The 72,089-nt window shown below is 35.2% G+C and overlaps 1 protein-coding gene across 1 annotated transcript; it reads left to right on the top strand.

Moving 5' to 3' along the window:
* Positions 1-8,029: 8,029 nt before the first annotated feature.
* APG2 (Sec-independent periplasmic protein translocase) lies at positions 8,030-44,331 on the top strand. Its single transcript, XM_089801876.1, has 4 exons — positions 8,030-8,338; positions 10,554-10,864; positions 43,200-43,490; positions 43,953-44,331. The coding sequence occupies exons 1-4, from the start codon at positions 8,077-8,079 to the stop codon at positions 44,175-44,177; spliced, it is 1,089 nt and encodes a 362-aa protein (XP_089658002.1). The 5' UTR covers positions 8,030-8,076; the 3' UTR covers positions 44,178-44,331.
* The last annotated feature ends 27,758 nt before the right edge of the window (positions 44,332-72,089 follow it).

The following is a 72,089-nucleotide window of genomic DNA, read 5'->3' on the forward strand; positions in this document are numbered from 1 at the left end:
CAAAGGGTTGGTGGTGTTTTTTTGGCATCATATTAGTTTGTAGGAATGCAGGGTTTCAAATTTTCCTTTTATGCCTTAGAAAGTTACCTTAGAAATGGTCATTTGTAACTGTTGGAGGTTAATATCACTTACAATCTAAATCAAATTTATTTTAGACTTTATCAAATAAATTTAAAATGATGGACTTGTTATATCAAGTTGTATACGATATCATATAGAGCACACACATGCACACACAGAATATAGGTATGTGAGGAGTTCAATCACACTTTGTGAATGACAATGTAATGCATTTTTCTTATGTTAGTATAGTTTAATAAACATTTTCATAAAAGACTTGATATGTCTAATAAATTCTAATTTATACCTGACGTGTTATCATTTCCTTGCCCAATTGTAGTGTGAATTTTAATGCAGTTGTTGTTATCATTTTTTGTGCAATTTTGTTGCTTTTGGAAATGAACAAACACCCGAAAATATAAATAGGAAATCAAAGTATGATGATTTTTTGTCAAGTGTTTGATAAAATATCAAACATCCAAAGTTGAGTAGGTAGCCAAGGTTCTTACACCCTCATAAATTAGTTTTCTTTTTAATTTGTTTCTCTCTATATGATGACTTAGTTGAGGATCAATCAATAAGATAATGATATTCCTAACAAAAAGAGGATTAAGATTTTGGAATACATATACTACTAGTTTAGAATACTTTTCTTTAATTCTAATATAAATGACCTTTGAAATATCCCCATAGAGTTTTAGTTGTGGTCTTTAAATGACTAAGACTAGATATCTTGCAAGGACATAGCAATTGGGGATGACTGAGTCAATATAATTTGCGTGTGTAGGAAGATCACAAGAGAAACTTATGTCTTGAAGTTAGTCACATGCGTGAAGAAAGAAATGAATTCATCACTTTGCATTTGGTCACCACTTGTGTTAATAAATAAGTTCTTGGGACATAGATGAATTTACTACCTAAACTAAGATATGAAAATGCAATTAAAGGAAAAGAAATAAACATGTAGACAGTAAATAATAATAATAATGAACATATGGCAAATGACAAACATGAACTGAGAAGGCGATAATTGGTTTACAAAGTATGCCTCACCCTAGAGATACATGTCCACTATCATATACACATATTTTATATCATGGCATATTTTTGGGATCTTGATCACCACTAGAATTGCCATCCATTTCTAGGCATTTATAATAATATTGCAGAAAAAACCTATAAACCAACATAAAATTAGATTGTATATTAGAGATTTGAGATGATTAATCTTAGGGCTTATGATAAAATCACACCCATTATCTAGTTTTTGTGGAATGATTTTGATCAAGACAAATTTTTTCTCTAAAACAAGTTATTGCAAAAAATATTTGCAAGATGTGTGTAACTAGAAAATAATGTGGTGTTGAAGAACACCATTAAGAGGTTGATATGCATATAGTGAGGCACCAAATTTTCTTGATGACATTTAGACATTTTATAATGATTCAATAAGATTGAGATAAATAAACAAATAATTTTAGATGTTGATGGTTCGACAAAATCTCATTAGATACAATTAAGACTAACATCATGAGAGATTTCAACTTGCCTTTGTACCCTTTAGAGAAGGTTGGAGGAATGGTAGATTTTAATGACAGCATGAAGGATTTGGCTGAATTCATTAATAAAAATGATTTAATGGATATGGATATGCATGGAGTGAAGTTCACATGGTCAAACAATAGGAAGAGAGCTGACCTTATCCAAGTAAAACTTGATAGACTTTTGGTTCTGACTAGTTGGGAGGGCCTAACTTCCTCGTCTCTCATTGGATTAGCCAGGACTATCTCAGATCACACTCCCATCTTTTTTAATTGGAAAGAAGAGTCTGAGGGAGGCCCGAGACCTTTTAGATATGAAATTATGTGGCAATCCCATCCTGATTTTAGTGCTAGGGTGGTAGAGTGGTGGGGGATTTGTGTGGAAGGGACTGCTATGTATAAACTTTCTACTAAGTTGGAGAATGTTAGAAGGAATGTGTAGCCCTGGAAGAAGAGATATTTTGGTGATATCTTTAAGACTAATGTGGAGGTGGAAGAAAAGTTAGAAGAGCTTCAAAAAGCAACAGGGGAGGGTCTCACCACAGAAAATATGATTCAAAAAGAGGACAAATGTAGAAAGGTCTGGAAAGATATGATGATAAGAGAGGAGACCTTCTAGAAGCAAAGATCTAGGGTATTATGGCTCAAGGTGGGAGATAGAAATACTGTGTTTTTTCATAGATCAGCCTCAATTCATAAAAGGAGGAATACTATTGATAATATCAAGGATGAAAATGATGTGAAGCTTACAAAAATTGAAGAAATAGGAAACTGGGCGACTGTTTATTTCAAGAACTCTTATTTGGAAGAGCAGAGAAATATTAGGGAAGATGATAGGCGATGGTTGATTAATTCCATGCCCATGGTAATCTCGACTGAAGAAAATGGGGAACTTGCACAAATGGTCACTAAGAAGGAAGTTCATAGAGTTGTCTTCTCTATGAAAGCCTATAAGTCCCCAGGACCTGATGGTTTCCCCCTGACGTTCTTCCAACACTTTTGGGATGCTATTAAATTGGATCTCCTCCGAGTGGCTCGTGACTTCTTCAGAACTAGGAAACTTCTCAAACAACTTAATAAAACATTCATTTTCCTAATCCTAAAGGTTAAAGACCCAGAGGTCTTGTCTGATTTTAGGCCGATAAGGGTCTACAACACTACTTATAAGATTTTCTCAAAAATCTTGGTGAACAGATTAAAACCGATGCTGCATAAATTCATTGGGAAAACCTAGAATGGGTTTGTCTTAGGTCGTCAAATCCTTGATGCCACCATAACAACTCATGAAGTTTTGCACTCAATGGAGAAGAGTGGTAATCCAGGTATGGCTTTGAAACTTGACATCTCTAAAGCTTGTGATAGGATTAATTGGTTTTTCCTATATGAAGTTATGGGTAAAATTGGTTTTATTCAAAAAACTATAAGGATGGTGAAATCGATGGTGGAAACTGTCAACTACTCGGTGATGGTGAATGGTTCATCTTGGGGGAATTTTGGCAGGGAAAGGAGACTAAGACAGGGTGACCCTATCTCTCCCTATTTGTTTATCATGGTTGCTAAGTTATGGGTAGAGTGTTCTTGAGAAAGATGGAAGGGGGGGTGATTAAAGACATTAAACTTGCATCCACGCTTCCACTTAAGGTGATACAATAGTTTGTGGATGACACCTTCCTAAGTGGGGAGTCCTTGGTGGGAGAAGCCAGAGCTTGGAAATCAATGTTGGAGATATATGCGGCTAATGCGGGACAAAAAATTAACCTAGATAAAAGTAAAGTGTTCTTTTTTAACACCCCCCCTGATATAAAACATAGGATTGTAAATATTTTAGGGTGTAATACTGTAGAGTTACCTGACACATATCTGGGCCTCCCCTTGACTATGAAGGATGTAAGTAACAACTTTTGGAATTGCATTCTGGAAAGGATGGAAAAAAAGTTGATTGGTTAGAAAGGTAAAACTCTGAGCAGTGCGGCAAAGCTTCAACTTCTGATTTCCTCCCTCCAGGGGTTACCTATGTACTTCTTGTCGATGTTCAAAATTACTCAGAGTATGGCCAATAAATTGGAGAAAATACAACGTAATTTCCTCTGGTTGGGAGGAAGTGAGAAGGTAAGGCTAAGTCTGGTTAACTAGGATATAGTTTGTAAACCAAGAAGAACAGAAGGTTTGGGAGTGAGGAAGATAGCTAATTTGAATAATGTGCTTCTCACCAAGATGGGGTGGAACCTGATGAAGGAGGAATCCAATTGGTGCAATATTATGAAGGCTAAGTATCTTGGGAATTTGATGTTCTCTCACTGCACCTGGAGAAATGATCTCCCTAAGGAATCTAAGATTTGGGGAAATATTGTGAAGAATAGAACCCTTTTGAAAGAAGGTGTTAGGTAGCTGGTAGGAAATGGAAATCATATTAACTTATGGGAGGATCTGTGGCTTACAGATAAACTGTTAACAAAAATAAAGTTTGGACCTCTCTAGAACCACCTTCAAGAGTAGGAGGGAGGGATGGTAGCTAATTTTATTTTCTTGGGGAGGAAGTGGAAGAAGGTCAAGCTGCAACAAAATGCTATAGTTGGAGGGGGCCTGATAGAAGAGCTAAATATTCTACTAGAAGCGTACAAGATCCTGGGAAGGGATCAAAATGATGAATTCATTTGGAAGGCCACTATGATGGGGGAGTTCTTTGTTAAGTCTGCCTATAAATTAATGTTTGATAAAATTTTGGAACCCAATCATTGGGGGAATATATGGTTTAATTATCTAATACCTAAGATTAATATATTATGGTGGATCACTATCCATGGGAAAATACTCACTATAGATAACCTTATGAAACGGGGGTTCCAATTACCAAATAGATGCTACTTGTGTAAGATGGAGGAGGAGAATATTCTCCACTTGTTCTTGCATTGTAGGTATGCTTCCAATGTTTGGGGGAGGCTTTTAAAAAAAGCTAGAGGTGGACTGGGTGTTTAATAAGGATCTGGAGCAATTTGTGGAGAATTTGTAAGGCCCCTTTACTTACCCCCTCCTTGTCAAGCTGTGGAAGGTTATCCGCCCCATGTATGTTGGGGTATCTGGAAGGAGAGAAATAATAGGGTGTTTAGGAATGAAGAGAGAGAGGAGGAAGTTGTGGTGGAAAAGATATATAAACTTATGGTAGAGAATATGAATTGCAACAAGTGGAGAAAATTGACATTCCCCCCCAGGAGTGTTGGAGGTCAGAGTGGCCAGGGGCTGGAAATTGGAGGAGGGGATATTAGAGATTGATAACTCCAACCCGTTGGCTAGGAAAAGGACTAGATGGGAACCTCCGCCTATGAATTGGGTAAAGCTTAATTTTGATGGTGCTGCCGGGAAGGAAGGGTCGACAGGAGGAGGAATGGTTAGGGATAATTGGGAAGAATGCTATTGGTATATTCCAGACAACTAGGGAAAGTTTCTAACAATACCGTGGAGGTGATGGCTCTATATTGGGGTTTAAAATTGGTGATGAGCATGGGATGGAGAAATGTGGAAATTGAAGGTGATTCCAAAATCATCATAGAAACTATTAAAGGTATTATGAAGAAGGATGGGCCATAAAACATGTGATAGAAGATATCAGATACCTACTAGCCAATTTTAATAGGTTTGATTTGAATCATATATTTCGGGAGGGAAATAGTGTAGCAGATGCTATGGCGACGTTAGGCCTAAAGGTGAAAGGACTAAGATGTTGGAGGGAATTTAATGCCTTGCCAAATTTGGTAAGAGATTTAGTGAGTCAAGAAATAAAGAATCATGAACCTTAGCTGGAGAGATATTTTAAAATTTTGTATCATGCTGCTAAGTTGGTAGAAAGGACAAAGCCAGGAAGGATAGGTGGCTAGGAGGGAAGGAGATGGTACTGGCAATAATAAATTTGCATGGCCCAAAAAAGAAAGATTTTTGAAGTTTGAGAGGAAAGCTTTTTAATGATTTTCCCATGCGTGTTCTTGTACGCCGGGCAGAAAAAAGGATCAAATTTTAAATGGTTAGTGTGTATTGGGAATGATGGAAGAGATTGGGAGGAAGATAGAGGCGTTTGACACGTGACATCAATTTCTACTAAGGACGCTAATATAATTACTAATAATAATGGCCATTATTATCGCCTAAGGGATTTTCGGCTTGAGTGTGGAGTCATTCTTAGCAAGTGTTTTTGGGTCTTGAAGAAGAGGAAAGGATTAGGAAAGTTTGCAGAGATGTGTGGCAAACTTATGTGCATTGAGCTATCCACAATTGAGGAGACTATGAGGAAGCCGCTAGTGTGGTATATCCTGAAGGAAGGCAGTTTTGTGCCATTTATGGAGGTGCTTAATGGGCATGATGAAAATTGTTCCATGCAATTTGTTAATTCCTGGGAGGACCGCAGAGTTATGATAAATGGCATATCTTTCCACATCTCTGAGGAAGTCATTTCTCTGGCCACGAGTTTGGCCATAAAGGGTAGGAAGTGGCAGAAGGTGACAAGGGTGGCCAATGAAGCGAGTCTACAACGCTTCTTCTTGGATGGGGAGGAACCTATTCGGCACAGAGGTGGTTTTATGCAGGAGAAGCTCCTTGAGCCATGGAATGAGGTCTGTTTGATGTTGATGAAGTACCTAACATTGGAAGGGAGGTAACGTGTCTATTATTACTACCACTTCCCCCTCCTAAATCATTTTTGCCACTGTGATTTAATTTCCATTACGTTCTTTCTGTTGCATGATTTAGAGGACACGGTTACTGATGTAAAAGAAAAAATGAGAAAGGGGTTAATTTTACCATTTTACATCAAGGGTTAATTTTTTGACTATATCAGTTCCACCTTGCCCTGGTCCCCCCTAGGATTGTGGAGGTAGATATTCCGGCTCATCCCAACCCTCGACCCCAAATGGTTCCCCTTAGGATCATGGGTCTCAGAGCCCCTACCCCAGAACCTTCTCCTAGTGGGTCCCTTGTGGATTTAAAGCCCACTCCTCTTGGGAAAAAAGGGAGACAAGACAAAGGGAAAGAGAAGGAAATGATAGAGTCAGAGGAGGAGGTCGAGGAGGTTAGCTAAGTCTAATGCTAAAAGGAAACTAAAAGAGGGGGCCTCGCAAGAGGAGGAGATGGACTTTGAAGACACGAGCTGCCCCAAATGGAGGATGAAAGAGAAGGCATCGACTTTTGGAGAAGGGCAAATGAAGGAGGAGGAAGAGGAGATCTCAGACTCTTCTCGGTCTGGCTCAGATGAGGGGTTGAAGGAGAGAAAGGAGGTGTCACACGTTTCGGAAATCATCGGGCTGGGGTGTGTGGACTTAACGAGGGACCAATTCCCTAATACGGTGGATAGAATACCCTCCCCCATAATGATTTCCTCCCCTATTAAGGCTTTTTCCAAGGATAATGCTAACCCCCCTATTGTGCATGAAGTTATTATGATACAGGTGGATGGTTTTCCTGGCAACACACAAGAGGTCAATGTGGAGATCATGTAAAAGGCTGGCAGTGAGGTGTGGGAAAGAATTCGTGTGCTAGAGGAGAGAATACGCCTACTGACAAAGTTCACTGTCAAAGTGACACATGCAGCTGCCACCACACTGAACCTGCTAAAGGACTCGTAGGGGGACCTGCGAAAGGAGGATACAAAAATGTTGTTTGACTTCCTTGTGGAAGACTGGGCTAACATCCTCTTGGGGAGGAAGGAGGCTAAGAAGCATTAATGGTTCTCTCTTATTTGTTTTTATGCTGTTAGTTTGCTAGTTATTGAACTTGAAGGGGTTTAAGGCTGTCATGCCTTTGTTTATATATACTATAGCTTTACTAGTTTAAATATAGGTAGTATGTATGTTAGGCCTGCTAATACTCTTTTAATTATGGTTCCGAACCTTGTTTTTGTTTTATTAAGTGATAGGGGGTAGTTTTGGTTATTGGTTATCGGTTGGTTATTGACCAGTTTGATTGTTAATGGGCTAGCCCCTTAGTTTTGGCTGCTTTTAATTCAAAAACATCATCAAGACTTAAATATATACAATCCAATTCTTAAAAGTATGATGCTTCTAATCCTTCTATACGATATTGAAGACAAAGTAAAATTATATAAAATTTTAAACAGAATAATTTTCAAATAAAAATCATTAAATATATCTAATTGTGAAAAAAAGCCTTAAAAGTATAATCACAAACATCCACAAAAAAATATTTTCAAACATTTTTTTTTTTCACTCTCTCTCTCATGAACACCTAATTTTTGTATTGGATGGTGTGTCCTCTATATATATATATATATTTTTGTTAATCACTCTAATTTAGAAAAACGAATCAAAAAGAGTTGGAATAAAATTGAAAGACTACGTAATGAGCTTGGAGTTCATTGAAAAAAAAAAAAACAATATCGCAATTCTCAGATATTTTATCAGGAAAAGGTGGGAATTGCCAGACCCGTTCGTTGAGTTGAAATGCGAGGAAAACAATCTTTTATCAGAAAGATATGGCAGGGTTATCACAAACTCTGTTGCTGAATTCTGTTCATCTTACCAAGTTTCGACCTCTGCACCGCTTGCCAGCCACACGCAAAAACATTGCTGTCTTTCATGGACGAGTTTCGACAAGGGGATTATTCTCATGGGGTAGAAAATGCGGGGATTATTCGACGCGGCGTCCACCTCATCCACTGCGTTGTTCCAGCAATGAGACGGAAGATTCGGCCTTCCCTGGGGCTGGTGTTGGATCAGCCTTAGAAGAAAGACCTGGTACATAATAATTATTTTGTAAAATTCATAAGTTCAAAGAATGAAAATAGGCAACCCGTCATCAATTGAATTAATGGGAAGAATAGTATTTGCCTCTGGTTTCTATTAATAGATAATTCCATATACACAGTTGAAAGGATGTATGCCAAGAATCAGTAAGAACATGACAAGACCGATAAGTAAGATTGCACATAATTTAATGGTGCACAAATAAAATGAAATGAAATGATTTTGAAATATTTTACCGGTGCATATGTGCTTATGTTTCTTATATCTATTTGATATAAAATCAGCACTAAGATCCTTTAAATTGGTCTCTTCAAATAGTTCCTGCAGAGAGAGCTGCTGCCTTGTAATTTCTTCTGTATCACTTTATATGTGATCTAAATCCTCTATTGAGATTTGGTTCCATAAAGGGGGCAATTTCTTTTTTCGGGCAGTATTTTTGTTTCTTAAATTAGTTTTAACATGAAGCGGATTTTTCTGATCACTATCTGATCGGAATCTTTGTATATCGCTTGTTAGGCTTTGGTCCCAAAAGAAGGGTCTACTGTTCTGAAATTTCTTTTTAATTTGAATTTTTGCCTAGTTTTAACATGAAGTCCACATTTAGTATCACCTTATATCTGACCTGAACCTTTGAAACGTTTTCTTGCACTTGGTTCCACATATAAGGGCTGCTGCTCCAAAATTCTTTTTCAGATAGTATTACATCTATTCAAATAGTGTCAACATGAAATCCCCTTTAGTATCACCTTACGTTTGATCCGAGTCTTCCAATTCTTCTCTTAGGTTTCTATCCCATAAACATGGGTTTCTGCTCCTAAAAGTCATCCTTAGGTTTTATTTTCATCTCATCATGTAGTTTAAACATGAATTCCCCTTATTGTGATATTATGTGATACTGAATCTTCCAACTCTTCTCTTAAGCTTTGATCCTATAGAGAGGGGTTTCTGCCCCAAATTTTCTGTTTCAGGTAGAACTTTGCCTCCAAATTATTTGTATATGAAGTTCACTTCTATTATCTCCTTATAAGTTATATTTGACCCAAATGTTTCAATTCTTCTCTTAGGTATTGGTCCTCAGAGGGGCCACTGCTTTGAAATTTCTTCTTCTGGCAGTATTTTTGCCTTTTCAAATAGTTAAATACAAACCCCACTTTTACTATCAGATTATATGTGATTTGAATCTATTTCTTCTCTTAGGCTTTAGGCTTTGGTCCCAAAGAGAGAGGATGCTGTTCGAAAATTTCTTTTTGAAGCCATATTTTTACTTTTCAAATAGATTTAAACATGGACTCCACTTTGAGTATCACCTTAATTTGGACCGCGTCTCCTAATTCTTCAAATAGGCATCGGTATCATACAAAGGGGTTGCAGAAAGCAGGTCTTGAAGGAAGACAGAGAAACAGGTGAAGACAATTAGAATTATAATCAAGAAATATTTTTGAAATGAAAGAGTGATTCTTATGAAAATCCAAGTTTATTTTTTAAAAAGAAAATCATGTACAGTGTCTGGAAGATTTTGATGATGAAAATGCCACACAGAATGGGTAAGCTACATTAGACTGTCTTTAATATCTTGTAATGTCCCCAATTTATGAGAACCCAAATTTTGCCTTAGATTATTTTTTCTATATGAATGCAAGTAGGGTTTCTAGGATACCTTTTTGCTTTGATTGAGATCCTGCAAGCAAGTTAGGAAACATTATAAATAATTCATAAGTAGGCATTCTTGAGTTAGAAATAAACATATATCAGATTAGTAGATTGCTTGAACCAGATTTAAGATGTCTCGACTCTCAACCATAGAAATAATAAAGTAGGGTGGTTTGATGAGGTGTCCAAAAGAACCCCTATCCTAGACCAAAGAGCAGATATACCATCCCTTCTGGCCTCATGTGTCACTTGCCATACAAATGAGTTGGCATACCTAATGTAATATGTACCAAATATTTATGACAAAATTTCCTTCCGAGAAAGCTTGCACACCAACTTTCATGTGAAACAATCTGTGAAGGTTATTCCACATGCCTAGTAGGCAAATGACAAGAGGCTTAAGGGTTTATAAAAATGTTTATCTCAAATCTATTGTATTGTGTCTGTGACTCTGTAATGTTTGTTTGTTTATTCATTGCTTTTAGATATAATTTCTCTCAGTGTTCTCACCCATCTGATCTGTCTTTTTAATTTTTTTTTTATCTCATCATTATAGGGAAACAAGCAGAAGATTTACAGGGGGAATATATTCAAAGTTCAGAAGAAGTTTCTCAGGAAAGTTCTCTATCTAAGTGGCTGTATCCTAGCAAAGAAGAGCTACCAGATGATAAAGAAATGAGTATTTTTGATCATTTAGAAGAACTTCGGCAGAGGATATTTGTTTCAGTTTTGGCTGTTGGTGTAGCTATCTTAGCGTGCTTTGCATTTTCTAAAGATTTGATATATTTTCTGGAAGCCCCTGTGACTCCACAAGGCGTTCGCTTCTTGCAGCTGTCACCAGGAGAATTCTTTTTTACAACCTTGAAGGTATGATTTAAAGTAGCTTGATGATAACTTCTAAAAGTGTTACATATAGAGTGTCTTCACAGCCTTTATATGATCTTATGATGCTTCACGGCCTACTCAAACTTTCAAAAATTTCATTTATAATATTCAATACTTGGGACTAGGCTTTTCTGAATTTACAGCCTTTGTGTTCAAATCTCCAGCTTCCACGAATATGCTTTGTAACTCATGTTGCCATTAGGAGACTTATCTGAGCCAAGAAAAATTAGTGCATTGCAACATTTGATCAGTGGATGTCAGTTACAATTCATTACTAAAGAAAACATTGTTTGTTGTAAAGAATTTTGTGGATCACTTGGCAATGTCTATTCTATCACCAATGAGCTGGACTTCATATGCCTATGATAGCCTTTTTACCCTGTTTATCTAGATGACATCAAGATCGTATTTACTTTCAATTCTTTGTGCAGCTCTCTGAAGAGCTTCTTGGACTTTTCCTTCTTCCTCAAACTCAGTATTGGTATTTTCAAAATTGGTGAACCTCTCCCTCTTCCTTAAACTCAGTATTTTCAAAATGGAAATGACTGTTCATGACATATTCTGGTAAATTTTCTGTTCGTTGTGTTGTGGAGTATTTTTGCATGTTAGAGTACTGTTCCTTGTTATCTTAAGTCTCTGGGAATACAAATTATCAAATATGGCCTTAAGTGAAGACATTGTCATGTTGATGATATTTGGACATTATGAGGTGAATTTGGGTCCAAGTTGGAAGGTATAGTATGTTTTCAAAATAACTCTTAGTTGCAATTTTTATTCTATAGCCCATTAGAAAGCACTATTGTTCTCCTTGGTGGCGAGACATGAGTCATAAGTATATCATGAGAAGTATGGAGCAAAATAAAGGATGTGCGAGATCATTATATCACAATAGATTTATATTTTAAAGGGATAGACCCTGGCCTATTTTCACGAAGGTAAGTATGTCATCCATTGAAATTGAAGCCTTGAAATCTTGTATGTCATACAGATATGAGTTCACTGTGGTAAGGATAGAGTAGTTTCTAGTCCCTCCTGTAACCATGTTTCACCCATCTATCAATAGGACTCTATTTCTGAATGTCAATATACATAGAGAAGGGTGCCTGCATTGGATAAAATTTGTACAATTAAACTTTGCATTTCCATCTGTCTGCCTGGTTTTAGTTTTTTCAATCTACCTTCTGGTGTTGTTCTAACCACTTATAATTTATTTCCGTCTACTCTTGTGTCTGTTTGAGCAGTCCACATTTTTTAGTTTAAACTTTGTTTCTATCTATGCTTTGAATAATTCCACTAACCTACTTGCATACAGACTTGATTGATACATAGCGATAGACTATAGCTAAATTATTGACTATATTAAATGCCATCACCTTCTACAAGTTTGATAAAAGATGTTAAGCAGTTGAAGCTTCGTTACACTGTGTGAAGACCATGTGACATTCACAAATATGGACAACCCAAAATCAATCATTCAAACTAAATGGAAAAAAACCAAGATAAAGAAAACCCTTAGCTTTATAAGGATAATCAAGCTTGAACTAGGGAACTGGAGCACTCCACTTACCTATTGACACCACCCACCTTAAAAAATCTTGATTGCAAAACTAAAATTGAGAAGCAACTCACACAAATTACACTACGAAACTACTACGAAACTAGAAGGTGGGCTTACTTGAAGAAACATTGGGCAGAAAGAATATGTGAAGTATCTTTACTTACAAGAAGTAGAAAAAGATGTCCCCTCTCCTTTTTAGTTTAACTTTATTGGAAGGTCTGTGGCTTATTTCTAATTTCTTGTAGGCTAAAGGACTGTTTTAGGGAAACAATTTCATAATAAAATTTTAAGTTGTCTAGTAACTTCATGTTACATTTTTATAAAAGTTTACCTAAATATTATTAGTCCTTTTCTAATATGGGCCAAAAAAAATATTTTATTGAAATTGTTTTGAAAACACCTTTGGAGATGATTTTAGATGGGAAAGATAATTTGAAATTAAAAGGGTTCGTGCAAAAGAAGAGTTTGGGAGTGAAAAAGGTATCCACTTGGTTGTTATCAAACTCCTTTTTTGTTCATCTCCACATTAGAGGATGAAAATGAAATGATAATTGGTGGTTGTTTTAAGGAAAGGAGATGAATACTCCTTATATAGAAGATTACACAAGATCTTTCCATAATGGAAACGATTGAGAACCAGACATAAATGGAAGTTACTAAAAGTAACTAATCTATTTGCAGAATAAAAATTTACTAACTAAACTACTTAATGGACCCTTATAAGCTAGATATTACAATATTACTTTAACACACACCCTTAATGGTCATTCTACTAACCACAACATTTGTCCCAAAATTTTACAACCAGTCAATACAACCCAGGATTTGCGATGCCAACTGCAGTGGTTTTCTGAGTGGCTGTTGAATCTCTAGTTGCCTTCCAATATGAAGTTGGATAACATCACCATCCCTCCCATCATCCAAAGACATAAAAGATGAGATGAAATTCATCTTCTCAAATACCTTTTATTTTTGTTGATTAAAAAAAAGGCAGAAAATAAGACACCCACAATTTGTTTTAAAAAAATTGTGCAAAAATTCTGAATACCCACAATATTCTGTAAAATTGTTGTAAACCTTCACAACCAGGAAAATCCATAATTTTGCCAATAATCATGAAAAAATGAGGGCAAAAACCCTCCAATTCTTTAGAAAAACAACTCCCACAATTTTGTAAAACAAAAACCACAAAAACTTCAGTGCTTTTGCAGGAATGTTTGTCCTAGAATTCTTAGGTGTGATCCAAAAACCGCTGCACGAAACCATGATTTTTATCCAAAATTTGTCAGAAAAACTTGGTGCAAAACAGCAACATGATTTTGTGGAAATATCATCACACTCTAGATGTGACCTTGTAAGCAGAAATCGCACTCAAAAACCCTTGTTTTTGTTAGAAAAAGGTAAAAACACCACTATTTTTCCAAAACATTGTCAAAAAGCGGCAAAAGAAAAAACATATTTTTTTTGGAAAAGATCATGCAAAAAATGATTGAAAAAGCCATGGTTTTTGTGAGGAAAATCAGCCAAAAAACAACCCTACTGAAGTAATATTGTCGTAAATTTATTTAATGGTCATATATGTAATTTTAGAAACTTTTCATTTCATTAAGTTTAGGATTGTTTCTCTTATAGAAACATTATTTCTAAATTGTTATTTGAGGAGCTCTCTATTGATGTTTGGTAGCGTCAGTTGGATAAACTATGAGACTAAAGTGCAGATGTATATGTGTGTGTGTGTGTGATAAGATATATATATATATATATATATATATATATATATATATATCATAAACTTTTATAATTATCATAATGGTAATGAATAGACATGTCCCATGAAGGGACATGTCTTCTCTTGATTCTTTCTCTGGATAAATATAAGATCGTTGTCTTTGGAAAGTATATACCAAGAAGGTAATACAACTACACTTGCAGCGATCCGAGAAAATCAACATTATATTAGAGCAGGTTCGAACCATTGGGAATAGTAGTTAAATTTTTTATGAATCGTATATCATACAAATTTTGATCATCGAGGGGTCCATTCATGTACGCCATCAATGTTGGAGGCTTATTAGATCATGGAAGGGTCCCTACATTGGTGGTTTAATGGTCATAGTTGATATTAATTAGAGTTGATTAAGTGTGGGGTTGCATCTCCCCATGGAAACTTGTGTCACAGCTCATGATGAAGCTTTTGTGCACGCATAGAGCTCGATTTGTGATGTGGCTCCTGTGATGTACCTGCTTTTGTTCTGCCTTGTAGAGAAGGGGCTTGGTTCAAATAGCTGAGGTCTCATCGCATTGTCGAGGCCGTTTTGCAAAGAAGAGAGTCACCAGTTTGGAGTTTTTGGGACTGACACATTTTTGGTTAAAGAAAAGCAGAAATTAATAATCATGGTATGAAATGTCTTGGAGCGAATAGGGCATGAAATATGCATAAGTTCTGCATTACAAACTAGACAATGAAGAATACCATTAAAGGGAAATGAAATGCATTGCCATGCGATTGGGATGTGTTGTTGGACATTGATCTAACATGATAGGACTTTGACTATGTATTGGCGCGCAATAACATGGTTTATTATTGAATTGGGAATTTCTCTAGCCACGCCTTTACCTTAAATCTTGATATTGTTTGTTCACACTTTCTGTGCTTGACTCTTTTTTGTCCACAATACACACACACACAAAAAAAAAAAAAAAAAAAAAAAAAAAAAACTGAAAGGGAAGCGAGAACACAGCATGAAAATTTGAACAAACATTCAAAACAATGGGAGACATACAAATCAACAAATGCTATGGAAAGATTGACGGGAGATATCAAGACAAATTCTCAACACGATCGAATGTCAGAGCCAAGTGCAACTGCTCAAATCTTTAGGTGTAGGAAGGATATTAGAGGGAGGCTCTCAATCACGAGGTGGCATTGGATGCATTCATCCTATTCAGCGAATGGATTGGAACAAGACAAAGAAGCAAACTTATCTTCAACTTGCAGATTCCACCTTTTTTATATTGAAGGTATATATGTGGTATCCTGTCAAGGGTTATATTCTTCAGACTTGACGGCTAAAGACTTGCAAGGCCAGAGAGGGAAGACAATTTTAATATAGATTAGTGGATAAATCTATATTGATGAGGATCGGTTAATATCTTATTGCATGAATTTTTGGAGACGAGCATACTCAGATAGTGATGAACATACTCAGGCAATAATATTTGTATTACAAGCACAAAGAAAATACTATGGTCATATTTTTTTACTATCGAAGGAATCTAGCTTTCGACCAAGGGACCTCACATTAATTGAATTGTACAAATGTGCATTGATCATGAGTAGGTCTCTTAACCACAATCACAACACTCTATTGTTGCACAAATGGGCATCTAGCATAGATACCAAAATCACTAAAGGGAAGTTCCATGGCATAGAGACATTACAACATTTGGTATCTGACAATGATCATTGACAATTAAAATATGCAGCAACTGTTCAATCCTATACGTAATCAAACTACAATTCCTCTTACAAACCACGTACGACTTTAGGCAAAGGATACATTCTTGATATGGAAGCCTTGTGGGTTTATTAGATAAGTATTTCTTATCTTTGAGTATTACATTTATCTACTCACTGTGTTCCTTCTATAAGTTGTATTTCTATACATACTATAAGAGCTATTTGCCTTGATCTTTTCCTCCGAGAATGTTCTTGCAGAAAAAAAAGAGGGAGTCTGAAATTTCATTAGAGGCAACATTTGGATGAGGAGTTTAGAAAATTGATGTTTAGAGGGAGTCTGACACATTCTTTTGAAGGAGCAGATAGAGGATATGTTTTTAGTTGATCTTTGAAGATCTTGATAATATCAGAATCAAAGGGAATTTTGACTTCAGGTAAACTTTTGGTATCGTGCGTGTGACTGCATGATTTAATGTGCCTACCCCTTATGTACATGATGAGGAAGTGAGGACTTCCAAATGACCATCACTTGTATTTGAAGAAGTTATTGAAAGGTGACGATCTTACAATAACTTAATTTTCTATTATGATGGATATCTTACAATGTCTATGCAGATCATGATAAATTATACTTTGCATGGTGGATGTTTATATGGTACACATTATGAGAATGCGTTTGCCCATACCTTATAAACATTTTGAGTACATGGTGAATGTTATGCAAATTGATGTTCAGGAGGCCATTACTCACAGTACTTGGTGAATATCTTGCATCCCGACATTCTGGAGGCCATTACTCAAAGTATTTGGTGAATATCATGTGTTGATATTCTAGAAGACCAAAACTCACGATATTAGATGTGATATCAAACCTTATTTGAGTACTTGGTGAATATCATGTGTTGATATTCTGGAAGACCAATACTCATGATATCAGATGTGATATCAAACCTTATCTGAGTACTTGGTGAGTATCATGTGTTGATATTTTGGAAGATCAATACTCATGATATCAAATGTGATATCAAAATGTTACTTAGAGTATTTGGTGAATATCATGTGTTGATGTTCTGGAAGACCAATACTCATGATATGAAATGCGATATCAAAATGGTGGATATCTTCTCACCAAAGACATCCTTTAAATTCCCCATTCCTAATATTACAATGGTGTAACATCTATCATGTGTTTATCCTCCCTAGCTAGGAGGGAGTGTTGATGTTTGGTAGCTTTAGTTGGATAAACTATGAGACTAAAGTGCAGATATATATATTTATATAATCATGTGTTATTATATTAGACAAATTGACTCAATGATATATATATATATATCATTATGTTAATGAATAGACATGTCTCATGAATAGACATGTCTACTCTTGATTCTTTCTCTATACAAGTATAAGATCATTGTCTTTGGAAAGTACTTACCAAGAAGGCAATACAACTACACTTGCAGCGATCCGAGAAAATCAACACTTTCGTTCCTTAATTTTTCAATAAACACCATAACAATTTCATGGTATCAGAGTGGGCTAAGTTTTTTGGCAAAATTTTTTTTTATTAACAAAATTTGTGGACAATGCTAAATTTTTTTGAGAAATTTTCAGAAGTTTTTTGTTAGTTTTTTTTCCACAAATATCTCAAAGGTGTATGCTAAAATCTCAAAGGTGAAATAGAGAGTGTTTGAAAATAAAAATAATGGTTCTCTGCAAGAAAATTAGGGGTTTATTTTTGCAGATTTCGAGGGCATTGTTCATGCTCAAAATTGTGGATTGGTGGTTGCGTGTTTCTTTAGGTCGCAACTACTGTGTTTAGTGTCGCATTTCTCCTCAAATCTATTCCTTGTTTCTTCCCTCAAACCTCTGTGCCATTTTTCCCCAAGATTCTCGTTTTCTTATTTTTCCTTAGGCCCACATGTCCTGATTTCTGCAACTAGCAATGGTCTTTTGCAATTGTGACAACTCTTTGTGACTTGTGTGTGAATATTTTTTGAAATTGCTTTCTTCTACTGCGCCTCTGCAATGATTTTTTCTGCAACTCCCGAGCTAGGACTGCTGCTTGCATCGGAAGAGGATTTTTTCTGCTCTATGGTTACCATTGACTAGTATTTTTTCAGCCACAAGTTTCTCAATCCTTTTTCTGCCTAGGGTTTGCTGAGTCTTTTGATTTTTTTACAATTTGTTAACAAAATTGGGGTATTATTTATCAAAGTAGATTGTCTTGGGTTTGTGCCACAAAGTTTTTGACTAATTTTGACCAGTCAATCAGACTTTTGCTGCAGCTCCTCTTTTGACCATGTTTTTTTGTGCATTGGAAAATAAGAGGGATGGTGTTCTTGGGCAATAGTACGTTGGAAAGCAATTAGCACTTCAATGGGAAGAATTGCAACATGTGGAAAGAGTGCATGCTCACAATTTTTGAGTCCTATTACCTAGATCAGATTGTTCTTTGTAAAACTACTTGTCCCACAACATCATGCAAAGACGAGGACAAGTTAAATGGGAGCAATTGGGAAGCGATTATGATCATCGAGTTATCAGTCATTGATGACATGCCTCCAGAATTGTTGTCTAGAAAAACTGCTATAGAGATTTGGATGCACTTAAAGCAAATCTCAAACAAGGGCCTAACATTATTTTTAAAGAATATGCTGTTTTCAATCACAATGGATGACAAGATGTCTTTGTAGGAGTATCTCATGAAAATTAAAGACATTTGTGATCAACTGGAGGCCATCAACCACAACATGGAAGAAGAGGATATGTTGGTAATCACGTTGAAAAGCTTAATATGATACTATGAGCACTTCATTGAAACTTTGAACATTGTATCCACCAATGTTGACTTGAAGTTTGATGCACTGAGAAACAAGCTCTTACAACAACATAGATGGAAGTAACAACTTGGGAGCACAACCAAACAACCATTGTGGAACAAGCGTTTACCACCAAAGACAAACGCGAAGGCAAAGACAAGTCCTTTCAGCAAAAAGGGCAAGGCAAATCTGAGGGGAGTACTAAGAAGGCTATCAAATGTCATTATTGTGGTAATCTTGGTCATATGAAGAAGCAATGAAATAGTTGGCTGATGAAAATTCCAATTGGGGAGGGTCTCAACAGATGGCCCATGTTGCAAAGCACACCGAGTAGAAGGAATCTATCTTCTATGTAGTTATGGCCAAAAGACCAACAGACCATGTTGAATCATTTGCTTGGTATATTGATTTTGGAGCTTCTTGACACTTTAGACACATGAGAGATTGGTTCATGGAGTACAAGGCTTGCTCTGATTTAGTGATCTTTGGCAGAGGTGAAGGGTATATAGTTTTTGACAAGGGCAACATTTAGATTACACAGAGTGGTAAAATATCATATATCTTAACTTATAGTATGTTTTGGGCAGTGAATCTACTCTTTGTGAGTCAAAGTATGTGACACTGTTCGAAGTTGGATGTTGTCTTTAGTGCAAATAAGTGCCACATTGTTGACAAGGAGTCCAAGAAAACAATTGCTGTTGGCCTTAAAGATCATGGGATGTTTTTCCTGGTTGATACTGGAGAGTCTTAGGAGCTTGCAATGGTTGCAAAGAGTTCTTCCATCATTTCTCTTTGGCATCAATGACAAGGCACCTCAACCTATCATATCTCTCTTAGTTGGCTCTAGAAAATTTATTAGATGGATTACTTGAGATTTAGTTGTAGACACATGGTGTATGCGGAAGTTTCCAAGTAGGGAAGTAGCGTCAAACTCCCTTCTCAAGAGAAGAGTCTTGGAGAGTATTTGAGGTCTTGCAACTAGTTCATGTAGATGTTTGTGGACCAATGAGTATTGCGTTAGTCACTGGTGCCAAGTATTGTTCGAAGATGATTTCACTAGCGACTCACTGTCTCTCTTGAGTGATCAAAGTTATGGCCAATCTTACGGTTCCTTAGATTGTGTCCAAGGGTATGGAGGAACATGACTAGTTGTTCTTCCAATTTCATGTTTATTGTATCTTTAATGCTCTATTTTTCCCTAAAAATATTGGCGAGTTTGAAGAAAACGACCCTACTCATGCATATTTGATCATGGCAATCCGTGTCATTGGAATATATAATACGTTTATAGAAAGGACATGCAGTCCTTCTTCACTTGCGCTTATGTATTCTAGCATCTTCGAAAGATGCTACTATGAATACTGCTTGGGTGGCAAGCAAAACAACAAGTACACGCAAGAGCGTACTCTTCCTAACAATGCAGCCTTGAACTTCTATATCAGTAGTAGGATCCATTGAACGATCTATAACCACACAATAAAGAAGCTTAAATTAGTTTCTAATGGACAGTGTTTTAGCAATCAACTTATTGCAACATTTAGCAGTTTGGTTCTCAGCATTCTATGTAGTACATATGGAAATTTTAGGTGTAGAGGAGAAGAAGCTAAGTATTGAAGAAGCAAAGACGGAATGAGTAAACAAGGTATTACAGGGCTCATAAATTTTGTTAACAATCTTGCCACTGCTAATACCTAGCTATGGGAAGCATGGAGATGCTGGTCCCTGTATTGTCTTTAGTGATTTAGGGTGTTCATTTTCCCTATATTAATGAGGGGAATACTACCCTATATGATGCTAGTTAGATTGCAGGTTGTGAATGCAGGAATGAAATCTCTTGTTAACATAGTTCTTTGCTGCATTGAATGCGGATAAATTAGCCATGCCATTGATGTGCTCCAGCAACTAAAAGTGAGAGACAAGCTTGATGTGGACAATGTTTGTAATGAGATCTTTTCCCTTGTCTGTGATACTAACACTGCAAAATTAGAGGATTGCTTGGCTTTATTAAAAGGCATGAAGGACAAGATTATTGTTCAACCATCACGAACAGTGCTAGACTTCCTTCTGAGTGCTTGTGTCAGCAGAAAGGATGCACACACTGCAAAATTGATTTTTGAAGAGTACAAGAATAAGGGTTTCACATTCAATGTAGTTACATTATTGAGAATGTTTCAGGTTTTCCTCACCTCAGGTAACCAAGCTTATGCTACATAAATATTGAAAGTAATGCCTAAGAAGTTTGAGGAAGACGTGCATGCGAAGTATCTAATCAAAATGTATTGCAAACATTATCAATGTCATAAAATTGACCTGTGTGTTTAACTGACAGCACAAGTGCAGGCTATCCTTTCAGTCGATCAATATTTAATGGCATTGGAATTTTTTAGGATACTTCAATTTTATTAAACAATTGCATAGAGAACACAGGGGAGCTCATGCGTATATTATATGGCATGCAGTTTTGCCTCTTTAAACAACACATAAAAGTTATATTCTCTATATTATTAGATTATTAGAAACAACTCCTTTTAAGGTGTACTAATTTATTTTTCTTGATAAATACATACTCACAAATCCCGGGTAGATAAAGCAGAACATTCACCATATTCTAAATGAGATAATTGTGAATACAAAGCATCAAACCCTACTTTCTCTAGCGCACCCATGGAAGAAAGAAAACTAGATAAATAAGATCAACAAGATAAGAAAACAATCCTTAGTCTGCTATAGGAAATGGAAGACATCCAGGATAATTTAGTTCTAAAATGTTTTTTTAAGCCATCATACTTTATAAGAGAATGCATACATGCGCCTGAAGAGTTGCAGAAAAAAGAGCAATGCGAGAGATAAACCGAGGCCATTGGAAATGGAACTTAAGAAAAAATGTCTATTTTACTCCATTGTAGCATTTTAAGATAGCTAAAATTATAGCAAATTTTGCGAAGTTCATCGGCCAGAAACAGTGAATAGGGCTCAAAATTCGATACTTCAATTTTGCATGCTCCCATGAAACTTGTGTGATTAATTTGATAGAAGGATGGATGCTAGAGAAGACCACACAAAGGGCTTTAAGGTTTCGAGGACTTTCTGTAAGAGGATATGGAGACAAGTACGTGATAAGTACACAAAGGGTTTGGTCAAAATCCTCAAGAACACCAAGTGTCTGACCAAGCCTTTCTGGGTTGTTGTGACCTCTTTGATGGTTGAGCCTAATGACATGTTTTGGCCAGTTAGACTGATGCATCCTGCTAGAGTAGAGAAATAAGAAACCGAATAGAGGAAGGCGTGCCTATCATGAAATGGGGTTTAATGAATTCATGCCTTGACAAGGCCGCCTGTTAAATGACTCTGTGATTTCTGCTAATGAAAATTCACCATTTTCGTATACTTTTGTGGGCATGATGTGGGATTCCTTGGGTTCAATATGCCCCTCATCTTGTCCTAGGGCTGAGGACATTCAGTTTCAGCATCTGCATTCAAGACTATCAGCGTTCAATATGCAGGGGCAAAAACCTCAATGGCAGAGAAGGCAGATTAAAATTTCAGACCCACATCCGGACATTAGCATACCCCTGCATTAATCTGATCCGAAACCAAAATCGACGAACAAAACCAAAAATCTGCATAATCATCAAAGCCCCAATAAAACCCTATTTGGGAAAATTTATTATAAGAGTAAATCACAATAATCTTAACCATACAGAATTAATGTCATTACCGAAAAATTTCAAGCAAAACAGGAATTTTAAGGAAAGAACACAGACAAGGTTTTGACGAATGGAAAGCGCATTACTGGGTATATATGATGAAAGAAGAATGCGCTTGCAAACCCATGAAAGAAGAAGGGCACCTCTAGATGAAGAGAGCTAAACCCACAAGCTCACTGAACAAAACAATGGAGCTGGCCCAGGTCGAGAGAGAAAATTTTGAGAAAGCAATGGAGTTGAGTGCAAAAATTTGATGGACCCGACGAGATTATATTTTGTGAAAAAGGAAAACTTGGAATAGGAATATATATTCCAATTCCACCTCTTTGGGTGGAATAGCAAATGCCCATTTTTGAGGTAAAATTGGCATATATATTCCTATTCCTAATTCCTAGTGGACGCACCCAAACAAAGAATATAATTTTTTAAGAATTAGGAAACCCCACTCCACTCTAATTCCTGTTGCCAAATGGGCCCTTAATGAATTCCAAAAGCCTAGTTAAAAAAGATTAAGGATGTCAAATCGTAACTCTTAGGTTAGATAATGGGAGGGAATTCTATTTTAATAAGTTCACCAACTTTTGTGCTAAACGCAATATTGTCACCTTACCACACCCTATACTCAGCAAAACAACATTGATGGGTGGAGGAACCATACAATTACGAAGATAGCCTAGTATATGTTGGAGCATAAAAATGTTTCTAAGAAATTTTGGGTAGAGGCGATGTATATTGTAGTGTATCTTTTGAACCGTTCTCCCACATAGGTTGTCAAGAAGATGATTCTTGAGGAAAGAGGCATGGTCTAGGAGGAAACCAAACACTAACCACTTGAAGGTTTTTTATTCGACAACACATGCGTGGATTTTAGATGCAAGGAGGACCAAACAAGAGAAGTTGATGCTTACATGATATAGTGACAATCATAAAGCCTGTCAAATGATTGATGTGGACATTGATTGTCTCAAATTTAGTAGAGATGTGGTTTTCGATGGAGTAGGTGGGCCCATTTTGCTGGCATTTCCCATCCAACATCCTGAAGGTCAACCTTCGTAGACAAAAGATTTAGGTGTTAGGCTTCCATTGGCTGCACCTAAAGGGAGGGATTCTGATGATTTTGAACTTTAATTTGTGGAATCTCCTAGGCATGGAACTGTACCACTAGAATTCTCCTGGATAGCTTAAATACACATTTAGATGACTTCATTCCAAGCAGTCAAAGTCATGATGATTGTTTTGATTTGGAAGAAGATGGTTCTACTCTCTGGCCTGAGTGGAGGGAGCTTGTTGAGGGTAGATCATCCAGAGGCAAGAGCAAGAAGAATATAGTCAATTTTGTTCTTATGGCCAACATTCAGATTGTTTATGTGCCCCAAAATTATTTAGAGGTAAAAGGTAAACCTAAATGGGAAAAGGCCATGGAAGCTGTGCATCGTAGTCTTTTGAAGAACAACACTTGGGATCTGTTAGATCTTCCATCAAGGAATAAACCTATTGGTTACAAATGGGTCAATGGAGTGAAATACAAAGCTAATGGAACTCTTGATAAATACAAAGTTTGGTTGGTGGCTAAAGGGTCCTTGCAGAAAAAAGGCATTGACTATGAGGAAACCTTTGCCCCAATGAAAAAGATGAGCACCATTTGACTCGTTCTAGCCATTGTTGTATAGTCTGGCTTGAAAGTCCATCAAATGGACATTGAGAGTGCCTTTTTCAATTGTGATTTCGAGAAAGGAGTTTGCATGATGCAGTCTCAAGGTTTCAAGGCTGCAAGCAATGAGCACCACATATGCAAATTGATAAAGGCTCTTTATGGCCTAAAGCAGCCCCTAGGGCATGGTACATCAAGATTGATACATATTTGGCTGCATTGGGCTCTCACAGAAGTCCTTTGGATTCCACCTATATGCCAAACCAATTGGTAATAACATTATTCTTGTTGTTGTTTATGTGGATGATATCATTTTTACTGGTAATGGGGCACAGTTGCCTGAGCAAATCAAACTAAATTTGTGTCAGGTGTTTGATATGACTGATTTGGGACTTTTGCAGCATTGTCTCAGTGTGGAGGTTTGGCAGATAGGTGGCAACATTTTCATTTCTCAGTCAAAGTATGCCAGGAGTTTGCTGGATAAATTCAAGATTATAGATTGCCAACCTTCAACTACACCTATTGAGAAAGGGCTGAACCTTTTTGTCAAGTCAGATTCATCAATGGTGAATGAATCTACATTTAGGCAACTAGTTGGTAGTCTCATCTATCTTACAACCAGTAGACCTGGTCTTAGTTATGCTATTTGCTACATATCTCATGTCATGACAGCCCCTAAAGCCAGAACATTGGGTTACTGTGAAGTGTGTATCGAGATATGTGGAAGGGGCACCTGACTTTGACATTCTGCAGATCAGAAGTAAAGGCCTTGACTGATTGATTTTATAGACTCAAATTGAGCTGGTCTTGTTGTTGACTGGAAGTCTACTTCTGGGCATGTCTCCAATCTTGGTACGACTACAATAGCATGGACTAGTAAGAAGCAATAGGTAGTAGCTTTTTCCTTGACAGAAGCAAAGTATTGGGGGACTGTTAAAGTAGCATGTGAGGCAATATGGCTATGGAGGATGCCTTTTGACATGAAATTGTTTCAAACAGGACCTTCACCCTTGTTTTGTGACAATTAAGTGGTGCTAAAGGTTGCCAAAAATCTAGTCTTCCACGAGCAGACAAAACATATAGAGTTTCATTCTCATGTTACTTGACAAGATGTTGAAGATGGAATTGTGTTCCTGTAGTATGTTCTAACTAAGGATTAGATTGTAGATTTTCTAACCAAGTCTTTGATCTTGGACAAGTTTGTAAAATTTAGGGGGCAACTTGGTGTATTTAGTAGAATGATTATTAAGGGAAGGTATTGAATTGATATTGTCTTATTTATTATTTCATGTTCATTGCTATTTAAATAGTTTTAGAAACTTTCTGTTTCTTTCAGTTCACAATTGTTTCTCTTATAGAAACATCGTTCTTAAATTGTTACTTAAGGAGCTTTCATTGTCTTAATTATTGAATCAACACTATAACAATTTCAAACCCTCGTTTACAGGAACAAAGAACCCTTGCAGATCTAAAAGGAAATCCGCAGAAACCATCAAACCTCCAAATGTGCAAAAAACCTGCGAAGTTTGTAGAAGAATTAAAACTCTCAGGCTTTCCATGGTCAAAGACCACAATTTTTATCTTGAAAAAAGGTTCATTATTTTTTTTTCTAGAAATTGCGACAATTTCTGGGAATTGTCCACTAGTTTTATTACAAAAATCTGCCAAAACCAAAAATTCTCAATTTTATTAAAAAAAAATTTGGGCCAAAAACTTTTAAAATTTACCTCAAAATTTCTAGGTAGAATCCGTTATTGTTTAAAAAAAGTTAAAGTTAAAAAAAAACCTGTAATTTTTTTTAGGTAAATGGACCATGAATTTTATTCGCCAAAAACTAGTGTATAGTCTGATTCCATGAATTGATAATTGATTGTTGTTTTAAACAAAGGAGAGGAATACTCCTTAAACAGAAGACCACAGAAGATCTTTCCATAATGGAAACGATCAAAAACTAAAGGCATAAATGGAAGTTACTAAAACTGACTGACTGAATTACAGAATTGAAAATTACCAGAAAACTACTTAATAGAAAACATTGCAATATTACTTTAATAGAAAACCCTGTGCTGCAGGCTTTTAAAGGACTAAAATCCTCTTGGTTTCTAGTTGAGGTGGTTCCAATCAAGAGTCACATTTGTGGGAGAACATTACAGTGTTTCAGTTTCAGTTGTGATTGGGATTTTCATTGAGTGGTAGATTTTGTTTTAATATATATCAATTTAAGTGATTTCTAGATTATTTTATTTTCAATACTATTGTAGTGGCAAATCTATATGCTATAGTTGGCTGGATCAGTCAGTACCAAATAATATTGTGGTGAGTGCTTAAGGATAAACCTTTTATTATTTTATTGTAGCTGTACCTTCTGTACCTCCCAGCCATACCTATTATTTGTGCATAACGTGTCTTTATTTGTTATGAGTGCTATTTGATGACAAAGGAGGTAGCCATATGGATTTCAGCTGCAAGTTAATATTTTAAATGGACTTTCAGTGGCTGTCGTATACAGCCAGTCATAATTTTGGACTATATTTAATTAATATTGAATGCCACTGCATTCTGTTAATTTTTGAATGCTTAGACCTTAGCAAGGTGTTGTACGATTATTTTCCTTGTTTTTCTTGTGGGTTGCAATTTTTCAAATCTTATGAAGGAGATGCTGTATTGTTTTTTTGGGATCGGTAATTGGCCGAAGCCTATATTAATTATTATTATGTGTTAAGTTTGAGTAGACTTGAACCCAAGACCTCCCATATAAGAGGCTCATAAGTTACTGTTGTGTTTTAGGCTTTTGCATAGGGAGATGCTGTATTGTTTCTAAAGGAAGTCTAAGCTTAATAAGTATTAGTTTATGTGTCTTACAGCTGACACACATTCCTTGTTACTGGCCATAGACAAACTATTTATATATTCAGGGGTAAATTTTGGTAGCTGCAAGAACATAACAACTTATATTTGTGGCTTTTAGTTTGGCTTAAAGAATTTTATGTTATCATTATTACATGATGTTATAAATATTTGGTTTTTATTCCAATATTGCAAAAATTACAATTAAATAAATTAAAATATTAAAAATACTAGAGAGGGTCATTACAATGTTATTAGAGCATGATCTCACTAGCTTGCAGCATTACAATTAACATAATTTTATGCAGCTAAGTGATAGAGAAATAAGTTTTTATTAGAGAAAAAGAGGAAAATTGCAAGAATTAGGTGAATAAATTGAAGAGGTAGAAATGAGCGACAAATGTAAAGATTGATCATTGATATTTGGCAAATGAGGAGAAGATTGATTTTTAATATAATGCTATCATCATTATAAGTCAGGGACAACACCAGATAATAAATCTAATGGCCCAATTGTTATAACCCATGCAAAATTTGAACACTTCAAGACCTTCACGTTGGTGAAGGAAGGGCTACTGCAGCCACAAATAATAGGACAACTGTTGGTTTGGCATCTATGCCTTTCTAACCTAATTTTTTGTAGAGAGTAGAACTTGAAATAGAGGAATGACAAAATTAGGTTGACAATTTTGTAGCTTATTTTGATGAATAGAAGGCTCTTGGAGCAGTATTTAGCGTGGAGATGTGCCAACTAACTTTTGCAATCATAAGAAGAAAAATGGAAAAAAGAATGACAACAGACAAAATATAAATCAACCTCATAGAGACTTATAACTTGGATTAGGTAAGTTGATCATTCCTTTTTATGGCGGGTCAAATAAATGTGCAATTTGTGCTTGGGTACAAAAAATAGGCACATGCTTTTCATTTAACCCAATGTATTAAAAAGAAATCACTTGGAGGGCATAGCTCATGACTGATGGTGCCATAGGATGGCTACGCAAGGACATAGCTTGAACTTTGATCAATTCATATGATTAATTCAGCCAATGTTTTATCAACAGATTTGGTAGGAAGGACCTAGAACACTGCATCTTAGAGAGTTGGCATAGTCAAGACAATACGATATGAATAACTCTGGTAGAATATTAGAGGTTGTCAGTGATGGGGCTAGATTTCTGTGAAAGTGGACTTTCTATTCTTTTCATGGAGGGCTTAACTGAGCCTCTTAGAGGTTGGGTGAAGGGTTTTGATTCACCATCATTGCAGGAAGCCATTAATTGGGCTCTGACTTTGGAATCATTCATGCCTAAAATCAAATTTTATTCCAACAAACCACCACTGGCACAACAAAAGGAGCTATTTCAGAATAAAACTTTTCATAAAAAATAAATGGCTCAAAGAAAAGGCAAAGGAAGAAGCCAAAATGGAACCAAGGAGAAATTAATTGTGCTTTTCATGCACCCCTGCTTTGGTGTACCTACATATCATCTTTGTAGGGTTTGAGGAGCTCTACAAGGGAGGAAAATTACAATTATATTTGATAATGGGGTGATCCACAACTTTATAGTGTTGATGTATAGCATTATTCAAAGTAATATTGTATACTGGAAAATTTGAAATCATGATTTAATGAATTCTGTTTATTAACTAGTGAAAAAAAAAAAAAAAAAAAAAAAATATATATATATATATATCTATATGTCTTTAAATATTCACAAGATAAACTTTATGTGTATCGGGCTTATGTCTTGAAGATTATCGGGGCTTTGTATCTGCCACCTATTACAAAGTAACATGTTATATATATTGCCGATTGCAAATGGAATACATTATGTGATGATCGGCAAACATCTGTTATGTTTAAAATAATAGTTAGTCATGCCTATGTAGAGGCATGACCCTACGTGACCTTTGGTCATGTAGAGTCATGTCTCTACGGAGACGTGACTCTTCATGTTTGTAATTTGTATATATGTGCTGAGAGATCACTGGGATTAATATCAAAATAAGGCATACAAGTCCCAGCAATCTACTTCTCTTCTCTGTAGGTTATTACAATTAATATCATTGATACTCCATTGGTGAACAATACTGAAGATTACTGGGCAGCGATTGAATCTGAAGATTATATTAACTGACATACAAAGACACAGTTTTGCATCATTCCTTCTACAGTCTATAAGATATCAAGTAAGGATAGTTGCAATTGTTCCATTCTAATATAATAGTTTTCTCTCTATCAGAGATCCTTAAAACTAATATGGTATCAGAGCCCTTCTAATAAGAAACTCTATTATTCAGAATTAAATAAAAAATCTCAGATTTATAAAATTTAAATTATATCCCCAAAATCAAAATGGTTAATCACGTAAGATTAGAGGATAGACTTGAGGGAGCATCAAACTTTTTATCATGGAAAATTCGAGTCATGATAATATCAAGAGAAATGGAATTAGAAGAGTACATAGAATCAAACAAATCCGTGCCTAAAAATGATCCAGATAAAACGACATGGAAAAGACACAACAACAAGGCCATGAAAATTATCATAGATGCTATGAAGGATCATATTCTTCCTTCTATATCAACTCTTAAGACTACATTTGAGATGTTCTCTACTATTAAAGACACGCTTGAGATCAACAATACTAGTAGATTGCTAACCCTAAAACAAGATCTACTATACAAAAAGATGAATAATGAGGAGTCAATTACGTCCTATTTTCTAATAATTTTTGAATTAAAAGATCAACTTGCAATGATTGAAAATCAAGTTGATGACAAAGAACTTAGCATGATAGCATTAAGAGGACTTCATCTATCTTGGGAAACATTTATTCGAAGTCTAAACTCCCGACTTGAGCTTCCTAAATTTGAATTACTAAAAAATGAATGCACACAAGAAGAATCAAGATTAGTCTCAAGAGGATTAAGTATAAATCAAGAGGGAGACATATAAGCTCTTCATGCAAATTCAAACAAGAAAAGAAAATTCAAACATAATAAGAAAGAATTTGACAAACCATATAAGAAACACTATTGTTCTAAAGTAAAATGTTTCAAATGTGACAAAATTGGTCACTCACACAATTTCTGCCCTGAATGAAAGAGTTCAAGCAGCCCTAGTAGAAGTCAAAGAAGAGAAAGTAGAGAAAGAAGAAATAGAAAACTTTGCATTTTATTTAGCTCTTTCAAGTGAATTAAACTCAAATAAAAATACTTGGATTATTGACAGTGGAGCATCTCAACATATAATAGGTTTTAGAGACAAATTTGAAAGCTTCTCAGAATACTCCTATGAAGAAGTCACCATTGGAGATAATTCTACTCATCCAATCAAAGGTATTGGGTCCTGCTCAATTCACCTAACTTCAAAGATTACTCTCCAACTCAAAAATGTTATATATGTACCTGGTATAAAAAAGAATTTAGTCTCTATTTCTGGTCTTGCTGATCAAGGATTCAAAGTCACCTTTCAAGAGGACAGAGCTCTATCTTGGCCAAAGAACTCTAATATCAAGAAAGCTTTATCTATTGGATTTAGAGACGGAAGTCTATATAAACTTTGTAATAATCAAAATTTAGCCCTAAGTCATGAAACTTCAAATTCTACCGAAATTTGGCATAGGAGGCTAGGTCATCTTCACTATCGCGCATTATCATCTATAGGAAAAATTGTAAAAGGATTACCTAGTCTCAAAATTGATCACTTAAGCATTTGCAAAGGATGTGCCTTAGGCAAAAACACTAAGCATTTGTTTCCTAAAAGTGTTCACAAATCAAAATCTATTTTTGAACTTATCCACATTGACCTTTGTGGTCCTATGTCTGTACCTTCCCTAAATGGGTGTCTCTTTTATGTAATTTTTATTGATGAGTATTCTAGAAGAACTTGGATCTACTTCCTAAAACAGAAGGAATCAATTGAAGTATTATCAAAATTCAAGATATTCAAAGCTCTAGTTGAAAACCAGTTAGGACAGAAAATAAAAATACTAAGGTCAGACAGTGGAGGTGAATACATCTCTAAAATTTTCAAAGATTTTTGCATTATTGTTGGGATTAAGAGGGAGTTTTTTGTACCATATAATCCTCAACAGAATGGAGTTGCAAAACGTAAAAATAGATCAATTGTTAAATCAGCTAGAGCAATGATGCATGATCAAACCTTCATACTTCTTTCTGGGCTCAAGCATCTAACACTGCAGTTTACATTCAAAACAGATGTCCACACTCAGTATTAGAGAACACCACTCCTGAAGAAGTATTTACGGGTATCAAACCATATCTAAGTCACTTGAGAATATTTGGGTGTTCTGTTTATATTCACATTCCTAAAGAGAAAAGAACAAAACTAGAACCATCTAGAAAGAAGGGGATACTCATTGGATACAGTGAAACAACCAAAGGCTACAGGGTTTTTTTTTCGGGTCAAAGAACAATTGAGATTAGTAGAGATGTGAAATTTGAAGAAGATATCTCCTTCAATCTTTCTAAAAACAGTGATGAATCACTTATAGAACTTATCACTGAAATAGATGAAAATCACTCAGCTGAAATTGAGAGGGAGAATGATATCGAACCTTCTTCTACCACTACATAAAATCCTGAGGATACTGAAAATGTTAACAATAAAAAGAGGCCACTTTGGGCTAGGAAAATGATAGAAGAGAATCATGTTGAACCTAATGAAGTAATTCGAGAAAGTAAAAGAACAAGAAATTAGTCATGTTATGTAATAGTATTAACTGAACTTATAAAAACAGAACCTTCAAATATTGAAGAAGCCTTATCAAGAAAACCTTGGAAAGAAGCAATGATTGAAGAATATAATTCTAAACTAAAAAATGATGTATGGGATGTTGTACCCAGACCTAAAAACAAATCAGTTGTTTCTTCTAAGTGGCGGTTCAAAATCAAGCATGCACCTAATGACAGCATTGAAAAGTACAAAGTCAGATTTGTAGCACGAGGTTTCTCATAGAAAGAAGGTATCGATTATGAAGAAACATTTGCTCCAGTTGCTAGATACACTTCAATTAGAATTATCTTGGCTATCGCAGCATCCAAAGGATGGAAAGTTCATCAAATGGATGTTAAAACAACATTCATAAATGAGAAAATTGAATAAGTTTATATTGAGCAACTAGAAGGGTTCTACACCCATGACAAAAAATCTCACGTGTGTAAGTTAAAGAAAGCACTGTACGGTCTTAAACAGGCTCCTAGAGCGTGGTATGAAAGAATAGACAACTATCTAACAAAGTTAGGGTATTCTAAAAATGAAGCTGATCCTAACTTATACTTCAAGATAGATGGTGATGACATGATTATTCTTGTATTATATGTTGATGATTTGTTGATAATAGGTGAAGAACATCTTATAAAGAAGTGCAAACAAGAACTAACAACAGAGTTCGATATGAAAGATCTAGGTCTTCTCCACTACTTCCTTAAGTCTAGCAAAAGGGTAACTACATTTTTCTAAATCAGGGAAAATATACTGTTGATGGAATGATGGAATGTAAACTAGCTACTACTCCTATGTAAGTCAACCTACACAAGCTGAAGGATGATATGATCAAATCTGAACCTATGGATCCTACTTACTACAGGCAGATTGTTGGATCCTTAATATATTTAGTGAATACTCGTCTTGACATATTTTATGCTACTAATACCTTAAGCCAATTTATGTGTGCACCAAATAAGATACATCTACATGCAGCTGAATACATTTTGAGAGATCTAAAAGGCACTATTGGCATGGGTATCAGAAATGAATAAGTAGACATCAATCTTCATGGATATTTAGATTCTGATCGGGCAGGCAACTCTATTGAACGTAAGAGTACTTTTGGATGTTGCTTTAGTCTTGGATTTGGTATGATTTCTTGGTTCAACAGAAAACAAGCCTTAGTTGCATCAAGTTCTACTGAAGCAGAATACATCGCCTCTTCTTTGGGAGCCAGAGAAGGTGTATGGTTACGGAAGTTGCTAGTTGATTTGTTCAAATGGCCTTTGAAGCCCACTGTGATTCATTGCGACAATCAGAGTTGTATCAAGCTTTGAGCTAATCTAGTTTTTCACAATCGTTCTAAGCATATTGAAATTCCTTATCACTACATTAGAGATATGGTGGATTGAGGTGTTATCAAATTGGAGTACATCAGTACTAATTAGCAAACAACGAATATCTTTTCCAAGCCTCTTGCTAAAGTGAAGTTGGAATACTTCAGAGGAAAACTTGGTATGATTAAATTGTAATATTGGATATTGAATTTAATTTTTCAATTTATGTGTGTATATGCTTCTATGGTTGTTTAGTTGCATCAGATATATAATGAAAGGTGATGATCTTTCATGGACATATATATTCAGAAGGTAAGCCTTTGAAAGGTGAAGATCTTGCAAATGATAGGCCTGTTATCATGATGTTTGTTCCGGTTATGCTGGAAGTCATTGATAACAAATGCATTATGATTACTCTAGATATTGTTTCGGACAATTAGAGATCATAATATATGTTATGATAGTGTTCATAGCATGGTGATTTAAATTATTTGACAAGTCACTATTTTAGAGTGTTAAAGTCAGATAATGTGATATGTACAGATTTTTTGTACTCTAGTATCTATTAAGGAGTTTTATTACTTCTCCCTTGCTAAGAGGGAGTGTTGATGTATAGCATTAGTTGAAGTAATTTTGTATACTTGAAATCATGATTTAATGAATTATGTTTATTAACTAGTGAAATAAATAAATAAATATATATATATATATATATATATATATATATATTCACAAGATAAACTTCATGTGTATCGGGCTTATGTCTTGAAGATTATTGGGGCTTTGTATTTGCCACTGATTACAAAGTAACATGTTATATATATTGCCGATTTCAAATGGAATACATTATGTGATGATCGGTAAACATCTGTTATGTTTAAAATAATAGTTAATCATGCCTACGTAGAGTCATGTCTCTATGGAGACGTGACTCTTCATGTTTGTATATATGTGCCGAGAGATCATTGGGATTAATATTAATCTAAGGCATACAAGTCCCAGCGATCTACTTCTCTTCTCTGTAGGTTATTACAATTAATATCATTGATACTTCATTTGGTGAATAATACTGAAGATTACTGGACAGCAACTGAATCTGAAGATTATATTAATTGACAGACAAAGACGCAAGTTTGCCTCATTCCTTTTATAGTCTAAGATATCAAGTAAGGATAGTTGCAACTATTCCATTCTGATATAATAGTTTTCTCTCTATCGGAGATCCTTAAAACTAACATACAGATGAGGCAATGTTTGTGACTCGTGAGAAGTGAATTAGAAACAAAAGATTTTGAAGGTTTTAATGTTGTATTGGTTGATGGCCTTACTATCCCATGTACAAAGAGGATTCAACAGCTTGATACCATTTTAGGGAGGCACATGGTGCATGATGATTTTTATGTAGAAGGTTTTGGAGGGAACAACATGGTTCTAGGAATACAATGGTTAAATTATTTGGGGGAGGTCACTTAAAATTACCAAACAATGGAGCTGAAATTTAAGTCAAAAGGGAAGGAAGTAAGTGCCTCAAGGTTTGCTAATGGAGCTTTTGGAGTTATTTTTGCATAAAGAAATGGAACTATCTTTTAAGAGAGGACAAGTTTGTTGGCAGCCCATTGTTTAGCGACATCAATTGATTCATCCACAGGAAAGAGGTCCTACCATATTGATATCTAAATTCTAATCTATGTTGGATAATTGCAATCTTGTTTTTAATGATTTACCTCAAGTACCATTTTTTGGTAGAGAATTTCAGCATATAATAGAGCTGGAACTAGGTTTCAACCCAATGATTACTACACCCTGTTGCCATTGAAGAAGGTAAAATGAAATTGAAAATGTCATCCAAGAGCTTTTGGACATGGGCCATATCTGGCCTAGTTCCTAACCTTTTTGCTTCATCAGTGGTTCTCGTTAAGAAAAAGGATGGTACTATGTGCATGTATGTTGACTACAAAGTTCTAGGATTATGGAACCATGCATTTCTCAAAGATTGATTTGAGATTAGGTCACACTAGATGAGTGTCAAGGATATACATTTAAATGCCATTTTGGACACTTTGAGTTCCTGCCTGTGCCTTATGATTAACAGATGTTTTGACTATTTTTGAGTCTTTAGTGAACCAAGTATTTAAGAAGTAGTTGAAAAAATGTGATTTGGTCTTCTTTGATGACATTTTGATTTATTGTAAAACTTGGGTGGATCATTTGTATTTTGAAGCATTTGGATACAGTTCTAAGGATATTTTAATAGTATGCTCTTTTTGTAAAGGTGTGAATCTGGAATGGCATTTTTAAAAATATTTGGATCATTTTTGTGTGCAAGGTGATGAAGCTGATCAGCAAAGGGTCCAAGCCACCTTGGACTGGCCCCTTCCTACCATATTGGCTCGGTTGAGAGGATTCCTTGCCCTTTTCTGTTATTATTGAAGATTTATCAATGTATTTTCACAACTTACAACACTATTAATAATAGATATGGAAAAAGGGTTTTTTCACTTGTGCAAAATCAGCAGAAGTTACTGCTTCGATTCCTTGCCCTTTACTGTTATTATTGAAGATTTGTCAATGGGTTTTCACAACTTACTACACTATTAATAATAGATATGGGAAAAGGTTTTTTTGCTTGGACAAAATCAGCAGAAGAAGTTATTGATAAGCTTAAATAGGCAATGAGCTCATGTCCGGTACTTGTTGTACTAGATTTGTCTCTTTTGTTTGTTGTGGAATGTGATGCATCCAAAGAGGGGATTGGTGATTGTTTGATTTGAAAAAGACACCTCATAGCTTTTGAAAACACAGAGTTGAGAGAACCAAAACAAGTTGTGGAAAAGTTTTGGTAAAACTTCGCTTGTGGGAGATTTGTGGTTAAAAATTACTTAAAACTGTAGTTGAGAAACTCTATCGAAGAGTTTGGAAAGGAAAAAGACATTTATTTCCCATTGTTATCGAACACTTTTATAGATTGTGATATTGCTATTAGGATTTAACTGTGTAGATTTTGAGTCAAACTCATTCACCCATGTTTCATGAATAGTGGCTTACAAGAACCCATCTCCAAAGAAAATGTATGGAACACTCAGCATTCATTGCATCTAGGTGATGCACACAGAGGTGAAGCATCAAACTTTCCAAGAGGTCACCCATCCCAATAGTATTCCAACTGAAGCGCTCTTAACCGCGGAGTTTCCTCCAGCCCACTTTTCTTGCAATTACATTTGCAAAATCTACAAGCAGCATTGTACCTTACGAACCATTCATTTTAGTGACTGATCTAGAAGAAAAGAAACCCACAACCTTGTGGTCAATCTTGTTGCATCAAAGCACACGAAGGAGGGACCTTCATAATTAAGGTATTAGGTCCAAGTGCCTTGAGAAGAATGTATCTTAGAATGGTACATTGGCTTAGATATGTTGGTGATTGCACAAACTTTGGTGTATCTGCAATGAGGAACAACTGAACCATAGTCCAACTTCACAAAGGAACCAATCAACTCAAATCATTCTCTTAATGAGCTCTAACATGCATTATCAGAGGATGGTTATACGGTCTGATCCAAGTGGGCACTGAAGTAACCTTAGCAGTAGTAGGCTCAAAGAAGGGAGACCAAGATGTCAAGAAGAGGTTCAGCTGGCCATAAAACCAAGGGCATTTATGCTTAACAAAATTACAATTCTCTATAGAAGCGAAACAGAGCAGGAAGAAACCAAAATCTTGACTTCCAATGTCGGGAGTGGGAAGCTTGCTTTGAGTTGCTGAGTACTCTATTTTTTTTGCTCTACATGTTTTTACAAGTTTAATTTGTGTGTTTTTCATATACTTAGGAAAAACGTGGATAATAATGCCAACACAAGTGAGATGTTGGTAATAACACATTTTTCACATGTTTTTTTGGCTATAAAACCATGCATTTTCTCTTTACAAATGTGTTACCTCATTTTGTAACCGTAAATAATCCCTTCCCAATTAGTAGTGTGAGAAATTTAAAAGAGACATTTTAAATTTTATAAATTATTTTGCATTTATATAATATTTTATTCTTTAAAGGAATTAAATATTAAGGGCAAAGTAATTAAGTATTAAATTATTTTGCAAAATTAATTTTTCACCTAATTAATTCTAAAAATAATTAATTATTATTGTAATATGTGCTTGTAAAGCAAAGAAATGGGCAAGTTGATACACATGAGATAAGTTAATTCTTTAGGAATTAATATTATTGTAAATTGAAAAATAAATATTGCACTTAATCTAGAAATTAAAGTGGAGAAATGAAGTAAGGAGATTAAATGTAAATTGGTTCGGTAAGGAGAAGTTATGGTAGTTAACCAACTTCTTGGGGGAAATTATTTAAATAGGGCAAAATCTATTGTAAAAGGGGTTCTTCTCTTTTTCATATGCCGGTGCATTTCTCAAGGAAAGAGAAGACATTTTTAGGGTTCAAGTTTGTAACAAAGAAATTAAGGAAGGAGATTGTATTTAACTTGCAAACTTGTTAATGGTGCGAGGGCAAAATGATCATGTGGTTATTTTGTTTATATTTTTTTTAGTTACTAGGGTTTGTCACTTTGCCCTGTGAACCACGTATTGGTTCGAACTAGTACCAAATTTGGCAACTCTGCTTGGGATCAAAGGGCCTTGTGCATTCGATTTTTAGACATTTAGAGGTACCTCCCCTAGGATGGAGGTTGGCGGCTCTATTGAAGACAAATCCAGAAGATATTTGAGAAATATCCAGAAATTTTGGAAGGATGGGTTCCTGCAAGAAATGAGGATAATGTAGATATCTTCATCTTTATACCCCCATTTAGAACCAATCCACTTAGAGAAGTTGCAGGAAGTAAGATTTTTTAAATCTTTCTATGGTGCCATCCTCATCAAAAAGAGACCTCTTGCGTAAGAGCTAGAAAAAGTAGAGGAAAAAGTGTGTGAGAAAGAAGAAAGTGATGGAATGGAATTTGTGCAAGAAAGGGATGTTGAAGGGGAATCAAATGACAACCAAGAGGAAGAGAAAGATCCATTTGTTTTTCAGCACCCTGCAGTTCTCTCCTCAACATCACCTTTGGAGGAACCAATACAGCAATCAAAAGATCAAGGTATGGAAGAGTTTGCTAGAATTTTAAATACAACTGTGAAAAATGATATGCAAGAGGTTGGTTTCACATTTTAATTGTGAAGAAATTCATGTTGTTCATGAGAAAACTCTTGAATGATTATCTTTCCACCCTTGCCTTGTATTTTTTATGAGAGAAGCCCTACACATTTGTTGTTATTGGTTTACTTTTTGCAAAACCTGCTTCCATTTTACTGAAAATTAATTCGAAAAGGCTCATATATTCACCACCCTATAAATGGTCACATTTAGCTCTTTGTTTCGCTCTTTTCCTCTTCATTGTAAATAACTGTTCCTGTTTTGAAATTTTTGGCTTGCCTCAGTTTTAGTTTTTTCATCTTGTTGCTGCTTCACAATAAGGTTGCAATAGGTGTACATTTTTCCCTTTGCTCTTCAATCAACCCCAAGAACAAAGGCAAATAAGTTGGACCCGAAAGGAAATCTTGTGGCGAGAATTTTCAAAAGCCCTAGAAATTGATAGTTCATGGACCCAACTAGCATTTGAAAAGGACAAAGTAATATTTGGGACCTGAGCACTATCTTGGGAGATCGAGTTTTCAAGGAAGTTTGAAATGGAACTTCGGGCCACCTTCCAAAATTTTAATCTTCTAACTTTCCAATTTGAAATTGAACATGGTTGCCACTGCAAGTTCATATAATATGTATCACGTAAAGGAACTTCTACTAATGGATAGTGGTGCTATAACGGGCTTTCATAGTGCACTCAATAGCCCCACTGCTTCAAGTGGCGCTGGAAAACATCGATTGCAATAGACTTCTAATCTCCACTATCACTTATTGATTTTATTGCACAACTTGGCAGACAAGATAGGGCAACACCAAAAGGAATTCTTAAGGTGATGGGTATATAAGAATAGAATGTTGTTGTAGATACCCTTTCTAATTTGGATGGTGGATCGGGCATACAAATTATAGAGAATGCAAATGCAAATGGAGCTGCAAAAATGCCTTGATGAACAACTTGAGATGTCAAATAGTTGATGTGAACTATAAAGAAGAGAGTCTCTGGATTTTGCTTTGAAATGTCTGCTCGTTATTTGATAAGTGTCGAAGATGGGTGCCAACCTATAGAAAAAGTCTACACTCGGAGATTCAAAGGGGTGAAAGTTTTCTTGATAGAAGATAATTTGGAAAACCTAAAAGTTGCATGTCAACAACAAAGGAAATCTGGCGTAGAAGTGGATGTTGTTTTTGATGATCAACAATGCAGTAATGCTCTTTAAATGGGTGGGAAAATTATGCCTTAATCCTTGTTGATATTCAAATACGAATTATAAACAATGCAAAATTCACAGCAAGGTCACAAATGGATTCTAGAACAACACGGAAATTTCTTGAAAATAATTTGAAGATGCATTAAATGGTGACTCTATGGCTCAATGGATAAGGCACTAGATTGCGGTTGAAGATTCTAGAGTTCTCTGCATTCTAGCATAGAATACAACCCCCTGAGAGAGCCATTGTTACCTCATATTTTGTAACCCTAAATAATCCCTTCCCAATAGTGATGTGAGAAAAAGAGAAAGATCTTAAATTATTATTATTATTTTATATTTATATAATGTTTAATTCTTTAAAGGAATTAAATATCAAGTGCAAAGTAATTAAGTATTAAATTATTATGCAAAATTAATTTCTCACCTAACTTTAAAAAGAATTAATTAGTATTGCAATATGTGCCCGTAAAGTAAAGAATGGGCAAGTTGATAGACATAAGATAAGTTAATTCTTTAGGAATTAATATTATTGTAAAGTGCAAAATAAAATTGCACTTAATCATAGAAATCAAAGTGGAGAAATGAAGTAAGGAGATAAAATGTAAATTGTTTCAGTAAGGAGAGTTATGGTAGTTACCAACTTCTTGGGGGAAATTATTTAAATAGGGGAAAATCTATTGTAAAAGCGTTTCTTCTCTTTTTCATATGCTGGTGCATTTCTCAAGGAAAGAGAAGACATTTTTAGGGTTCAAGTTTGTAATAGAGAAATGAAGGAAGGAGATAGTATTTAACTTGTAAAGTTGTTTATGGTGCAAAGGCAGAATGATCACGTGGTCATTTTGTTTATATATTTGGAATGAAGAGAAATTTATTTTGAGATCTGTTAGCTTGAATTTATGTTTCTCTGGTTGGAAGTGACTTTGTGGTTACTCTAATCATATTTGAAATATTATTTTTCTCTCATTTATCAAGGATTTTGCGTGTCATGAAATCAGGTGGTTTTATGCACTAAATATGCAAAAAGTTTTATTATATCTCCATTCTATATCTTTGTAAATGAGAGATCATTTAAATGGTCTGTGTGCCATATATTTAGTCTCCTCCCTAAATCATTTTAATTAATCATCAAATTCATTCTATGTTTATAGGTGAATGTCAGTATGTCTTCTTTGCCTTCTGGTGAAAGGCATAATCAATATTTTAATTCATTGGAAATTCAAAGAAGGGAGCTGTACCTTCATAGCAAAATTCATAGAGCACTTGACAAAATAATTGCAAGTGACTCAACTGTTGCAGAGTTTGTCTTTCAGCTTGGGCATTTAAGAGTCAGTTGTGGAGGGATTTGCAAGAAGACAAATCTGTTTACTAACAAAATGTCTGCTTTTAAATCAATACTTTTTGTAATTGAATTTTGCACAAAAATTATGTATTTTTAGAATATTTATTTATAGTATACTCTAAGCTGCCAAGTTTTTGTTAAGTCAAGAATTTTGGGCTTGCCAAGTACTCTCGAATTTTGAGTCTTGGAACTATTGTTCTGGGAAACTTAGATGCTCATTTCCAATTTGCCATTTTGAAGGAGACCATAAAGGAGGTTGGGCCGTCTAATGTTATGCAGGTTGTGTCAAATTCAACTTGTGTTTGTAAGTTAGCTGATTTGATGATTGAGTGTACTTATAAACATATTTCTTGGAGTCCCTGATGTTTACTTGCTTTTGTATAATGCTTTGAAAGACATTGGCAAAATAGACGGTTTGAAGTTAGCAGTGGCAGAGGCTTCGGACATACAAATGTTTGTATGTAACCATCTCACTTGCACTATTCTAGTTTTATTCAAAGAACATATTCCTCAAATTAGTTGAGACTAGACATGCTAGCTATTTTATTTTTCTGGAGAGGATATTGAAGGTGCAGGATGCACAACAATCCATGGTTGTTTGTAGAGATTGGAAAAATTGGCTCAACAAAGAGTGAAGAAGGGCCTAATGAGAGAGAGTCCTAAATGACATTTGGAGGTCCAGTATCAAGTACCATTTTTTTTTTGAGTTTGTTACACTGAGTCCTTAATGACATTTTGTGGTCCAATATCAAGTAAGATTTTTGTTTGAGTTTGTTACACTTCCTTTTACTTTTTATTTTTGAAGTTCTAAATTTCAAATGTTGCTTTCAGGTATATTTGCTCTATCATATAACAAACCGTGGGGGTGATCCAGTATGCAGATACAGACTTTCCAAGCTTGGGAGATCTATAAGAGTTTTGATAGTACACTTAATAAAATGAAGAGAACAATTTGTCAAAAGGGTCTTGAATTACAATTCTATGAGAAGCATATTAGGCCTATGCTCGTAGTCCCAAGTGGTATGCACCTAGAACTGGCTGAATGCTGCCTTCTTAGGACGAAGAGGTGATAGAGGGACTTATGACAATCATTCATAAAAATGTATAGCAACAAGCAAGCAACCATTCCTCAAGAGTAGTGGCTCCAGTTTGCTGATCTTCATGGTCCTATGTTCATCAACTAGAGGCTAGGACATAGAGGCCACTGTTGTATAGAAAAGCTCCACTGGTTGGCGGGAATTTCATGTGAAGGAAACACTGGAGTTGGATCAGCTTGCCACTCATTTTCTCTCACAGATTGCTAGTTCCTTTGCTGCAAAGAGAAAGTGGTCTACTTGTGGCTTTGTCCACTCCATTACGAGAAACAAACTTGCTTCGAAGTGAGCTGAAAAACTAGTGCCTTGAGACTTTTGTATCAATGGGCTACAACAGCATGATGGGATGTTGATCTTGAATATGCTATGCAGATTGATTGGAGAAGGTGCAACCAGGAATAATCGGGCTACCATTAGATGATCCAATTCAGGCAGAGTGATGGTGACTCAGATGGTTCCAAGTCTTTGGATATTGATAGCTCGAATGAGGCGTAGTATCATGGATTGCCATATTTATATGTTTGAAACTTTTGGATATTGATAGACCATGGTATTTTGATGTGGAGACTTCCGTTATACTGCTGCTCGTGGTTTATTTACATATTGATATTGTTGTTACCTCTCTTACTCCCCGTGTATATATATATATATATATATAGCTGTCCAGAAAAATGGCCCTCAAATTGTGAACCCTGAAATGCGCTCCCTTCCATCCCCCCATCCCTGAAATGCCATGGAACATAGCAATTTTCCCATTGTCCTGTATCTGATTATGGCAGGTTTATCTGTATGCTGTTTGCTCACCAACTTCATCATGCATGGTACAATGAACAGCATTAGGAATGGTCTTAGGTAATTCAAGGGCATAGGCTGCCAATACAATTTTTTTACCGCATTGTAGGTCGCATATAACACAAGTTCTTATGGGTTTGTCACTCTTTTAAGCAATATTAGTTTGTGTTTTTTAGGGCATATATATCACTTCTCCCCTCGTTAGCCTTTTGCTTTATATTGTTATGTAGTATATGTTAGGGGATAAATATATTGTAACATTATAGTTTGTATTGGGTTTTAAAGCTCCCAGTCTTTTTGATCAAAGGTATCAAGGATGCAGAATGTAGAGACTTTCTCTTCTTGATAAGTTGACCATCATATAAAATGAGGTACATGCTAAGTAGAAAAGTTTTATTCTCTTCGATCAAGTGTCATCGGAGCATGCTAGATATAAAGACAATGTCTGATCTTTTATTCCCCATTATTCATTTCTTTGAATGTGTATGGCGTATACTTCTTTATATTGTTACTGTTTATTTTGATTGGAGCTATCTTCGAGTTTTATTGCAATGGATTGCCAGCAAGTATCCCGAGATAGATATTCCTTTCATCATTGACATTAAGGCTATTTTCATGTGCAGGTATCTGGCTATAGTGGCCTACTTTTGGGGAGTCCTGTCATCATTTATGAAATTATAGCTTTTGTGGTGCCAGGGTTAACAAAACGTGAAAAGAGATTTCTGGGGCCAATAGTTCTAGGCTCATCAGTCCTTTTCTATGCTGGTCTTGCATTTTCTTATGAAGTGTTGACTCCGGCAGCACTAAACTTCTTCGTTAGTTATGCTGAAGGAGTTGTGGAGTCTCTGTGGTCAATCGATCAGTACTTCGAGTTTGTGCTGGTGCTTATGTTCAGCACAGGACTAGCTTTCCAGGTAATTTAGTTAAGAAAGAGTTTATTTATATTGCTTTAGATTCTGAATGAAATTATTCAATGAAACCATAGCGTATATTTGTTATGGTAAAAAAATTGTTTGTGCGAGAGTTTCTGGAAAAAACTGAGTATGCTTTTTGAATGTGTGTGTGTGATAGAAAATTTGTTCGGCTGTTTAGTTTCCAGAAGATAGTTATGATACTGAAGGCTTGTAACTTCTTCAACTTATCCTGTTTGATATGCAATGTGCCTGTCCTCTATGCATAAGTTGAAGGTTCCACTTTGCTGCTTGCACATTTGATATGGAATATAATCCATAAAATTTGTGACAGGAGGCCCCAACCCATGTACATTTGGGTTTCAAAAGTGATTGAATTTGTGTTGATGAATACTTTGTAGACCTAGTTACACTGAAAATTTCATCCGTATGAGTTTACTGAAACCAGTAATATATTCTCGACAGGTTCCAGTCATACAATTATTACTTGGACAGACTGGGTTGGTGACTGGAGACCAAATGCTCTCAGTTTGGAGATATGTAGTGGTGGGTGCTGTGGTTGCGGCAGCTGTGTTGACGCCTTCAACTGATCCCTTGACTCAGGTTCTCTTGGCAGGACCACTTATTGGTCTCTATTTAGGCGGTGCATTTCTTGTGAAACTGATTGCACCCGAGACTAAGATCACCTAATTTAAAAAGGTGGGAGAGCACAGTTCAATGTATATTATAGGCGCATCAATGTATATCAATTTTCAAATATCTAGCCACTAAATTGGAAATTTCAAGCTTTTTGTACCTTTGGAAAATTCAAAATTTATGATTAGAATAGTATGATATTTTCTTATCTTCGATGCTTTTAGATTCCTAAGCTTCCAATAGAAAATTGTCGCAAAACCTTGCATTGCCTTTTTAGTTGAAAATATAATTTTTCTCATTTAAACTCCACTGAATATAATCAGCTGTATGTTAATGAGTACAGAGACTAAAATTTGTCCGTAAAACGTTGGGATCAATATTCGGAATGAGATATGTAGCATGATGAACTCTTTAAATGGACGATATTTTACTTATTGATAACAATAAATATTATATACCAAAAATATATTAAACAATTTTAACAATTAATATATATATTACAATTTTAATGGGATTGAAGTGTTTATGTATTTTGAGATTGAAATATAAAATAATCAAAATTAAAATATAACAATATCATGTTATATTTTATTATAAAAAATATTAAAAATATATTATATTAAATATTAAAAAATAAATCATAAAATTATTATTTTATTAAGCTAATAAGTTTATATAATTTTTTAAAGAAAATAATGATTTCAATGTTGTATAGAAGAGGCTCATGTTGACAAAGTCAACATTGTACATGTGGGCGATTTTGTTCTTTGACATTCTTCTTCCAGCATAGGATTGATCACAATTTTGCTAGGTGAAAGCAATAAGGTTACAAACAAGGGAGAGAAGATGAGAAGTCGACAATAGACAACTTGGAAAGAGAGGGAAATCTATCGTACAATGGACGAATATAAATGGAAGGCTAATAAGAATGTTGGTGAGGCAAATCAAGGAAACAATATAATATAGAGAAGCTAGGATTGCATTGTTTTCTTTATAGTGAAAGTTCGTATTTTTTCGTTGGAGGGGACGACAATAACTTGGCTAATAAGTTATTCAAAGAAAATTAGAAACATGAATAACTAAGGGTTAGACTTCAAGATGTTTAACCCAACCCAAGAATACGGTGGTAAGATTTACCTAAGGGTAACTATTAAAGAAAAAACTAGGTTGTTAGCAAATGTTAGATTGAAAAGGTCCAAAGAGTGGGAAGATATGACTTTTACTATGATGATATTCAAGTTCAATACAAAAATTATCTTGAAGGTTAACAACATGCATAGTTTATTTGAGGAGGATAAGATCAATTAGATGGCTAATTTGATTATCAAGATTCTTAATAAAAGGTCAAACATAAAAAAAATTTAGAATTAGCCTTAAAATGATGTGATTGAACGGTCCTTTAAAGTATTAAGTCTCATTAAGATTATTAAAATCCTTCAATTGGATTTAATTCTATTCTAATACCGTAGCTTATCGTGAGATCACCTCTTGAATTGTACATTCTTTCTAGGAAATGGTGTGGTTTGGGAAGCCCAAATGAGCGGCTCAACAATTGAAGAATAGTACTCATTTAATTCAGGCCCCGTTTGGTTGCTGGCATAGGAATAGAAAATTACAATAGAAAAATGGAATGGGAATGGAAATGAGGAATGGGAATAGAAATAGGCAATTCCAATCATGTTTGGTCTTATTTTATGGTTAATAGAAATACTAACCTCATTGTATAAAGAGCTGTCGTAGCCTTAGCTTTATGGCTAATAGAAATACTAATAGGTATAGCAATAGCATCTACTATATTACCTGTATGATCTCTCAGAACTCCTCCACAACTCGCTTTGCCCGGGTTTCCCTTAGTTGCCCCATCAAAATTCCCTTTAAGCCATCCCATAGGAGGAGCCTTCCATATAGTATTCAATCTTGGATTTTCTTTCTTCATATTAAAACCTTTGGAAAACATTGGATTGTCAAATTGAAAATCTTTATTACATTTTCTCTAGGACTTGAAATTTTCCTTTATTGCCCTGACAATGTTTTGGCCAAGCACCCACTTTGGCATTTCTTTATTTCTAAAGATTTTGTTATTTCTTTCTTTCCAGATACCCCACTAGAGATGGGGAAGAGTAATTTTCCATAGGAAATCAACATCAGTATCCTTAGATGGGCAGATCCAACTCTTAAAACAATGTTCTATATTATTTTGATGAATCAAAGTAATATTCCAGAAGTTGAGAATAGAGCTCCATACTTGTGGACTATAAGTACAGTTTAAAAACAAATGATCTTTGTCTTCATAACCTTCTTTACATAGACTGCACCTATTAACCACATTAATGCCTCTTTTTTGCAAATTGTCTTGAGTAAGAATTTTATTCTGAAGCAAGATCCAATAAAAGATATTTATTTTTGGTATAAGACCTTTTATCCAAGCTTTTGTCCATAAAGGGAAGTTACCTTTCTCCTTAGATTCGAAAACAGAGGAAACTTTGAAATGGCCACTAGCATCAACACTCCATATCATCTTATCCTCCTCAAGAGGATACAAAGAAAAGGCATTCAAATTAATCTGGATATTATGAAAGCCTGGTTAACATCAACAAGGTTAACCCAATTGTTATTATACCAGTAATGCCCCACAAGAGTCCCATATAATTGTTTGCATCTTTTAATATGAGTCCCATCCTCGAATTCCTCAATTAGGGGATGATCCATTATCCAAATATCTTCCTAGAATCTGACCTTCTGCCTTGTAAGGATTTGCCTAAGGGAAAAATTAACCCAGAAATGAAGAACTCAAACACAAGCACAACTGTAGACCAGAAAGAGAGAGAGTATGATCAAGACGATGATATATTCATTCAATATGTGTTGTAAAAGTACACTAGGAGTGCCTGAATATAAAGACCTCTGAGATACATCTAGAATGCCTTGAAATCAGCTACATGATAAGTCATACAACTAGACACATGTCCACTAGATATGGGTTATCCGCCATTAAGCACAGAAGTAAGTGTGATGATGAGAGGATAAGCTTACAAAGGTGTAACATGCAAATTAGTGTTGTAGACAACATGTGCTAAAATAGAGTTGCGTACTTCTATATTGTCAGCATGACAACTCAAAAAGGTGCACAAACTCCTAAGTGTCTCACAAAATAAAATAATAAAATAATGCATTAACCTAAGTAAACTTAAGTAAGTGTAAATAGTAAATACATATGTACACCAACATCCCCCCTTAACTGCAACTTAGGGGAATGCCCTTAAGCTTATGAAAACTAGGATGAAATGCATGATGGGTCCTGGCTACTAGGCCATGTTAGGTACCCATGTACATAATGAAATGCAATCTCTCATAAAGTAGAGAAAGAGGGAAAACCACATGGGAAAAACCCTCTCCCAAAAAGAGAGATGAAAAGGGATGCATGGATGGATGGAGTAATCAAGACCCCCCATTATGACATACATCCACTATATACATAAGTGAAGAATGAGAAGAACAAGACCTCATAAGAGGAAAAAGTCTCCCCCATAAGAAAGAAGAGGCAGAGAGACAAGGTAGTCCCCCTCCACCCACCCCCCCCCACCAAAAAAAAAATGAAGAATGCCAACAACTGAGTGTTGCTCCAAGGAAGAAGCTGGTCCAAGAGTGTAGAATGATGTTCCTCCCCTTTGAAAGAAACAATGGCAAATGTACAATCCTGAAGATGTATGGTGGCCTTGAAACCTATTCAAGTATCCTTGTATTGATGTTGATGTTCGCTCCTTCCAACTGTGTTGAAAGGAATGAATGTAGATCTGACAAGGATGGTTGTTGAACCTATTGCAATGAACCATCTATCTCCTCAACTGATAAAGAGACCTCCGACAACTGTTGTTCATAAGGATCCACAATCACGCCAACCTGTGAAGATTTATCATGTAGAGAATGGACATGAGGGTCAGAGAGAGCCCTCACAACAAATGTAGAAGGATCACCTTCATTAAAGAGAAGATTTAAGTCCTCAAGTTTGTCTCCCAAGTCTGCGGTGTTTGACTCCACGGACAAACCTACAATGTCTGCCATGTAGTCATCAACCAAAGCTAGAGCTGGAAGACAACATGTACCATGCTGTGTAGGACCTTTCACTGTGGCAGTGTATGCATGTGGACCGGACTAATGTCGTGACCTCTTACTGCAATTGTCAATAAAACCCCATGTGTCTGAATCTATTGAAGCACTATCGCTGGTGTCACTATCAGTTTCTACTGTGTATTATGTGTGGAGAGGATTAGAGGATAAGCTGGGTGAACTTTCCTCAAAGTGAACATCCTTCTCCAAAAGGATCTCATGATTCTCTGGATCCATAAGTCTATAAGCTTTAGTATTGTCTTCATAACTGATGAAAGTACAAGGTCGAGGTGATGGTGCCTTGCATTCCTTGGAAGATAGTTTTGTCCATGTTGGACAATCGAAGACTTTGAAGTGACTCACAATTGGTTTTTTTCTGCACCATGCCTCAAAAGGAGTCTTCCCATCTAAGGCATTATGAGGAGACCTATTAAGTATGTGAGTAGCACTGTTAATAGCTTTGACTTCTAATGTAGGATCAAGAGACTTGGCTTTTATCATGCAACTTGACATGGATTTGAGAGTTCTAAACCTTAGTGCTGCAACATCTATCTTGTGTAGACTAAATGCTGGTGGATTTTGAAGATCAATTTCCCCCAAGTTTGCAAAAGTCTCTAAGTCTTCTGTCCACATATTTGTTCTCATTGTCCACTCGTAGGACCTTGATGGCTTTCCTTGATTTGTGTTCAACACAAGTCTTGAAGGCTTGAAGCTTATGAACCACTTCACTCTTATGATGAAGAAAGTAGACCCAAGTGAATCTTGAAAAGTCATCAACAAAAGTAAGGATGTAGCGGCCTTGATTGATTGAAGTCACTACAAAAGGTCTTGTTAAAACCATATGAACCAACTAAAGAACAATTGGTGCTCGTGAAGACTTCCTTTTATCATACTTCTCCTCGAGATGCATATCCACTGAACAAGATGAATACTCTCCATTAGAAAATTTGATGCTAGGTAGACCTTTGACCATGTGTTTAAAGCAAAGTTGTTGAAGATAGCGGAAGACAAGGTGACCAAATTGCTCATGCCATAAATTGGTTTGTGGATGTGAGTGAGTCAACAAGGCTTGAGAAGGAGCAAAGTGGGGGAAGGAATAAAGCCTCTTGTCATGATTGACTTTTCCCACTACAACCAATGAATCATCTCTAAGATTGTGCACCATCACTAAATCTGGAAGGAACTCAACTTTATGACCATCTCCAAGGTGAGTGATTTGGTAAACTGATAGGAGATTGGAGCTAAGGTTTGGAACATAGAGAACATCTTTGAATCCCCCATTTTCCATTTCTCCATGTCCTTTCCCTTCAACTTCCATTTTACTATCATCTCCCATGAAGATGTGTGGGACCTTTGACTACTTCAGTGAAGACAAGTCTCCCTTTGAAGAACCCATATGATAGGAGGTACCATAGTCAAGTATCCATTCCGAAGAAGAACTTGAATTTGCCATAAGTGCTTGCCCTTTTACCTTTGAAGAGGTTGGAGTTGAATCCTTAGAAGTACCTAGCACTTGAATCTTGCTCTTCCTAAGTAGGTTTTCCAACTCATCGATTCTTTTAGTCTTGCAATGATGCTCATCATGATTTGGCTTTTTGCAATATGCACAAAAAAGTTTGTCCTTCTTTTCATTACTTCCTTTCTTGTTGGAAGAAGAATTTCCTTGCTGTGAGAGGATTGTTGTGTCTCAGAGTGTATTTTCTACTTCCACTACTTCTTCTTCTTGTTGCTTTTCCCTCCTTGACTTGATTGGTGCTCATCAGTAGCCACCAAGGCTTTGGTCTTTGATGACTTGAGAAGTCCCAAATCTATCAAGTGAGATTTTTCAACAATCAACATCTTTGCAAATGCATCAAATGTAAGCTTCTGGTAAGCAGATCCTATTAGAATCTGAAAAGATTAATAACCCAAAAAACTAGTGCAAAGAATAAATATCTAAACTATGAATGCAAATGATACAAATTCAAAATAGCAACACAGAGTTAGTCTCCAAGAGAGAAATGCAAATGCTAGAAGCAAAATAGCATTAAGAGGATGCAAAAACAAGAGATGCAAATACAAGCCAGGTAGCATGTTTATATAGGCTAGGAAGAGGGAGGTGGTGACAACACCAACCAATGAGGAGCAACCATCTATCGGACTAAAGGTAGCAAAGTATCTTCCCAAGATAGCTAATGGATGCTCACATGTAGGAAGGTGACACCTCACAACCATTCACCTAATAAGACATACTTTATTAACCTAAGCGAGATTATTAAAAGTGTAGGAAAAACCTAGCAATATAGGAAAAATAAAAAACTACACTAATAGTTCCCATGGTTAACCTGTGAGTATTAAAACTTGAAACAAATGAAGCATACTTTGAAGATAGCCTCTTCAGGATGTGATGAATCAACTTGTCATCCTTCATGGGATTTCCACAATCTTCAAGTAGTGCCCTATACTCATTGGATTTGCTGATATAATCCTAAATTGTGTCAAAGTTTTTTGGATCCAAGAGAAGTAGATCATCCTCAATCTGAAATCCTTTTCCTTCATCCACCTTACCATACAATGATTCAAGTTTGTCCCAAGCTGGTTTGGATTTTGTGAAACTGGCAATGTAAAAGAAGAGATCTCTATGTACACAACTCCTAATAATTCTTAAAGCCTGTTGGTCTTGTTTTTTCCATTCAATGAGTTCTTTAGCATCAGTAGGTTTGGTAATTGTATAATCAACATAAATAATGTAACCTTTTTCCATTAATCTACTCCATGCAATATCTTTCCATGTAGAATAATGTGTGAAGCTAGAGGTGGACATTTAAATGAGCCCATGATGCAAAAACACAAAAGAGAGACACAAGAACACAACACCCCCCCCCTTTTCACTCAATCAAAAGACCCCCTCAAAAAAGATGCTTTTGGCACTTTATAAGTAGTGCGTGTACAATGGGCCACTTGTCAAAATGAACAAAGTGGACTTTCTAATTTTTCTTTTACAACTACCTTTTGAGGCCCAAATCTGTCACTAAGCACTGTAGCTCAGATGTACAACAAATCTGAAAAGTAATCAAAGCTTTACAATATAGAAAAAACCCTTGTTCTGAAAGTGAGATTTTTGTCCACACAACCCTAGAATTTGACTATATATCTAGAAAGTAGACAAAAAATAATGCACTTTAAAAAATGAAACTTGAAAAAGTGACCAAATGTGCCCATACGGAATGTTTGAAGTTGCAAAATGCAAGATTATGCAGGTACAATTGCCAAAAAATACAATTTTTAAAAAATCCTTGCACCAAAACTAGAAAAGAACACCACCACTAGAAAGTTCAAAAAATTCTACCCAATTTCAAAAAAAATTGCACCTGAATCAAAGTTCAGATGACCGAGTTATGGGCTCGCAAAGTCAGGCTACCAATTCAAAAAGCAATCTGAAGAGGGGTATGGCTGGAAAATTGCTAGCTTAAATTTGACGGTCAAATGACTATCGCAGCATTTATAAAAGGCCTAGTTTTGATGGTTAGATGACCCTCAAATTTAACCCAGCAAAATGCTGATGTTAGCAAAAAAATTGGCCCCCCTGTTGACATGGCACAGGGTATGGTCATACGATCTATATGGAATTGTACAAAAATGGAAGACATGCCAAGTACGACTAGGACATGTGTCTAATGACTAGGCACTGATGTGTCTTCACTGACTGGCTGCCTGCCTAAGTGCTGACGTGGTAGGACAGTCCACATGGCTCTTGTTGAGTGGGCAAGAGTGACGTGTCATTGCTCAGTGGCAGTTGGCCATGTGTCAGTCTTGGTCTGCTGAGCTATCAAGAGAGTTTGGTGTGTTTGTGGATGAATGGAGTCAAGCCACATGGTAGATGACTATTGACAAACATGTGGCTCAGACATGCGGAAGAAGCTGACACGATCATGACGAGAGAAAAAGGTTTTACGGCTACCGAAGGTTGGAAATCATAGTGGCCGGAGGTTCTGAATAGCGGGCATCGATAATTTTTAAAAGATCGTCGAAAAGGTGCGTGGTTGATCGGAGACTTGTTGTGGCCGGAATCACAGTTTTGAATACCAAACATCATTGGGAAACTATAGAAGATGCTGAGGAATATGTTGTCGAGCACCAGATTCTCTGAATGGACAGTGCGAAAAGAGTTATACAATGTTGGGATCCTCAATTAAAATCCCACATTTGTGGGTAAATCGCATGCAATGCGGTTTAAAAGGAAAACGTTGCAGGTTCAATGTAAACAAGCTACCATCGGTAGAGGATGTTGGCCAAGCTAGGCTAGTCCTTCTTGCCAGAATATTGATTCGGCCTATTTAAAGAATATTCCTTTGCAATTTGTGGTATAGCTGTGAATTACATATTCCTCTGTGCAGGGTTGGGATCTAACAACTTGGTACCTACAAAAAAATAATCTTTGTTACCTGCCCGAAGGGCAATTTTTTTTTTTTTGAAATACCCAAATCGAAAAAATAATGCAGATATTTAAAAATCAGATCAGAATTAAAATAAAATTGTAGATCTAAAGGATCATACTTGAGCTACAAATCGGGTCCTCCGAGTGCCAATTTGCAATTTTTTTTGCCTCACAGTCAACTTTGGACTAGGGTAGCTGAGTTTATAGTTGATCTTCACTGAATCAACATTTCAGATGCAATGGCAAGGTCAGATCTAGCTCTAGACGCTCCCAATTTCTACAATACTCCAGATTCGAGTTGAGGTGTTGAAGCAACAATGGTCTCGAATGGCTATGTGATGAGAAAATCTCCAAGCTCTGATACCACGTAAGAATTTTCTTAAGAGAAAAATTCACCTAGAAACTAAGAACTAAAACACAAGCACAACTGTAGACTAGAAAGAGAGAGTATGATCAGAATGATGATATATTCATTCAATATGTGTTGTAAGAGTACACTAGGAGTGCTTGTATATAAAGGCCTCTGAGGTACATCTAGAATGCCTCAAAATCAGCTACATGATAATTCATACAACCAAACACATATCCACCAGATATGAGTTATCCTCCATTAAGCACAAAAGTAAGTGCAATGATGAGAGGATAAGCCTACAAAGGTGTAACACACAAATTAGTGTTGTAGACAACATGTGCTAAAATATAGTTACGTACTTCTGTGTTGTCAACATGACAACTCAAAAAGGTGCACAAACTCCTAAGTGTCTCACAAAATATAATAATAAAATAATGTATTAACCTAAGTAGACTTAAGTAAGTGTAAATAGTAAATACGTATTTACACCAACATGCCCATTTCCAACTTTCCATGAACATCCTTTACTTAAGGTATTCTTAGTTCCCTGCATAGCCCCCCCAAATAGGGGAAGAACATCTGGAGATGACAAAAATTCAGATAATGAAGGAGAATTAAAAAGATACTTATGTTTCCATATAGTACTCCATTCCTTATCATCATGATAAGCTCTATGTCCCTGTTTGGCTAAAAGAGCTCTATTCATACTTCACATTGACCTAATTCCCAATCCACCTTCCTTGATAGGCTTACAAACTTGATCCCAAACTATCAGAGCCATTCTCTTCCTTTCCTTAGTTCCAGACCAAAGAAAATTTCTTTGGATTTTATCAATAGTATTTGCAATTTTTTCTGGAATTCTAAAAAGACTCAAAGCATAAGTGGGGATGCTTTGGAGACAAGCTTTAAGGAGGGTAATTTTACTAGCTTGACTCAAAAAGTTACCCTTCCAATCTGCTAATTTCTTATTGAACTTCTTTATGAGATCTTCCCAAAAAGTATCTGGAGCTTTAGGTCCCAAAGAGAGACCCAGGTAAATACAAGGAAAAGATCCTATTGAACACCCTAGAATTTTAGCAATTTTGTTTTGTCTTAGAGCAGGGGTATTAATGAAAAACAAAGAGCTCTTATTCTAGTTTATCAACTGACCTGAAGTAGAAGAATACAAACTAAGGGCTTTCTTGAGATTTTTGGCTTCCTTGACTTCAACTTTACCCATGAAAATAGTGTCATCAACAAATTGACCATGAGAACAAGTAAGAGGCTGAGAAGAAGGCTACAAACCTTTAAAATCCCCTTGCAAAACCAGTTTCCCAATATATCTCCGCGAACAATTGGCCATAATAGTAAAAAGAATAGGGGATAAAGGGTCTCCCTGTCTCAAACCTCTAGAGGGACTAAAGAATTCAATAGAGCACCCATTTACCAGACTAGCAATAGAAGATGTAGAGATCAATTGAGAATTAGCCCTTATAGTCCTACGATTAAAGCCAAAAGCCAATAAAATCTTAACAAGAAAACCCCATTCTACTCTGTCATAGGCTTTCGCAATATAAACTTTCATGATAAAACCCTGATTGTTAGAGCAAGATAAAGAATGAATATTCTCGTGAGTAGCAATAACATAGTTTAGAATTTTCTTACTTGGGACAAAACCATTTTGCTGAACAACAATAAGAGATGGAAGCACCAAAAGCAGCTTAGATGTGAGGACTTTTGAGATAATCTTATAAAAGGAATTACAAAGATAAATAGGCTTGAATTGGTCTAGAGAATCAGCCCCAATCTTTTTAGGAATAAGGCATAGGAAGGTGGAATTGATCTCCTTTAGCATTCTTTTAGCCCCAAAGAATTCTTTAACAACATCACAAACATCTCTTCCAACCAGTTTCCATGCCTTCTGGAGAAAGAACATGGGAAAATCATCTGGTCTTGGAGACTTATCCCCTCCTAAGGAGTATACAACTTTTAAAATTTCTTCTTCCTTAGGAATGACACCTAACAATTTATTTTATTTCTTAGTAATTAGAGAAGGAATTACCTTTAAAAGTTTAGCTTATGAGTAGAATCAATGTTAGAGTCAGATGTCATCAAAGAAGAAAAAAGGAGACCATCTCTTTTGAAATATCCTTTTCCTCAGTAATCTTCAAATTACCCTTCTTAAGATATGAGATACGAGTTTTAACTCTATGCTTTAGAGTAGAAAGATGAAAAAACTTGGTATTCTTATATCCTTCCTTCAGCCAGATGGATCTGGATCCTTGCCTCCAATAAATTTCCTCTTTAGTAACAATGTCATGATGCTATACCATTTTTTCATTCTCTTCTCTAACAAGGTCAAGAGTGTAACCTTCCTTCTATATTTGGCCCTGAATACTTTGTAGTTTTTCCTTAATACTTTCTTTACTCTCAAAAATATTACCAAAACATCTTTTATTCCAAATTTTAACCTCCTTTTCAACATTTCTTAATTTTGAAGCCACTCTAAAAAGAGCAGTTCCTTTAACATCTACGTTCACCATTCAACCAATTTACTCTCAAATTGTGGGTGCTGCATCCACATTTTTTCAAACCTAAAAGGAATTTTTTTTTGATATTAACCTTTTCAATAGAAAAAATCAAAGGAAAATGATCCAACCCAATTTTCTGTAATGCCTCCAGTTTACATACAAACTCTTTAGTCCAATAAGGAGAAATAAGAGCTCTATCCAATCGAGCCTAAATACATCATTACCTGGCCTCTTTTTACTCTAGGTAAACTCAATTCCATGAAGATCTAGGTCCATTAAACCCTCCTTATTAATGAAATCTATAAGATCTAGTCTCCCATCCAACTGGCTCACGTTACCTCCCTTTTTTTCATGGTCATAAAGAGGAACATTAAAATCCCCCATGAAGATCCATCTACCAAAGTAGTCTTTACTCTTTATATGAGAAAGAGTTTCCCATACCTTTTTCCTAGAGTTCTTTATATTTGAAGCATAAATATTAACAATATAACATATATTATTCTGGTCAATGCTAGTAATTTTAGCCACCATGATATGTTTACTAGCATTTAAAACAATTCTTGAGTAGTAGGATTTCTTCCATAACATCAGAGTTCCCCCTAAAGCTCCTTCTGAACTACTTGCTTTTAAACAGTAATCTTTAAAAGACTTGATTTGTTCAACTTTCTCCTTCTCCATCTTTGTTTGTTGCAGCAAAAGAAAATTCGGCTTATGCTTCTGAACAAAATTCCTAACAACATCAAGTTTATGACTACTATTTTATCCCCTAATATTCCAAGTAATTATTTTAATGTTTTTTTTAGGGATAAAATCTAGAATAGTTGCCTATCTTCCATCAGCAATATTCTATAAACTTTCCATTTCTCTGGTTTTCCTAAAAGATTTCCTTTCAGGTTTCTCCGAAGTTCCAACATCTGGTTTCACCTTGACTTGGTGCTCAAATTTACTACTACGAGTCTCTACTCCTTTAGGAACTATATTACTTTTCTTTTCCATCTTTTTCCTTTGACTCAATTTATGTTTCAAATCCTTACCCTCATCATTTTTCTCTTCAAATTCAAAATCATTCCTAAAGGGAACAATTTATTTGCACAAGGGTGTCTCAAGAGGCTTAGGAATAAAATTTTGGTTTTCAATCAACTAGATATTCTGGGACTCTTCCAGCACTATCGATTTACTTGTATCCAACAAAATTTCACCCTCATCTAATTCCTCTATCTCAACTAGGTCTTGCCAGTTTGTCTCGTTCTTCTGATAAATAACTAATTGCTTCGTCATGTCCACCATATTCTCTATATTTTTCTCAGGTGAGGTAGAGTCTAACATCACCCCAACTTCTTGATTTTCACTGCTCAAGTTTTCCTTCAAGGCAGAATTTGGCATTTTATCAATTTCCTAGAATTTCGAATTCAAGTTATCCTTCACACCCTTTGCATGAGTAACTTTAGGTTTCCAAACTTTCTTCTGGATTTTTACTTCTTTCTTTTTATCTTCCTTATGACTCTTAGGATTGTTCTTTCCTTTGTTAGGATAATTTTTCACCCTATGACCCTGTTTTTTAGAGACAAAATAGGCATTTGGGAGATCTTCATATATAATTTCCTATATTCTTTTCCCTAGTTTTGAAATTAGTTCCACTTTTTTAGGGAGGTGATTCAAGTTTGCCACTTTCACATATAATCTAGCACTCTGAAGTTTAGATTTCGAAGCCATTGCATGATCCACTACGATTGGTTCCCCAAAGGAACCAACTATTCCCTTAAAGATATCTTCATGCCAAAATTCTAAAGGAAGGCCAAGAAGTCTAACCCAGATCGGAGTAGTTAAGAAGAAGGCATCAGATAAATCCATATTTGGCTCCCATTTTTTAATAGTGAGAGTAATTTTTCTAAACAACCATGGACCTCCACAAAGAACCATATTCATAGCTTCTTTGCAATTAAAAACAAATGAAAGGAATCCATTCAACATAGGAGCTATATCAACTTGACAATAGATAACCTATTTCCATTTAATCATATTTTTCAAAGTTTCTATATCTAGTCTAGCCCCTATGAATTTTTCCACAAGAGTAAATTCCATAGAAGATATAGAGAAATCAACGATCGGGTCTAGAAGAAATATTTGAAACTCATCTTTCTCCCAACAAGATTTTGATGTAACCAAAGAGAAAGATGATTTTCCACCAGGTTTCCTACCAAACAGGGAAGACCATGTCCTTTGATCGCCTAACCCTTTCTGAGAACTTTTTGCTTTTCTCTCGTTATTGAGCTCCACATTCTCCAAAGGATTCTTCTCATTCTTGAGTACCTGACTAGGCACGTGATTTGCAGTAAAAGAATCCAAAGAAGGATCCTAGACCCCACAACTAGTGGTACCAGCATCTGTAATTCTTGTAGAATTTGCCAGATTTTCCTCATTTTGATCTTCTATCCCACTGGGATCAGTACCTCTAACAAAATTCTCCCCTTCCAATTTCCCACCTAACAGAGAACCAGCTAATTCAAAAATACTTAGAGTGCCAACCATCTAGTTATCTAACATGATGACATCTACAACATGTTATCAACTGTTGAGTGTATGTATTGAGTACTCTTAACTAATCCATTTATACCTTCATCTATACATAATTTCTTTCTAGTTTATTTTTACTCACATGCCCATTTCATTTTGTACGATTATATGAAAATTGTGTCAATCTAAGCTCTCAAATGTTTCCTCTCATTTGATCATCTCATAACTGCTAAATGATGATTATTGTAGAGGAGTAGTTCCAAATGTCTACTTAATAATCTCTAACTTATGTCTACTAAATAATCTCTAAATTCCTGTATGCAAATATATTTTGGAAGTATTCTCTGAGCTATATTTGATGATATATAAATTCACATTCAATTATGATCTGAATAAATTTGTATTTGGTGACACATCTGACATACAAAATTTAACATCAAGTATTTTATTTTTCTCTCAGCAATTATTTGTATATATGATAGATGAATTTTGATTATGGAAAAAATATATATGTATCACTAGATATGATATACTTCTATGTCAAATCAATTCTCAAATGATTGTAACTTCAAGTAATGTTTCTCTTTTAGATATGTTACTCTCACTAAAGTCTGTATGATATTTTTTATTAGCTCAAATGGAAATCTATATTTCTATGAGTGAGTTGTCCATCTCAAATATAAATGTGATTGATTCCTTTGCAAGATTGATCTATATGAAATCTCTTTCTTTTAATTCATAAGCTCCATATCTTTGACAATCACAACAACTAAATAATAAACTCCATTATTGTTGCATACATCATTTTCTAATATATTCACTGCTTACCATTACACTTCTTTCCTCAACTAGTTAATTTGAAATATTGATATGGTAACTTCACTAGCATCTAACATTCCTATGTTAAAATAGGAACTTTGAAACAAATTATAGACATCCATTAAAGTATAAAGGATATGGTAATTTTGTGAGATGTTGTACTTGCAAAATGCCCAAGTAAACAATGATGCAAATTGTAGAAGCATATACAAGGAATATGAATAACTTGAGGCACACACTCACATGTACACAAACGTTCATATCAAATTTAGTCCAAAATGAAGATGAAAAAGTATTTAATTTTTACATACATTCTTTTGGATATATAGGTGCATGTATTTTTACATACTGGTTAGAAACCAAGCAATTTTCCAAGCCTTGTCAACACTTTTTGTGTGAATACAACAACAATGAATTGAATATATTTAAAAATGAATCAACAAGGATTGGTAAATGCTCCTAGATCATAATAGAAACAAAAGGAATGGGAGATAATCAAAGAGTGATAAGAAATTGTAGAAACAATGAACTTTTATGGCTTTTCCTCAGACAATTTGTACCAAATGTTGTCCAATTTACACTCCCTACAACTCCAATGCCTTGATCAGGCTATATAGGGTGGAAAACAACTTACCCAACCAATCCAAGTCTATTAGAAGGCATTAACAATATGTTTAAGGGTATAAATCAACTTTCCCTCCAAAACCTACTAACCATTAGAATTTAAATTGTCTAAATTTCTAACTTGCATTGTAATGTCCACCCATAGTTTGCTTTTCTATTCTGATTGCCGAACTCTTTTAGGCCTAATTTCATGCATGTATTCGTTTCAGGAATTTTTGGTATGATATTGTCTCATGACTTGGATTATATATCAGTGATGATTACTTAGTTGATTTCATTTCACATGTTATTTGATGATTATGATTACTTTCATTTCAATGATGTTTTAATTACTCTTAGTTAGTAAATGTGATTACTCTCATGATGATGTCATATGATATGTCTCCAATGATGATTATTTTAATTTCATAATGATGAATTGTTATATTCGAGTATATGATGATTTGTACTCCTGATTTATTATGATACTTACACCATACTTGCATATGTGTGTGTGTGTGTGTGTGTGTGTTTCTTATACATTTTTGTCTGACGCGTATGATGTGGTTGAGGGAGGGAGTCATAGTCACCTGCTACTCAGGATCTACACGATGTACCACTCCTTACTATTACATGTTTATCTTGTGTGTGTCTTTTATGCAGGTTGCAGGTATCAAACATTGACTATGCCCTATCACAATAAGTCAATGGTAAGAATGAGAACATAATGATTAGATCCAATCCCAACCATAGCCTAAACACTTGTCTTGGAAGGAGGACTCGCATCTGTCTGTCTACCCTTTTCAAACCTGTTTCTTTTTGTGCGTATGTTGTTTGACTTTCACTTTGGTTAGTTTTTCTTATTTATTTTATGTGGCTTTAACTTCATGATTGCTTGGTAGAATGCTTACTTATGATTTTTGGATTAATCATTGATATTTGAATTATTAAATGTTATTTGATTAAAATGGAAAAATATTAAAATAATATGATATTTAATTCGTTGAAATTATTTGGATATATGCTTAATTTAACAAAATTTAAATATTAAATATTAAATATTATTTTAGTCCAAATATTTAGTTAATATTGACTAAATTAGAGTTACATTTAAATAATGCACTTTGATTATCATTATTGATTAAACCAATAAACAATTACTTTTAACGTGCTTCCATTAAATAGTAAAGTGGAAAAATAAAATGAAAGAGTTTATTTAATTGAAAAGTTAGTTAAAATTGCATGAAAATATTAATTAAATTAAATAATTATATTTTTGGTTTTTTAGATACATAAACCCTAAAGAGAGTTAGGGCTATATATTAGAGGTTTTCCATTCATTATTACACATACAAGTTTTTGGGGAACAATTTTTGGCATTTTGAGCAAAAAATAATTTTGGAAGCTTTGAAGGGTTTCGGTTTAGAAAGGGTTTCACCAACTTGCCAGATTGTTAGCATTAGCATGAGATAGGGTTTGAAACTCGTATAGTATATGCCATTTGAAAAGATTTATATTCCTTGTTTCTTCGTGACTGCTTGTGAATTGATTGTTTGGATTATTGTATTAACTTGGATCTGTACAAATGATAGAGAATTTCATATCTAAATTGGAGGAATGAGAAAACTTATTCATTATCAAACCCCTTAATTAAAATTCCATAGAAGAAAAATTGGACAGAAAACAAATTAAATTGATTAGGTATGATTGAAAAATCAAGTGGATTTAATCTACATATTGTTTATATATTTTTTACTTTTAAGATTCTTTTATTCAACTTCAACAATAGAAAATTAGAAAAAATAAATAAGTCAGCTAGAGTTTTGACTAAATATATATGTAGAGTAAACCCACAAAATTATATAAATTTCTTTGTTTGAATCATGCAATCTTTATTTCCATATTTCTAAATGAATCAAATAAAAAGAATTAAATAACATTGGTGGAAATTGTTTCTCTTATTAGATTACAATAAGATATCTAATTTTCCCAAAAAAAAAGAAAAAAAGAAAAAAAAGAAAAATTAAGCAAAAAAACTATATACTATCTAAATAAATGTGGATCACATGATTATTCACCTCATCCTTTCCAGTCAAGTCATATATTTCTGACCAAAAACATGGGAAAAGCATAAGAATAGAAAAAAATAATCATAAATCACAAAGTTGACGACTTAATAAAGCACAACCCCATTTCTTACGTAGGAGAATATGGAGTGGTAAATATGTCCCACCTCCTTCCTATATAAATCCCATGATAAGTTTCAAACTTGTTTAAAGAAGGAAAGGGGGAGTGGGGGCCACATAACCCCCTCCAAAAGCTGCTATGCAACGATCAAATCAACCCTTAATAAGATTTATTAATTCAATCATAAATCAAAAACAGTTCTCATGTAGTTTTTAACTTATTTAATAATTATGATAAAGGGTAGACTTGGTCGGCTACATAGCCACTTCCACCCCCTTCCCATATAAAGGAGTTTCTTCTTTTCAAAACCAATGCAATTTATTATTATTAGTTTTTATTATTTTATTAAAATTTCAATATATTTTGTTTAATTTATGATATGGGTTATTTAGAATTGGAGTCTTGCTAATAAATTTAGATATTTTATGTAATGTTTATAGCATTTATGATTTATATTAATTGTATAAATTAAAATTGTATTTAAAACAATATAAAATATTATATATATATATATATATATATATATATATATATATATATATATATATATATATATATATATATATAAAGGGGTAAAAGTTTATTCAATCAGAACTAAAGTAATAAAAAAGTCTCAGGCTCAACAAATCTAGAAACAAACACCATAGCAATTAAATCCTATCTTTTTTCACTAACTTCTCCAAAGTCCCAAGATAGTCAGCATGAAGCCTATCCTTTTTTGCAATATCCCAACCAACTCCATTTTTTGATGCCCATTTTGCCAAAACATCAGCCACTCCATTCCATTCCCTAGGAATATGACAAAGAGATCCAATCCACATGATTACTCAGATTCAAAATCTCTCTAATAATAGAGGCTAACTACCAGTTAACATCATCCACTCTTTGGTTATTTATCATATACACAACAATCTGAGAATTTGACTCACATACAATCTTCTTCCATCCCAAAGAACAATAGCCGACTTAATAGAAAGGGCTTCCATCATATTATTAGAGTACTCCCCTTTATAGACAGACAAATGAAAGATAATGTCACCATCCTTATCTCTGCCTATGCCTCGCAATACTAGCCTACCCATGATTCCCATGGGAGGAGCCATCAATATTAATTTTTAGGATACCATGTTAGAATATAAAGTCCAAAAATATATCTAAGAGGTGGGGGGGTGTTGAATTAGTTGTCCAACTAATATCACAATTATCAACCTTATTAAACTTTAACCATATGCACAATATAATCAGTAACCAGAACAAGATACTCATACACAATTAACACCAGATATGTCAACTAGGAAAACCCTGGTGGGGATGGTACCCACAAGATGATGTACTAATATAAATATTTCTTGTTAGAGGATGAACCCTATTAGGAGTCTATAACAACATTCAGTACATATCAATCCATGTTAGGAGACTTTGAATCCCTATTAGGAGATTCCAACCCTGTTAGGAGTTGTGGAAGATAATTGGACCTACTGTCCAAACAACTTCAAGGTTAAGATCATGAACCCACTATCCAAATGGTCTCTGCATTATTCCTTGTAAAATAATAGAAGTGAATTGTCCTTCCTTCCTCTTCATCTTCCTCTATCTTGTCAACCGGACTTATGCTCCTTCAGATCTTGTAACCAGATCACACAATTCACATCCAATGATCCCTTGGGTTGCTTACTCACATTCAGTAAACATTTTGCTCCTTTTCACACTTCACAAGTACTTGAATCATATAATCATATTACAAAAAAGGAAAACATCTTTCCTCTATACCATATCTTCAAAATAATTCCTTGAGTCGGCCTTGAGGCTTTCCCAATTAATTATAATAAGACAATTAATTAATTACAATTACAATAGCACTGTCAGCTCACAATTTATGCAACTTATCACATGTGCGATACTAGTGCTTGCACACTCACTGACATCACCAACAGACTATTTTCTATCACCGGTTGACTCCACATCTTCTCATTACATCTTAATGAAAGATATCAAACAAACATCAGAATGTTGTTCTAAAGCACTTTGTCTTAGTAATGCTCTTTGCAAATCAGGTATAACTTTTATACATCTTTGACTTACATCATGCACACTTAACCAGATCATCAAGACATAGTTTTGAACATGTCCTTAGTCGTGTATCATTAGACAATCAAACCATTGTCCATACAACTAAGATATATGTCTGCTACTCTACCAATCTTTACAGACTTACTGCTATGTTGACATCAATGAAAAATACAGTCATGAATGCAACATGTCAATACTCTCCAATGCTTAGGATACTCCCCCAATGTAGTATCATCAACATTATTGCTAACAATATCCCCCTTTGGCATTTATGGCAACATAGATGAAAAACATCTAAGTACCAAGAATACCAAACAATACTCTATTACTACTGTTGATGTTCTCATCTTCTCAAATCCTCTTCATCAATCAAATATGAAATCTTCTGGAGCATTGCTCTGTTCATCATCTTCTTAGGATCAAAAATAGTTGTTCACACTAAACAACTTGTCACACATATCTCCCCCATAGAGATGTTACTTCTTTCTTCTCACATGAATCTTTCTAAATCTCCCTAATAAAATAGAGATTTCCAAGCACTCTCCTCATACATACTTAGGGGATGTTTTTCATGCATATTCTCCCTCACTGACATCAATGACAAAAATCCTCATCATTTTAATATACCAATTGTTAATATAATGCTTCAAGTCTCCAACCAGCTGAAGTTTCCAAAGACACTTTTCAATACCAAATATCAAGAGTCCTCAATGACTTAGCTCTCAATAGATACTCCCCCATATAGTAAGCATCAACATTCCGTCCAATCTAACAATAATGCTCTATACCACTAGACTGATGCACTTACTGTGTCATCTACTCAGAAGTAGGCACAAGCATAACCCCAAGCATACCTCTCAGGCACTCAAATGTATCTTTAGGCAAGGGCTTCATAAAGATATCTGCAATTTGATCTTTATTATTCACATACTCCAATATGATCTCCTTTTCTGATGCCTTCTCTCTCAAGACATGATACTTAATAGATATATGCTTCATCTTAGAATGCAATGCAGGATTCTTAGACATACTCATTATACTTGTGTTATCATAGTATATGATAACAGGTTCTGTAAACTCAATCCCAATATCCTTCATCATCTGCTTCATCCACATAACTTGATTATAGTTATTTGCTGCTGCTACATACTCTGCCTCTATTGTGCTCTATGAGATAAAATCTTGTTTCTTGCTCAATAAAGAAACCAATCTTCCTCCAAGAAAGAATGCTCCACCACTGGTGCTCTTTCTGTCATCCATATTGCCTGCCCAATCTACATCAATAATGCACATAAGGTGAATTCACTTGATCTATCATACCACATTCCATAATCAAATGTTCCCTTCAAATATTTGAATATCCTCTTTATTGCTGCATAATGATACTCTTTAGGATTAGCTTGAAATCTAGCTACAATCCCAACTACATTTTCTATATCTAGTTTGGTGTGAGTTAGATATTACAATCCTCCAATCATAGATTTGTATTTCTTCTACTGAACTACAGGTGTCTCATCTTGGCTAGATAACTTGTGACTAGTTGTCATGGGTGTACCAATAGGCTTACAACTTTCAAATCCAAGTCTCTTCAACAAATATTTCAAATACTTAGCTTGTGAAATAAAAATACTATCACTGTTCTACACAATCTGCAATCCTAGGAAAAACTTCATTTCTCCTATCATACTCATTTTACATTCATTCTTCATCTCTTCAGCAAAATTATCACTTTCTTCATCATTACCTCCAAATATTATGTTATCAACAAATATTAATACGATAAACAAATCATTATCAATATTTCTCAAATACAAATTACCATTTGTTGTACCTTTAACAAATCTAATATTTGTCAAATACTTATCCAACCTTACATACTAGGTTCTAAGTGCTTGCTTCAAACCATATAGATCTTTCTTCATTTTGCATACTATCTCTTTGTCTTTTGTCAGAGGGAAACTTGCAAGTTGCTCAATGTATACCTCTTCTTCAAGTTCTCCTTTTAGGAAAGCTGATTTAACATCCATCTGATACACTTTGAACTTTTTATTTGTTGCATAAGTCAAGAATATTCTTACTACTTCCATTTTAACTACAAGGGCATAAGCCTCCTCATAGTCTATGCCTTCTTGTTGTGAATAACCTTTGCACACAATTCTAACCTTGTTTCTCACAACTTCACCTTGTTCATTCATCTTGTTTCTAAATACCCATTTGGTTCCTATCACTTTCTTGTCTTTAGGTCTAGGAACTAACTCCCATTTCTTACTCTTCACAATCTGATCCAGTTTTTCTTTCATTGCTTGATTCCAATGATCATCTTTACATGCTTCATCTGCACTCTTAGGTTCAACTTGAGAAATAAAAAATAATTCCTCATTAACTTTGTTCCTGGTCATCACACATTTGTCTTTACTTCCAATTATATGCTCTTGAGGGTGATTCTTTGTCATGTTCCTATTAGAGGTAGGAGTTTCCATCTCAACTCTTATCTTATCTCTTTGTTCATACCTCCATTCTCCTCTTTTCTCAGTTAGCACATCATTCTATAGGTCATTGTTAGTCTCAAAGAAAACTTCAACATCCTTTCTAACAATTCCAAAATTATCTTCTTCTTCACAATCATCAATGATAGTTACCAAAGTTGTCTCTTCTATTACTTCCTCTTTCTTAACAAATTCAATCTTGTCCATACTTGCTTTAGATTCTTCACCTTCATCAAATGATGAACTCTTTCTAGATTTTCTTACTATCTTAGGACATCTAGACAAAAAATGACCTAACTCTTTACATGTCCAACAAATGATAATTTTCATTCCTTTTGCTCCCTTTTCAAAAGTAGATCAATTCGTTCTTTGATTTTCTTGTCATCTTCATATATGGCCCTGTCTTTTCTTATGCAACAAAGGAATTCTGGGTCAGGGAACTCAATGTTTAGATCATTACACATATAAGATAACTCACCAAGAAGTTTTATCTTTTGTGAGATGAAATTTGCTCCATCTGACTTAGGACTATCCTTTCTCACCACGATCTCCCAAAGTTGTTAGGCTTATCCTTCAAGGACCTGATGCTCTGATACCAATTGTTAGAATATATAGTCCACCAATATAAATGAAAGGGGTGGGGGGGTGAATCATTTATCCAACTAATATCACAATTATCAACCTTATTAAACTTTAACCATATAAGCAATATAATCAAAAACCACGACAAGGTTCTCATACACAATCAACACTAGATATGGTGAGTAGGGAAACCCTTGATCAGAAGGAAAAACCTAGTGGGGATGGTACCTATAGACACTTAAAATTGTCCAAAAGACTATATTAATTTATTTAATATTGCCCTTGACATTATAATTATTTATTAATTAATTGTATTTGTCATATTCTTCTACCTATTTAATTGAATTTATTTAATTAAGTGGGTTCACTTTTCTAAGGTATTTAAATTTGATTTAAATACTTCCATCCTTAATGTGTTAAAATTATTTAATACATGATCCCCCGTTATTCCCCTTTTAAATAAATTCTATTTATTTAAATCCCTCCATCTCTTTTATTCTTCTAAACTTATGATTAAATTAAATCTTATTTAATTTAATCTTAAACCTAGCCTAAAACCTAGTCTACACCTATCACTTTTATCCTCCTAAGTCTATCCACCATTTAACCCCACTTAATTACCTTAATCATCTTGCTAAACCCTTCTTAAGCCTAAGTGTGTTCTCACACATGTGTGAGACCACTCCCTCTTGCAAACTTTTGTCCCCCCACTCTTCTCTCCAAGTTTGCTCACACATGTGTGAGAAAACTTTGAATGTTGATCACTTGCATGGCTTGCTTATGTGTCTCCTTGTGGCACTATGTGGATGCCACATAGATGCCACCTCACCTAGGGTCTCTCTCAAGCACTTTCATCTCCTCCACATGCATTCTTATCATGTTAGTTTGAGTTTTGAGCTTCCATAGTGTTATCATGCTATTTTGAGTTTTAGAGTTTTCATAGTGATATTCATATTGCATACTAACCCTTGGTAGCTGATTTTAGATTGCATTTGCATTGTTACATTTAGCTTATTGATGCATTTAGATCTTCATTTCACTTGCATGCTAGTTTAGTTTGCATATTAGCTTAGCTTCTTTATTGCATTCCATCTCCACATCCTTGAATGCTTTCAAACATGGCTTCCTCCATAGCCATTGCTTGAGGTGTTCTTCATCTCATATAACATAGTTTCATAGTTTCATCGATCACACTTGCACCTTCACATCAAGAGATTCAAACATAGTTGTGTTTGAGAGAGCACACCAAACATCCCTCCAATCCAATACCCCAACAAGGCCTCTCATGAGTGCTTTTGTTGAGCTGTTTGAGGTTGCTTGAGGACTTGAGTTGCTGGTTGCTTTGAGTTGCAAAACTTAAGAAATTGTTAGTTAGTTTTCTTTCATTGTTAAATCTTTAATGCATGTACATCAACTAATATTTGTTTGTTAACTCTTGCTTCTAGCAGGTTAATTTCTTTAGCATACATTTTGGCATGCTCAGTGGGACCCACGTCCATGTTTTCATCTAAAAAATTTGTCAAGAATTTGCAGTTCATCACAAAAAACATTGCATTTTCATCTACGTCGAATGCAGTGTCATCTACATTCTGTTGTCTTTGCAGACTAGCATCTACGTAGACTAGCATCTACACATACTAGCATCTCCATGCCCTTTTGCTTCTATCCACTCACATTGCATTTGGGAACATAGTTTTAGTGTCTGTGTAGGTTATTTTGTCGCCTGTGTTGGGGGGTGGGTTTTTAAATTTCAAAAAATCAAATTGTCGTTTGCGCATAGTATTTTTTCATTTGTGATTTTCAAGTTGTTTGCATTTTAGCGTCTCTGCACCTAGAACTATTGTTTGTGCCTGAAAAACAATACCATCTAAATGAAAAACCATACATTGTTGTCTTCTATCATCTACACTTTACAACGTCTGCGAGTTTCAATGTCTACGCATTTTGATGTTTGCACATACTGTCGTTTGCGCCTGTGATCTATGATCTGTGCTTTTTGATAGAGTGGTGAAATTTTGAAACATTATTATTTGCTAATTGGTGGTTTGCAAGGATTGCTAACGAATTTTCATGCAGGAAACAGACTTGGAAAGACTTAAAACAAACCAATAGTGATTTTTATCATTAAGAAAAAATTGTAGTGATTTTTATCACTTTAGTATTAAAGGTTAATTAACTTTCATGTTATAATCATTTTTCTTTTGAATGAATGCTGCAAATTAATGCATAATCTCCAAACACACTCGTAAGTTCCTAAAGGAAATTTTTTCATCCAATCTTGAATGCCCTTAAGGAATTAACTATCTTTTCATTAGAATGTACGTTTAGGGTAGAAAACATTTGGATTTGGTCCTTAAAATAAACTCATACACTCTTGAATGCCTTAAAGGAAATTGACATGAATGCTTAGGCTAGCCAACATTTGGAATTGGTGCTTAAAATGAATTCACATACTCTTGAATGCCTTAAAGGAAATTGATTTCATTTTTAGCATTTTTCTTATGTTCACGCTTGATTTACTTTCTTGTTGAGGAATCTGCACTTTTTATTTATGTTGATTTTAATTTCAAGTTGGAAAGAACATTGTATGCCTTAAACATGTGTGTCTTCAAGTAGATTACAAAACTTAAAGCTTCATTGGGAAAGAACGTGTGTCTTTTAAACCCCAAGGCCACTTATCTATTCTCTCTCCTCGTGCCTTAAGGTGACCTTGGGTGCACAAGAAATAAGTGGTCTTATTTTTTTTTTTAGGAGGATTTCTTAGGGATTTCATCACCCCTTGGGACAACCTCAACTCTAGTGTTCTAGTGGAGTATAAAAATTGGGAGGTGAATCGAAAGACACCTCTCTTGGAAGTAAAATCTTGTCACTCTTGGCTAAGCCCCAAATAAATTTATACCTTTGGGAAGTGAAGGAGGAGATTTGGGTTACCGTCTCCCCCTAGCTATGTGGCATTATTTTTTTTCATCTACAGATTTGGGCCTCATGTACCTTGTGTATATCGAGGATGCCCTTTAGATAAGCCTTGTATATCCTAGTTGTAGCCTTATTAGGATTGTTGGCATGTTCTGCATGCCTGTTTGTTTAAATATTCAAAACCAGCACAAAACATTAAACAAGTGCAAAACGAGTGAAATTGTGAGCTAAACTTCAGTGAGTGAAATAGTGGTAACTAGGTCCTCTTGACTCATGGTTATTTTCAAAATTCTTATATTGGTCTAGTATTTGAAGTTTGTTGAGTCTAGTCATAGTTTTGTGCTTGAAACTGAGTCTTGTTTTGTTCCTGCCATGACCGACAAAGTCAAACATAAGAAGGTGAAATTATCCAAACCATTTGTCTACAAGGAAAGGAAGAACCTAGCACATGGTGACAAAAAATTCCAATACACTATCAAAGACATCCAAAAAGAAGAAGCTAAAGAAGACCACTACGATAGAATTGAGTACAATGCAAAACTTTGAAATTGGTCTACCTTCCCAGGAGTAAACCCCAAGTTTTTGTTCCCAGTAAGTGACAATTGAGTTAGCCGTATAAGTGACCACCACACCTACATTTTCCACATACCATTTTCTTTTTCCACATTTCTAGTCTTTCATTTGCAAACTTCCTCTAAAGAGCTTGATCATTTGAACCTAAAGACTTTGGCATAAGGATACCTTCTGAGATCACAACACCAGACCTGTTTATCCACAAGCGAACACCTATCACTTATTTGGGATCACAAGTCCATTGCCAAATAGTGAGTAATTGCTAAACCAAGGCCTTTTGTTTACATCTAGGTCATTGGCCTCTTTCATTGTGTAAGGTTCAGCAGTTTTCTCCCACATTCCTCACTTTCTTCCATAGTCTTCCATCCATTGGTTTGGTCACTATTGTATGGTACATACACAATCTGGTAGATTCATATTTAATCCCATGTCTCTCTTATTGGACTCATTAAGGCAAAAGGAGATGGAGAACCCCTTTCCTCCACATGTAACACTATTAGGGGGGGGATTTCCCTCTAGCTCAAACTTTGGCATGCCGAGCTTAACATCCACACAAGAACCAGAAGATCCTTTTCATAACACAACTTTGGAAAATGATGATGAGGAAGTATACTAAGAGGAAAACCCTATTGACAACAACAATATCCCTAATGATGTTTGAACATTCCTTGCAGATCTATACAATGTCGAAATGATGAAAAAATCTATTAGGGAAAACAAAATAGAGATTTTCGTAAACTTGGTTAAAGATGGTGTTAATGTCCCAAAAAGCTTTGATGAGACCACCTTGTTTAGACAGATTATGAAGGGTGGTGCTCACATATTTCCAAACATAACCCAAGTATCTAGTCAAGGACCAACAATGACAACTAGTGCTACATCTACATCAAGTGGCACCATGCAACCAACATTCCAATTAAGTGCAGGACATATCCAACAAATAATTAGTGACATACCCAACACCACTATGCCTACTAGTATTCCACAATCCACCTTAATAGGTCCAACTGTGGGATGCTTACACATTGGGAAAATGTCTACTCAACAGATGGTAATTCCAACACAACCAATGTATTCCACTTATTCATAAATTCACACAAGTATGGTGAAAACATCTGTGCCAATTCCAACGACTGCATATCAATATATTGGCCAAAGTGGAGCACTCCCAACACCCTATAATATGTTTGGAACTCTCTATAGCTTTAGGGGGTTGCAAATTCTCAACAGTCACAAGTGCAACCAAATCAAGACTTAGCCCAACAATTACAAGAACTTTGAAACTTGGTACATTCCATGGCCAACAAAGGGGAGAAGGATTTCTCTTTTGAAGAAGTTTGTCCCTTCCCATTTGATTAATCCATTAGCATGAGACCATTTCCACCAAACTTTGAGATTCCTAAATTCGAAAAATACACGAGAGAAACATGTCCTATCACACATCTCAAAGAATTCTCAATTTTGTGTCAAGAAGTAGCCTATAATGAAGATTATCTTAAGAGGCTCTTCACACAAAGTCTTGGAGACCTCGCACTAGAATGGCTAATGAACTTACCCAAGGGTTCCATTACCTCTTTCAATGATTTAACATCAAAATTTGTAGCACAATATTCTTACAATATTGAACACCATACCTCATGAAGTGATTTGTGCAACACAAAACAACGAAATGGTGAAACATTCACCAACTTTCTATAATGGTGGAGCTATCTTGCTAACTGCATGCCCTCCAAAATTGATGATTCCCACCTTATGGACATATTTATCAAAAATTTGATACCAGAGATGTCTTTTCACATGAAGATGGATAGCCCTAAAGATTTCCGCACA

This window comes from Cupressus sempervirens, chromosome 9, assembly GCF_028749045.1.
Source record: "Cupressus sempervirens isolate cs-2001-9-10 chromosome 9, ASM2874904v1, whole genome shotgun sequence".
Lineage (NCBI taxonomy): Eukaryota > Viridiplantae > Streptophyta > Pinopsida > Cupressales > Cupressaceae > Cupressus > Cupressus sempervirens.

Excerpts from the sequence above, each read along its gene's own strand:
- APG2 (XM_089801876.1), top strand. The coding sequence starts at position 8,077 with ATGGCAGGGTTATCACAAACTCTGTTGCTGAATTCTGTTCATCTTACC. Across the intron at positions 8,339-10,553 it reads AGCCTTAGAAGAAAGACCTG|GGAAACAAGCAGAAGATTTA; the intron begins GTACATAATAAT and ends TCATCATTATAG. Across the intron at positions 10,865-43,199 it reads TCTTTTTTACAACCTTGAAG|GTATCTGGCTATAGTGGCCT; the intron begins GTATGATTTAAA and ends TTTCATGTGCAG.